The 72,089-nt window shown below is 45.1% G+C and overlaps 1 protein-coding gene and 1 long non-coding RNA gene across 4 annotated transcripts; one reads left to right on the top strand and one right to left on the bottom strand.

Moving 5' to 3' along the window:
• Positions 1-13,334: 13,334 nt before the first annotated feature.
• Positions 13,335-23,261, bottom strand: LOC133147310 (uncharacterized). Of its 3 annotated transcripts, none has more exons than XR_009711634.1 (3): positions 22,580-22,746; positions 22,036-22,076; positions 13,335-18,659 (listed from the first exon to the last, which is right to left on the bottom strand). It is a non-coding gene; the product is annotated as an uncharacterized LOC133147310 (long non-coding RNA). The 3 variants fall into 3 exon arrangements; XR_009711632.1 differs by having other exon boundaries at positions 21,990-22,076; positions 22,580-22,734; XR_009711633.1 differs by having other exon boundaries at positions 13,335-22,076; positions 22,580-23,261.
• On the top strand, positions 22,089-39,923 carry LOC133147309 (gastrula zinc finger protein XlCGF17.1-like). The gene is made up of 2 exons (XM_061271305.1): positions 22,089-22,512; positions 37,881-39,923. The coding sequence occupies exons 1-2, from the start codon at positions 22,389-22,391 to the stop codon at positions 38,873-38,875; spliced, it is 1,119 nt and encodes a 372-aa protein (XP_061127289.1). The 5' UTR covers positions 22,089-22,388; the 3' UTR covers positions 38,876-39,923.
• The last annotated feature ends 32,166 nt before the right edge of the window (positions 39,924-72,089 follow it).

Genomic DNA, 72,089 nt, shown 5'->3' with positions numbered 1-72,089 from the left:
TTTCATTCATATCTGAAGAGTCAGAAAACATTGAACAAACTGTTTGAAATACCTTACGTTTACATGAGTTTAAAATTGGCACTTTTCACTTTCACTTAAGCTTTGATCGTGACTTTTCTCTAATCAAGTGGCCTGTTATTTAAGAAAAAACAAAAATTAGGTAAACCTGAAACCTGCGTACCTAATAGACTGTCCGAGTGACGACACAGATTCAACAGCCAATCAGGAGGTACATCTGAAAATGGGTGTGTACTAGGGGTGTAAATCGCGGGTTTTGTCGACTTGAAGCCTAAAGGGGAGCAAATTTCGTCGTCTTTTTGGACACTAGCCATAGCATCAGCCCAGGAGCAGCGTACTAGTTGTCCACTCCCCTTTCACGTGCCTGCTCTGCTCACAACACAACAACGCCGGGCGCACTGCTCCCGGAAAGAGGAAGCAAGCAACAATGAACTGGATTTCAAAATAAAGTCGCGTCTAATGTCCGAGGTCAAACACGGCGATATAAATCGATGTTTACGTTTAGCATCGATGCCAATAAATCGTAGAGCATTATATCGATTAATCGATGTGTATCGATGTATCGTTACACCCCTAGTGTGTACCTAATGGAGTGTCCGAGTGACGTCACAGATCCATCAGCCAATCAGGATCAGTGTCCACCTTGCTTTTCTTTGGGCCACTCATTTTAATGGAAGGAATCCAGGCGAAGGTTTGTGGGTGGCATTAGCGTAAAACTGTATCTGAAAACTCAGCGCACGAGAATGTTGACGTCACAGCCAACACTCGAAATTCGGCACTGATAGATGAAATTACTACGTAATACTGAGTACGCACACGCACTTGTGAGTGCAACGAGCTTTTTGACACGGCTCCCGGGAGTAAATGCACGGACATTATACTCTTTCATCACAGCAACATCTTCATTACAAATCAAACAGACACACTCTCTGTTGATTTCTTTGAAGAAATACTCATATTCCCAACGTGTCTGAAATATTCTACACTCACTTGCTATTTTGCGTTTCTTCGGTGCAGCCATTTCTGGGGACTCGCGGTAAAAGTTTTTCTTCGCTTGATTTCATTTGTGTGGCGGGCTCCATCTAGTGTTGAAACTGAGAAGTGCAACAGAGTTGAGCTCAAGCTTCTTGTGCGGGCCATATTGAATTATGTTTTCAGAATTTGCTGCGGGCCAATAAAAACAGTTGGCCCGCGGGCCGTAGTTTTGACACCCCTGCCCTACATCAAATGGACCCTGGGACCACAGGGTATCGGCCAAGGCCGCAAGCATTACTTCAGCGTCCTCATGATCAGTCAATTCCCTGCCATGTGTGCGAGATACCAACCTCATCTCCAGCAATCCTGTGTCTGTCATGTGTTGTTGAATTCGGTAAGCGTTCTGAGATTCAGACGAGTATAAATTAGGCATGTGAGTTTTTCGCCAATCGGTCTGTTGCAACTTGCAACAATCGCTTGACCATTGACCCCAATTGTCTGGCCTCGTGCCCTGGGGCAAGAGCCAGTGAGATATATGGTGCCCCTTTTTTTGTCATTTTGAACCACTGCATTTGTTCAGATGTCAATTCAGTTACTGCTGCAACTCCCTCTTTGCCAATTAGAATGCTTGATGAATTTAACTTCCACATGTGCCCCTCAATTTCTTCAAACAGATCCCGATATACATCATCACATTTTCGGCCATAATATAGAGTGCAATGAAAAGGATCAACAGGTGGGTGGTATGGCGCCAGTGAGCAAATCCAGGGTTTCCACAACAGGCAGGTCGAGAAAACACCGCCACCAGCAGGGGTCTCTGGTTCCAGCCTGGCCCAGTAGATGGTTGCAGTTTCTGCTTCTGCTGGTAGGGGCGCCATTAGCCACTGGCCATGTTGTTGTAGTTCCTGTGAGCACGGGATGCTGACGCCATCTGGAAATTGAATAATCACCCCTTCTGGCCCACACAAGATTTTGGCTTGGACGGCAGACAGCAAATCCCTCCCTATCGAATTGATTGGAGTGTCTGTGGAATGAATATATTTGTGCCCACAGTCTACACCCCGTCCGGGTGATCACCGTCTCAAGTGGCTTGGTAAAAGGCAGAGTTTGTGGTTTTCCCGAGAAGCCGACCAAAGTTGTTGTTTTATTTGACAGTGAGGATAAGGGTAGGGCAGTGTTTATTGATGAATAAGTTGCTCCTGTGTCCACCAGCATCTGCACAGGTGTCCCCTCCACTGTCACATGAAGCATTGGCTCCGCCGGGCCGCCGCTCCCCTGGCTCCCCGGGCAGCCCTATTCAAATTGTCCACTCCAGAGATCATCATGTTGATAGTACTGACCTCCGTGTACTTGTGGCTGTTGCCAGGGCCGTCCACCAGGTGGAGCTGTTTCTGCATGTTGCGTTGGCGCCCCTGGGTGATGTGGCGGGCCTCCGGCTGGGCGGGCAGCCCCACATGGCCGATATTGGGAGCATCCTTTTGCCCAGTGATCGGTTCCGCCGCAGTTGAAGCATGCGCTGTGTGGGTAGGGCTTGTATGTCGCCTTACCCGGGTAAGCGGGGGCACTCCCTCTGTATCCGCCCCGGAACTGGCCCCTTCCACGCCCCACCACCTGCAGAGCCTGTGTCATTTGCATTTCCTTTTTCTGTGATTTTGACTGTTTAGCTTCACCATGCATTGTTGCCAATTGTAATTTCAACAACTGTTTGGATAAAGCATCTGTCTCGTTTCCCACTTTGGCTTGTGACTCAGTGAACGTTCTGCAGTGATGCAAAAGATGACGTTTAAATCGTGCTTCGGCACAAACCAGAATGTCTGGTCTGACATTAACTGCTTCTTCACATCTGGCGGCAGTCCATCCACCAGCGCCGTTCGGAAGAGCACCTCTGTCTCGGGCGAGAGAGCCGGATGACGACCTGTGGTTTCAATCCAACTCTCCACACGTTAGATAATGTTGTGATGGGGACATTTTCATATCATAAGGAAACATAGTGGGGGTCAAATCAGTGGGTTGTGGGAAAGTCGATTTTATGTTTTCAAACAGGGGCGCTGCTATTTGTGACAAGGGCATCTCCCTCCCTAGTCTCGCTGTGCCTGCTGCTTCCTCAATCGCCTGTAATTGTACTAAGGAGCATGCTCCGGCCAACATTTGGCGCATGTCACCGAGAGTACAGCTCTGCCCACTCATCAGAGCCAAAAATCTGTTCAGCCACACCTTACCTCCTCTGTGAAGTGGGGGCATTTTTTTCCATCATCGCGGTCACATCGCGAAGCACCATGGGCTCATAGTGCTGACCGATTGGTGTGGTCACCAGCGGACACATTTATTCATTTTTAGGTTGTTAGGTTTTGGATTTTAGCTATTGATCTGACTCCAAATTACGATCAACATTTAACACATGAATTGCTATGTTCTAATCCACACACTGGCGCACCTAACAATTTTGCGAGTACGTTCTGTCAAAGAGAAGACCAGTAGATCAATCAGACCTAATTTACCAATTGTTTATTCCTGACAAAGCAAGCTAATGCAGGCCTGGGTTCCCCGGGCCCCCTGACACAAAAACTGGTGTGTTCCTCGAGACCATTAAGGAACAACACATTCTTCCGGGTTGCCCAGTTATAAAGAAACACAATATGAATATTCAAACATGCAAAACAATGTGAGATGATTGGTTGATGACCGTCTCCTCCTCACTGGGTGCTTATGGGCAAGTGCCAATATTCTGGTGGTTGGGTTTGTCTAGCGCACCCGACCACAACGACGAGGTGTGATTCTCACTTTGACGGCTTGTACGTGTCCTGGTCTCGCCTGACCGATGCTTGCACCCTGTGTACACAACACTTAAGAGAAAACATCTTGGTGCAATTGTCTGCACACTTCCTCACTTTCCGGTTCATCAACTGCTTTGCATGAACACGGGGGCTGTGGGGGCTGTTGTCTTCCATCCCGTCTTTCAGCCTTGGCGATCACCTTTGGCCGGGTTCTTGGTTGTTTTTCCTCCTGCCGCTCTTCCTCCGGCACCTCTACCGGTTTTATCTCCAATTGTCCTTCCTGTAAACCATTCAAGATTCAGATTCAGGATTCAAGAGTTTTTATTCCCCATGTTTGAGCGTGCCAAACAAGGAATTTGACTTCGGTAAATCACACCCTCTGTTCAACATTTAGGTGACCAACAACACTCAGGACATGTGAAAAATGGGAAATATTCTCAAACATCCCCTGATCTTAAACTCCCAAAAGGGCAAGGAAAAACTCAAAACTCCAGCTAGGGGAAATGAGAAACCTTGAGAAGAGACCACAGATGGGAAGGTCCCTCTTCCAGGATGACCAGGCTGCAATGGATGCAGAGAGGACACATCGTACAAACAAATTCAAAAAAGGTGTGGAGAGCAGGATGTTATTGCACAGTAATAACTCTGAGACTCTAAGAGTGGTGTGAGTTCATCAGAGCAAAAGCCTGGGGGAAGAAGCTGTCTCTGTGTCTGCTGGTTTTGGCGTACCAAGCTCTGTAACGCCGTCCGGAGGGGAGTAGTTCAAACAGACTGCAACCTGGGTGAGAAGGGTCTGTCGAGATATTCCTTGCACGTTTCCTTGTCCTAGACAGGTACAAGTCTTGGATAGATGGGAGGTTGATTCCAATGATCTTTTCTGCAGTCCTGACAAGGGTCTTCCTGATCACGGACGAATGGCCCTTCCATATTCTAAGTACCTACACACTACTGAAACTAGAGCTTCTCTGTACCGCAAAAATAGCTTATGATCTTCTCACTGCTGCTAGGTCGCCATTTAAGGTGACATATAGAGACGCATAGAATCCAAAATTTACCTCAGTACAAGTCCTGGATAGAGGGGAGGTTGGTCCCGATTATGTTTTCTGCAGTCCTGATTGTCTGTTGCAGTCTGTGCTTGTCCTACTTGGTGGCCAATCCAAACCAGACAGTGATGGAGGTGCAGAGGATAGATTGGATGATGTCAGTGTAGAAGCTCTTCAGCAGTTCCTGGCAGGATGAACTTCCTGAGCTGTCTCAGAAAGTACACCTTCTGCTGGGCCTTCTTCCGGACAGAGTCTATGTGGCCGGTCCATTTCAGGTCCGAGAGATTGTAGATCCCAGGAACTTGAAGGTGTCTCTGGAGGGAATATCATTACTGAGGATAGTGAGGGGTGGAAATGGTGAAGGGTCTCGCCTGAAGTCCACTGTCATCTCCACGGTCTTGAGCGGGTTCAGCTCCAGATGGTTTTGGCTGCACCAGTGGACCAGCCGCTCCACCTCCTCTCTGTACGCAGTCTCATCACCGTCCTGGATCAGTCCGATGAGAGTGGTGTCGTCTGCATACTTCAGGAGCTTCACAGGAGCGTCACCCGAGGTGAAATCATTGGTGTAGAGAGAGAAGAGCAGTGGGGAGAGGACGCACCCCTGAGGGGCTCCAGTATTGGTGGTCCGGGTGTCAGATGTGATGCCCCCCAGCCTCACACGCGGTCTCCTGTTGGTCAGGAAGCTGGTGATCCACTGACAGGCGGAGGCAGGCACTGCAAGCTGGATGAGCTTCTGTTGGAGGATGTCAGGAGCGATGGTGTTGAACGCCGAGCTGAAGTCCACGAACAGGATCCTGGCGTACGTTCCTGGGGTGTCCAGGTGGTGCAGGATGTAGTGCAGTCCCATGTTGACCGCATCATCCACTCTCGTGTTTGCCCGGTAGGCAAACTGGAGGGGGTCAAGGAGGGGGCCCGTGACCTCCTTCAGGTGGTTCAGCACTAACCTCTCGAAAGATTTCATGACCACAGATGTCAGTGCAACGGGTCTATAGTCATTCAAACCTGTGATGGCGGGCTTCTTGGCCACTGGAACGATGGTGGAGCTCTTGAAGCACGAGGGCACCTCACACAGTTCCAGAGAACGGTTGAAGATCCGTGCAAAGGTGGGCGCCAGCTGCTCAGCGCAGACTTTCAAGCAGGAAGGTGACACGCCGTCTGGGCCCGGTGCCTTCCTGGTCTTTTGTCTCCGGAACATCTGGCGCACTTCCTCCTCGCGGATCTGGAGTGCGGGCGCAGCCTCTGCAAGAGAGAGAGTGGGTGACAACGATGATAGAGGTGTGGACAGAGCAGTTGTGGGGAGAGGTGAGTATGTAGATTGTGCTGCAGGAAGTCCCGTTGTGTGGGAGGACCAATCAAGCCTGCAGTAGAACTTGTTTAGCTGGTTAGCAAGCCTTGGGCTCTCCACAGGACGTTTCTTGTAGCCCGTGATGCTCTGCAGACCTTTCCACACTGTTGAGGGATCAGGAATGGCAGAGGTGTCTTTTCAGGTTCTCCCCGTAACACCTCCTGGCTTTCCTGACCTCTCGGTTGAGTGTGTTTCTGGTCTGCCTGAACAGGTCGCGGTCGCCGCTCCTGTAGGCCTCCTCCTTGACTTTGCGCAGCCTCTTGAGGTTCGGTGTAAACCAAGGTTTGTCGTTGTTGTACGTGCAGAAGGTCTTAGTCTGCACACACAGATCCTCACAAAAACTGATGTATGATGTGACAGTGTCAGTGAGTTCATGCAAGTCTGAAGTTGCAGCTTCGAAAACTCCCCAATCGGTGCAGTCAAAGCAGGCTTGGAGGTCCTGCCTTGACTTCACTGTCCACTTCCTCACAGTCCTCACCACAGGCTTAGAAGTCTTTAGTTTCTGCCTGTAGGCCGGGATCAGATGAACTAGACAGTAGTCCGAGAGTCCTAAAGCTGCACGAGCCGCAGAGTGGTATGCATCCTTGATCACGGTGTAGCAGTGGTCCATTGTCTGTGCCCCTCTGGTGGGACACGTTACGTGCTGTCTGTATCTGGGGAGTTCGTGTGCACGGTTCGCCCTGTTGAGATCACCCAGAACAATGATTAATGAATTTGGTAGAAGTTTCTCCATGTCTGTTACCTGGTCAGCGAGCATCTGCATGGCTTCACTCGCACGTGCGTGTGGTGGAATGTACACAGCCGCCATGACGACCGAGGAGAACACCCATGGTGAATAGAACGGCCGGCAGTTTATGAAAAGTGTTTCTAGGAGAGGGCTGCAAAACTCTTTCAACACCGTGACATCAGTACACCAACGTTCATTAATGTAGAAACAGAGACCACCTCCTTTTGATTTTCCGGAGAGCTCCGCGCTGCGATCTGCACGAGTTAGCCGGAACCCCGCTAGCTCCACGGCGTGGTGGGGGGTTCGTTCGCTGAGCCACGTTTCCACAAAGCACAGCGGATCTGCTGAAGTCCGTGTTCCTTGAAGTGAGGAGCAGCAGTTCGTCCATCTTGTTCGCCAGGGAGCGGACATTCGCCAGATGAATTGACGGTAGGGCAGAACGGAACCCTCTCTGCCTCAGCCTTACGAGTGCTCCGGCTCGCTTTCCGCGCCGCCGTCGTTGCGCTAGCTTGTACTTACGCCCATCATCATGAAGTGCTTTGAGCGGCTTGTCATGGAGCACATCCGATCCGTTCTCCCCCCCACCATTGACCCCTTCCAGTTTGCGTACCGAGCCAAACGGTCCTCTGAGGATGCCATCTGCTCTGCCCTCCACTCGGCCCTCACCCACCTGGAGAGAAGGGACTCGTATGTGAGATTGCTGTTTGTGGACTTCAGTTCTGCCTTCAACACCATTGTGGCACAACGTCTCATCAGCAAACCTGACAAGCTGGGCCTCAGTACCTACCTCGGCAACTGGATACTGGATTTCCTCTGTCAGAGGCCACAGGTGGTACGTGTTGGCGACAAAATCTCCGCCAGCATCACGCTGAGCACAGGGGCCCCCCAAGGCTGCGTGCTCAGTCCGCTGCTCTTCACCCTCCTGACGCATGACTGCACTGCAACCTACAGCGACAACCGCATAGTGAAGTTTGCTGACAACAACTCCGGTGGGTCTCATCACCAAGGGAGACGAGACGCAATACAGGTTGGAGGTTGACCTTCTGACCACGTGGTGCAGGGACAACAACCTCCTGCTGAACGTCGACAAGACCAAGGAGATTGTTGTTGACTTCCGGAAGGGTCACACCCAAGACCTGCCGCTGACCATCGGCGGTGCTGTGGTGGAGAGAGTGAGCAGCGCCAGGTTCCTGGGGTTGCACATCAGTGAGGATCTCTCCTGGTCCGCCAACACCGCATCACTGGCGAAGAAGGCCCAGCGCCGCCTGTACTTCCTGCGGAAACTCAGGCGAGCGAGCGCTCCTCCGGCAGTCATGACTACATTTTACCGCGGCACCATTGAGAGCGTCCTCTCCAGCTGTATTGCTGTTTGGGGTGGCAGCTGCACTGACTACAACTTGAAGGCCCTGCAGCGCATAGTGAACACGGCTGGTAAGATTATTGGTGCTTCACTCCCCTCCTTGAAAGACATTTACACCTCCCATCTCACCCGTAAGGCGACCGCGATTGGGAGTGATGTGAGTCACCCCCCTCACTCTTTGTTTGATCTTCTGCCCTCTGGGAAGAGGTACAGGAGCCTGCGCTCCCGCACCACCAGACTCACCAACAGCTTCATACTCCAGGCTGTTAGGATTGTTAGGATACGGATTTTAGCTATTGATCTGACTCCAATTTGCGATCAACACTTAACACAAGAATTGTTATGTCCTAATCCACACACTGTCGCACCTAACAATTTTGCGAGTTCGTTCTGTCAAAGAGAAGACCAGTAGATCAATTAGGCCGAATTTACCAGTTGTTTAATCCTGACAAAGCAAGCTACTACACGCGCCTGGGCCTCGGGTCCTTAACACAAAAACTCGTGTGCCTTTGTGACCATCAAAGACAACACATTTGTGTGTGTCAGTTTCAGTTCAGTTTAAATTTCAAAGGTTAGATGTTGTATAGTTCTTGTCACACGCTTATCTTAAAACACTGTGTACGGCTGTTGCTCATACCCTTTTGAAGGTGGAGGTAGAACGTCCAAATGGAGGCAAGCAGGCATGCAGGCCGAGGTAGAGAGGCAATGGCAGGCAGCCAGGCAGGCAAAGGTGGTAGACCAAGCAAGGATAGGGGGGAGAGGGAATGGCAGGCAGGCAGGCAAACAGGTGGCACACAGGTACAAATCCAAATTGTTTGTAAATCAACTAAGGTTTCAACATAAAGGGTTCAAAGAAGTAAACTAAAGTTTGGTTTCTAAATTCCAAGTTTCAAGTTCCAAAAACTACAAGCCTGGAGCAGGCTTGAAGTAGCTTGAAGCGGGCCTTTTAGGGTTAAAAAAACGATGTCACTACTGCCTTCCTTCCTTCCTTGTCTAACTACCATGTGGGAGCAGCCTATTTATTTCCCTGATCAGGTGACTGATCAGGTGACCAAAGGCTTTGTCAAATAAAGGTCCATGGCCCAAGGCCAGCGAATCTTAAACAAAAATAAGAATTTAAGCTAAGGTAACTAAATTGGCTCCAACAACATTCTTCCGGGTTGCCCAGTTTTAAAGAAACACAATATGAATATTCAAGCATGCAAAAAATTGTGTGGTGATTGGTCGATGGTTGATGGTCATCTCCTCCTCGTTTGGGTTTTACCCTGCTCAGCACAGGTGTCTGGACCACAAAGACGAGTTGTTTTTCGCGTTCCCCATCGGCCTTGAGATATCCTCCCTTTCTGGACATCCTGTTCCACAATACTTTGAAGAAAACAAATTCATGTAGTCTGCACATTCCTTTCCACTTATTAAGCGACCACACTACTACTAGAAATTATATTGATATGATTATGTGTCTAACGCAGCCTTAATCAAATGTGTTTGTACATTTCCCTTTATTCCCTCTCATGACCTCATTTATGAGGTCATCACCCGTTACTCTAGCAAGCAGCAACCAGCACACTGTCGGTCCTTTCTTCCCCCCGCGGCTCATGTTGAGTCACCAGGGTATATTGGCCATTCGGTGACAACGGGCCAACGGTTTTCTCGATCAACCGGACAGTGAGTGACCTAATACATGGAATACAACAACAACCACAGAAAATCATCACTGCAGTAAAGCCACAGCAGTGGATCGTTGTCGCTCAACCATGTGGGCAAAACGTCTCTTTTGGCTCGCTTCGGGAGCCCCGCCAGTGGGGACTCCATGTTCCAATTGAGATTCTGCATTTTAATGGGGACAACCACCATAGGCATTATCAAAGACACGAGGGCACAGATACCTGATGCATCCTTTGGCAAGCGATGATATAATTTGTTGTCACCACACCACAACCAGATGTCACTGGTCTTCCTCTGCTCCTTCCATCACTGCTAGTTGAATTCTGGCATGTCCTGTTAAAGCTTAAAAACAAGTGAATTTGGAAAAAAAAACCCTTTGTATATCACAATTACAAATTGAAACCTACTCACTCATTTCTATTTTACAACATACTCACCCATTTCTATTTTACCACTCCCCCTTTTGACACATTCATCCAATGTGTCATTATGTACCAAAAGGAACCTGCAAATGCGTCCCCTCTCATCACCACACTCATTGTAGTCAGGCCCTCGGAACCTCTAGCTCCTCTACCACACACTCAGCAACACAAACAAAATCATCGCACTCCTGTCATTGAGCTTATAGCCCTGCTGACAGCGGACATTTGTACACACAAAAACAGACATCAAGTAACAAAATAAAAACAGTCATAAAACGAATCCTGGCGCCCGTGGATCATGTCCTGAAAACCATGTCATCAACAAGTTCATCATAAAAAACAAAAGGGCAAGAGTCAACATATTCTTGTAAATTCAACACAATTTATCCACGAACGCAATCGACAACCTGCAAGAACGAAAACAAGTTACGCAAGCAGCGCGCAATCCGCTCCTTGGCTGGTGGCTGTTGCTGCTGCTGCTGCAAAAAAATAAGTCACACAGAAAAACAAAGCAGAGCGTGCACTTGTCGCAAGCAAGCTCAAGCGTCAAACATTTGGTCACTGTCCACCTAGTCCGTCACCCCGTCGGGTGAGCTCAAAGTCGTCACACGTCAAATCGTCCAAAGTCTTAATGTTCGATACTAGTTCTGTCTTGTCTAACCATATTACTGTAATGGGCCTTCTCCATCGCACTGTTTTGTTGTCGATGGTGCCCCTGAGTAATCCTAAACCCATATTTAGTCCAAAATTAGTAGTATCTTTATGTTTTTCAGGTGAGAAGAATGTTATCCTCTGCTGTGATCACATCACCCCAACTTTGAATCATGTCAACCATTCAAAATACACAAAAACCTCACCACAAGCACAGACTTGACATTCATACACCATTACAGACAAACTGTCATCCCACAACACACACACAAAACATACAATATTAATTTGTAAAAAGGAACCGTCCCTACGCAAAATTTTCTCCTCAATTAAAATTTCCCTTTTTTTAATTTTAAATCCAAAATTAATATCTAATTGTCTAGTCTCATGTCATCTCATCGTTTGCCAATATGCATAATGCTGGAACATGATTTAACTCCCCATTTAGTTTGCTCACATCTCACACTTAGACTATTTGACACTTTGTGTTGAGCTGTAACTTCCATATTTCGACCTTCCCATATTTCTTCCACTAAACAGTTCCATTTTGCTTTCAGTTTAAATTCATCCCTCCAAATAACTACCTCTGGCAAAGAACCAACAATTTATAGCGCACTCCCTTTTACTATTACCTTGTTCCTTCAGTCATCTTCTCACAAGCATAACTGACCCTCCTAAAAAAAAAATAATGATACCAAAAATAATGTTTAAAAACAATATACACAGCTTCCTCCTGCCACTTTCCCTATCACCTTGAAGATTATCGTTCTCATTTTTGTTGATGCCAATTCTTTAAATTAAATGCTTACTCTTGATAATGGAGTCACGCCATATCACAAAGTTTGAAAACCTTCCACGCTCCCCCTTTCTACCTATCAAAACCAATTAGGAATATTTTTGCTGTCATGATCATCATTGTGGCCCTCACACTTATTGTTCCTGTACTTTAAATTGTCAATTTTTGTACATTTAAAGCCCTTTGAGACTTGCTTGTGGGCTATATAAATAAACTTGACTTGCCTTTAACTTTATTATTATTCAACTTCTTCTGCATTCTTCTGCCTCTTTTTATTTATTTATTCATTTTTTAGCTTAACTACTTCTACGAATTAATCTGATTCACTTCATTCCACTTTTAACACATTCCAAATATTCATGCCAAATATTCTAAATATTTACGGTTTTCGAGAAATTTACAAATTTTAAGCCAATATTTCACCATTCATTCTTCATGGGACATTTAATATTTCTCATTTTCTTCCACATAATTCCTCCAAAAATGACAAATTCTAATTATTATTGTTAATCCTCCGTGACCCTCGTAAGGACAAGCCACACCAGTAATGGATGGATGGATGGTTAATCCTAACCCTAAATGCCTATCTACACTAAGTGTCTACACTGTTTTTGCCATTATTCACATGTCCTGAATGTTGTTAGTCACCTAAATGTTGAACAGAGGGTGTGTTTTTACCGAAGTCAAATTCCTTGTTTGGCACGCTCAAACATGGCGAATAAAAAACTCTTGAATCTTGAATCTATCATAAAGTGTCATTTAAATCAATTATCGCAAGGGTCATGCCACTGTATTTGTTATTTAAAGCTCTACTGTATCCTTTTTTAATTAAGTAATACCCTGTATTACTATTTTGCTGACTATCCAAAATTCCAACTTTCTTATGGCCCCTCACCCCTTCAAGCAAAAATATGCATCCTATAAATCAGTCGTAATTGATGTATAATTAAATTCTGTCGTTTTGATAAATCTAGTTTCTATCGATCAATATCCACTTTGCAAAGTTTCTGATCACTCTGTCGTATGATTTGTTATTATTAGTGCATCTTCACTGTCCATATCTATGTATTTTGTTTTTATCCCCGTTTTAGTGTCAATAAGCAGCCTTATTATTCCCTCTTTTATCAAAACTCCTCAGATATGTCCGCCCCAGCACCCAAACACACTTCCATCCCTTTTGTCCCACACTCCACCAACTTTGTAATGCTTCAGCAGTCTTTAGCAATGTGTCCAGTTTGACTTCATGTGACTCATGCAAGTCTTTAGCAGCCTCTCCTCTTAGATTCTCATGATGATGATTCAGGGCTGGATCGTCCGCCACTCTCAAATGTTATCAGTCTTCCTGTGTAGTATTTGTTCTTTACACCCCAAATCTTCCTATTAACATTTTGTATCCTATCAGTTGCGCACACTCATCATCTTACTATGCGACAGTGTGTGGATTAGGACATAACAATTCTTGTGTTAAGTGTTGATCGCGATTTGGAGTCAGATCAATAGCTAAAATCCGTATCCTAACAATTTTGCGAGTTCCTTCTGTCAAAGAGAAGACCAGTAGATCAATTAGGCCAAATTTACCAATTGTTTAATCCTGACAAAGCAAGCTAATACAGGCGCCTGGGCCTCGGGTCCTTAACACAAAAACTCGTGTGCCTTCGTGACCATCAAAGACAACACATTCTTCCGGGTTGCCCAGTTTTAAAGAAACACAATATGAATATTCAAGCATGCAAAATATTGTGTGGTGATTGGTCGATGGTCATCGTTGTTTTTCGCGTTCCCCATCGGCCTTGAGATATCTTCCCTTTCTGGACATCCTGTTCCACAATACTTTGAAGAAAACAAATTCATGTAGTCTGTACATTCCTTTCCACTTATTAAGCGACCACACAACTACTAGAAATTATATTGATATGATTATATGTGTCTAACGCAGCCTTCATCAAATGTGTTTGTAAACTGCCGAAAGTACATTTCCCTTTATTCCCTCTCATGACCTCATTTATGAGGTCATCACCCGTTACTCTAGCAAGCAGCGACCAGCACACTGTCGGTCCTTTCTTCCCCCCGCGGTTCATGTTGAGTCACCAGGGTATATTGGCCATTCGGTGACAACGGGCCAACGGTTTTCTCGATCAACCGGACAGTGAGTGACCTAATACATGGAATACAACAAGAACCACAGAAAATCATCACTGCAGTAAAGCCACAGCAACGAGCACAGACATGATGAGGCCTTTCCAGCTTCCGAACGTTTTCATCCAATCAGACCAAATATCGGTGCGTACACCTGAATGATCTTTCATCTTTTTATTCAGTGTCCTTAGTCCTTCCAATGCCTGGGTCAGTCGGCCCCCTGGTGCCGTGTTGTTGGGGGTGAAAGTACAACATGCATCACCAAACATTCCGCACACACCATGTTCCTTAGCCAATAGCATGTCCAACGCGATTCTATTTTGGAACAACATCAATGGCAATTGTTCATGGACCGCTGCAAGTGATACATTTTTATTGGGGGTGATCCATAGGAAAATGCTTTAGAATCCCGAGGACACTTGATTAACGAGTTCATACTTATCTGGCACACCCCGGGGCACTCCTATGGCGTCAATATATGTTGGATCGTTGTCGCTCAACCATGTGGGCAAAACGTCTCTTTTGGCTCGCTTCGGGAGCCCCGCCAGTGAGGACTCCATGTTCCAATTGAGATTCTGCATTTCAATGGGGACAACCACCATAGGCATTATCAAAGACATGAGGGCACAGATTCCTGATGCATCCTTTGGGAAGCGATGATATAATTTGTTGTCACCACACCACAACCAGATGTCACTGGTCTTCCTCTGCTCCTTCCATCATTGCTAGTTGAATTCTGGCATGTCCTGTTAAAGCTTAAAAACAAGTGAATTTGGAAAAGAAAACCTTTGTATATCACAATTACAAATTGAAACCTACTCACCCATTTCTATTTTACCACTCGTCCATCTTGTCTTTGTTCTTTCAGTCCATTTTCTTTTTGATCTGCAACTGTGTTTATTCCACCAACTGTATGGTTCTTGTCCTGTGAAGAGCTGTGCTTGCCCCCTTCAAGCATGATAGTAGTTCCTGTTGTTCTCCCAAAGGTCAAAGGTGTCTCATGACCAGGGACAGTCCTCTGTTGATTTTGAGACAGCCAGTGGAGTAAGAGGACTCAGTTCAGGAATCGTGCCACGCGCTAGGGATACAAATTTAACAAAACTATCTTCGTGTTATCAGTCTTCCTGTGTAGTATTTGTTCCTTACACCCCAAATCTTCCTATTAAAATTTTGTATCCTATCAGTTGCGCACACTCATCATCTTACTATCAAGCCGCCCTTATCAAATGCTCTCTTTTTTTTCTTCTGAGCAATCCATCCACTCTACCCATTAACACGGCTAAAATCCTCGTTCCAGTGTATCATCAAATAAAGTTCCGAAATCTTTTGTAATAAACTGGAATATATTTTAACAATCTACCAACATATGCGGTGAATGTTATTGTTCAATCTCTAGGTCATACAGCGCCTGTGTTCCAACTATGACACTCCTTCATTTACCATCTCATAAGTTATTGTTGTCAGCAGCGCTAAATGATAGTGCTTGAAAGTGAATGTCTTATCGCCCAATTTAAAACACATGCCACATTTGAGCTATAGTATTTATTCATTTATTTATTTGTCATCCTCATGTTAGCTGGCATATGTCAGAATTAAAATGTAATTTTGCTTTCAATTTTAAGTCTTTCAAAACTGCTATATCCTTACTGCACCGAAATAAACTTAAATATATATTTAAAAGCAACCAAAAACAATTTATGCTTCTGCACAGACTCTTAAAAATGGCACCCAAATGCCAGATTACAAATCAAACCTCCTCCTTCACTCTCACATTTCTTTGATAAAACAGTCTACTTATCTAAACACAGTCATCACCTACTAGGGTCAGCGTATCAATGTTGACGTCACAATCTGGCCAGGCCCGCGCGTCCCGCTGGCCCCCACTCTCGCCGGGATAGCGCCATTCCACGCTTTGGAGCCGAACGGTCCCCCTCCTTTCTTGAACATTCTCTGATCCATCCCATCTTCCTCTTCACACGCCCGCACCCACACAGGGTGTGCACATAAACGCACACACACCGAGCGCGCACACAACCGCACATACACACACGCATCCGCACGCACGCACGCCAATACACAAAGTGCTCGCACAGAGCTCAGACAAACGACGACAGACTGACACAAACTTTTACAGAGACTACTTACATACACAGAACACACAGACAAAGGGATTCGAATCCATCTCTCATGTAGCTCACGATTTGCGCTTCCACATCAGCATACATTCCTCTCAATCTCACTCCATTCATTCTTCTCATCACACACACACTCCCCCCAATTTGGTTGCACATTTAGGATATTTTAGCGGTCTGGTCTCTCACAGGAGGAACTGTTATCACCGGATACTTTTTGAGGAGGCCTCACTTCTCCTCAGGGATCTTACAAGCACCCCAGCTATTTGAATGCGATCGTCACCGCACCCTTGTCTGCCACGACGAAGCACTAGGTCCCTGACCTATCCTTAGTACGCGCAAGTCCCTGACTTTACCGTACACGTTACACACGTAAGTTGCAAACTTATTCACCGTATATGTAACTTAATACACACGTAAGTTCCAAACTTATTTACCGTATATGTAACTTAACTTCTTGCACACCTTATTTGATCTGAACGACAGTCTCCTCTTAAATTTCCTCTTTCAATTTGCAGAACATCGCGTGGACATCGGGGACAGTGCTTCTGGATTGAGACTGGGGTGGTGGTTCCCCTCTTTAAGAAGGGGGACCGGAGGGTGTGTTCCAATTACAGGGGAATTACACTCCTCAGCCTCCCTGGTAAGGTCTATTCAGGGGTGCTGGAGAGGAGGGTCCGTCGGGAGGTCGAACCTCGGATTCAGGAGGAACAGTGTGGCTTTCGTCCTGGCCGTGGAACAGTGGACCAGCTCTTCACCCTCAGCAGGATCCTTGAGGGTGCATGGGAGTTCGCCCAACCAGTCCACATGTGTTTTGTGGACTTGGAGAAGGCGTTCGACCGTGTCCCTCGGGAGGTTCTGTGGGGGGTGCTTCGGGAGTACGAGGTACCGAGCCAACTGATAAGGGCGGTTCGGTCCCTGTATCACCGATGCCAGAGTTTGGTCCGCATTTCCGGCAGTAAGTCGGACTCGTCCCAGTGAGGGTTAGACTCCGCCAAGGCTGCCCTTTGTCACCGATTCTGTTCATAATTTTTATGGACAGAATCTCTAGGCGCAGCCGAGGCGTTGAGGGTGTCCGGTTTGGGGACCTCAGCATCGCGTCTCTGCTTTTTGCAGACGACGTGGTGCTGTTGGCTTCTTCAGGCCGTGATCTCCAGCTCTCACTGGAGCGGTTCGCAGCCGAGTGTGAAGCGGTCGGGATGAGGGTCAGCACCTCCAAATCCGAGTCCATGGTCCTCGATCGGAAAAGGGTGGAATCGCGGATGAGATCCTGCCCCAAGTGGAGGAGTTTAAGTATCTTGGGGTCTTGTTCACGAGTGAGGGGAGGATGGAGCGCGAGATCGACAGGCGGATCGGTGCAGCGTCGGCAGTAATGCGGACTTTGTACCGGTCCGTCGTGGTAAAGAGAGAGCTGAGCCAAAAGGCAAAGCTCTCAATTTACCGGTCGATTTATGCTCCTACCCTCACCTATGGTCACGAGCTATGGGTCGTGACCGAAAGAACGAGATCCCGGATACAAGCGGCCGAAATAAGTTTTCTCCGCAGGATGTCCGGGCTCTCCCTTAGAGATAGGGTGAGAAGTTCGGTCATCCGGGAGAGACTCGGAGTAGAGTCGCTGCTCCTCTACGTTGAGAGGAGCCAGATGTGGCGGCTCGGGCATCTCATCAGGATGCCTCCTGGACGCCTCCCTGGGGAGGTGTTCCGGGCATGTCCCACCGGTAGGAGACCCCGGGGACGACCCAGGACGCGCTGGAGAGACTATGTCTCTCAGCTGGCCTGGGAACGCCTTGGGATCCCCCGGGATGAGCTAGATGAAGTGGCTGGGGAGAGGGGAGTCTGGGAGTCCCTCCTGAAGCTGCTGCCCCCGCGACCCGACCCCGGATAAGCGGAAGAAGATGGATGGATGGATGGATTTGCAGAATTTTGACATATAGTAACAGGTATTCTGCTTACCTTATCATTGATGAGCTCAGGGTTTAGGAGACGTCGTACCAGCTCAATGTTGTGCGCTTATTCCTTATTCCCACACGGTACGCCGACCGGGAGACAGCTGTCCCAGACTAACTGTCCGGTGACTTGGACACAGACCACGAGTTGTCAATAACCCTTCTCTTGACATCACGTCAGGGTCACCAAGAAATTGTTAGGATACGGATTTTAGCTATTGATCTGACTCCAAATTGCGATCAACACTTAACACAAGAATTGTTATGTCCTAATCCACACACTGTCGCACCTAACAATTTTGCGAGTTCGTTCTGTCAAAGAGAAGACCAGTAGATCAATTAGGCCGAATTTACCAGTTGTTTAATCCTGACAAAGCAAGCTAATACAGGCGCCTGGGCCTCGGGTCCTTAACACAAAAACTCGTGTGCGTTCGTGACCATCAAAGACAACACCTTCTTCCGGGTTGCCCAGTTTTAAAGAAACACAATATGAATATTCAAGCATGCAAAATATTGTGTGGTGATTGGTCGATGGTTGATGGTCATCTCCTCCTCGTTTGGGTTTTCCCCTGCTCAGCACAGGTGTCTGGACCACAAAGACGAGTTGTTTTTCGCGTTCCCCATCGGCCTTGAGATATCCTCCCTTTCTGGACATCCTGTTCCACAATACTTTGAAGAAAACAAATTCATGTAGTTTGCACATTCCTTTCCACTTATTAAGCGACCACACTACTACTAGAAATTATATTGATATGATTATGTGTCTAACGCAGCCTTGATCAAATGTGTTTGTAAACTGCCGAGAGTACATTTCCCTTTAGGATCCTGAACTCTCTCCCCCTTTCTGCGTAGCGTCCTGTACTTTGCGCTATGCTTACTGTCTGCTTTATGTACACTGGCTCGGTTTTGCTCCTCTTATTTATTGTGTTATTTATTATTTATTCATCACTCATATTATTTATTCATTACCGTTTTTTTCCATGTATAATGCGCAAACTTTTACTAATTTATTGTCCTATAATCTTCGCTTTCTTCTCTGCTGTTCACTTCAAACACGCTCCATACGAACACAATGCTCTCGTATCTAACGCTTGCTCGATCACCTACTTGTTTGCTGTCACAACGTACCCTACACAAGTCCGAAACATTTCTTCGCTATTGAGGTTGCTAGCGCATGCGCAGTGATACTGACCGGCAGAATAACATCCGGTTGTTCCCAAAGATGATCTTTTTTCTGAAGTAATTTTACGTTCACGGACTTAAATAGGAGTCAAAATTTGGGTGCGTATTATACATGGGTACAGGCTTTTTTCCTGCATCAACATGCCATTTTTAGGGTGCGTATTATACATGGGGGCGCATTATACATGGAGAAAAAACGGTATTCAGGCAATATATCAAAAAACATTTATTTCAACTACTTACTTTGAAATAAAGTGCTCAGAAATACATACCAGATCATAAAGTTATAAAAACCTTTGTCATTACCCCCTAAAAAAATGTCTAGTTATGTCTTCTTTATTGATTTGGTGTGTAGGTATAATTATATGCTTAAAATGTGCCTTTTATTGATTTAATATGTGAATATACTTGTCTGCTTATGTACTTTATTCGATGAGGTTTGAGCATATCTGTTTTTGTAGCTAGGCAGGACTTTTTGTATTTCGACCCCATTCCTTCAGCAGTTATGTCTATACAAACTAATAAAGAACATTGTAGAGGTATGAGCATCTAAACCAGGGGTCCCCAAACTTTTTCCTCTGAGGGCCACATAACTTTTCCCTTCTCTGATGGGGGGCCGGCGTCAGTTTGTAACAGAAAAAGTGTGACGATCGTAGGGGAGCTTAAAAAAATTATTGTTTTCCAGAAAGCCACACATAACCAAATAACGGTTATTTAATAACCCTTTCCAGGTCTTTACAGAAAAAAAGTCAGGAAACAAATAATGTTAGGGTGGTACTCACTCTAACTTATTTTGCAAGAACCACACAGGAGTCAAGCAAGTCATTTTAGACACCTGCAGGCGGAGAGTTCACTCGTCGCTGTGCTTACAGCGATGGTCGAATGAAGTCTGACTCAGGCCTCGTCAGGCGCTTATTTATTGAGAGAAACAGAGTGGGGTTGAAAGTGGGGGTGTGTGAACACACAGGATAAGGTGAAGACGGTCCCCTGCTGATCAAAGCATAGCAGGGGACCTTTTACCACGTTCTGTAAACAAAGCAACTTTGATTGCTTCCTCTGCAGCTAGTCAATAAGTTGAAAAGATCTTACCACTTTGGTCAACTACTTTTGTCTAGACAGGACAAGCTAGTTAAATTATTACAGGTTACATTCCAACATTATCATACGATGAAGATATTCTGCAAACCCTAACAAATAATAACACTATTAATGAAATAAATAATAACTAAATAACCCTCTCTGAGTTCTTCACAGAAAAAACAGGAAATAAATAAGAACTAAATAACTCTCTCTGGGTTTTTCATAGAAAAAAAAGCCATGGAACATTAACTTTCTGTTGTGCCATGCACAATCTTAACAGATAAAAGTTCAGCTCAGTTGTCAGAGCAGAATCTCTCTGACACATATGAGCAGTCTCTTAAAGTTCTTATAATCCTTCTGTAGGTTCCAGTAGGCTTGTAGACACCGCTGTCTTTTTTGTTAAAGTTTGCTAGTGCGTCATAGTCTGGAGTAAAATTTGTTGTGGCAATTCTTAGGCGAGATCCGAGGTGTTGGTCCGTTTACCTCGATATGTGACGGGTTGATGTTGACGTTCATGTGGCTGAACGTCACGTCGCGTACGTCGAGCCAAATTGGCCACTCTCTTTTAAACGCTCGGCACTGTGTCCACCTTGCTTTTCCTTGGGCGACTCATTTTAATGGAAGGATTCCAGGGGAAGGTTTGTGGGTGGCTTTAGCGCAAAACTGCATCTGAAAGCTCAGCGCGCGAATTACAAGAATGCTGTCGTCCCATCCCACGCTCTAAATTCAGGACTGATACAAATAGAGCGCGAGTGCGCCATGTCCGTACTACTGAGTACGTACACGCACTTGTGAGTGTGCACCGAGCTTTCTGACACGGCTTCCGGTAGTAAATGCGCAGGCGAGCGCTTCCCCATTTACTGGGGAAACGCAGTCATTGCAGGCAAAATGACCCAAAAAAAAAAGTTTAATAATACAATTTGTTCAGGGTTGGCGGGCCGGATTAAACGGTCCCGTGGGCTGTATCCGGCCTGCGGGCCGTAGTTTGGTGACCCCTGATCTAAACGTACATGAGATTGTCTAACCTAACAGAACATGTATACAATGCTGTTGCTCTCTCTTCAACCTGAAGCTTTAGAAAAGCCTGAGATAATTTGCAAAGCCATGTCAACAATGGATTAATCCTTCAGGAAGAAAACTGTGTCATCTGCAAACCGATTTAGGCGAAACTCATGGTCAGAAAAAGTTACGATTTGAAAATCTAGATGATGTATTGTGAGTGATGGGAGACACCCCGCTCACTTTTTGTTTGATCTTCTGCCCTCTGGGAAGAGGTACAGGAGCCTGTGCTCCCGCACCACCAGACTCACCAACAGCTTCATACTCCAGGCTGTTACGATCCTGAACTCTCCCCCCCCTTCTGCGTAGCGTCCTGTATTTTTGCGCGATATTCTGACTGTCTGCTGTATGCACACTTGCTCCGTTTTGCTCCTCTTATTTATTGTTATTTGTTTATTTATTATTTATTCATCACTCTTATTTATTCATTGTTTGTGCCTTCTTGTTTTTACTTTTTGTGTTGTTTACTTGTATGTATATTGTGTACTATCTTGTCACCGTGGGATAGTGGGAACGTAATTTCGATCTCTTTGTGTGTCTTGATATGTGAAGAAATTGACAATAAAGCAGACTTTGACTTTTTTTTTGTACTTTAAAAATGAGGTATGCCAATAGCTGTACACACAGAACGAATCATTTGAGACTAATCAGACACCTTTGTCGTATTTCACGCATTACCTTTAATCTCGGTGTCAACCCTGGGAAAAATAAAAAAAAAGCTTACTACTCGCAGGTCGACTCCCTCCGCCATCTTCCCATGATCCACTAAGAAGAAGAAGAAGAAGAAGAAGAAGAAGAAGAAGAAGAAGAAGAAGAAGAAGAAGAAGAAGAAGAAGAAGATTCGTAGCTGCAGCCAAGCAAATTCGTTACTACACAACGTCTGTGCTCGGTTGTTTTTTCGTAACTAACGCTCTGCAAATAAGTTTTTCTGCCCGGACAAACAGGTCGCGCGCTGACGCATCTCGGCCGTGTTTGCTTATTTGACCTTAGTCGCTAACAAAGAGAAGCACACGCTACATTGCCAATAAGAGCTCAAGTGGCAATCTATTGGGATTTATTTTGGATTGTCGGGTCAACATGTGTGCAATACCGACGCCAAAGTACGAGGTGAAACTTCGTGGAATAAAAGAAGAGAACGAGCAACATTTTCAACTGCTGAGCGAGGTTTGCAAGCACCCTCGTGTTGTGCTACACAGAACAGGTTTGTACACTTTGTTGTAAAATTTCAACGTATAGAAGGCCAGGGCCTTGCATTAACCATTACTTACCTTCGTTTTTTCTTCTAAGGACAAAGATATTCACACAAATCAGACTCACACCAATTCAATTTTAACCAATTGTATTAAATATACGTTCAAGAAAAAGCAATACGGCGCCGTGCGTTCTCCCCAAGACATGGAAGAACACACACACACACGCGCGCGCACACACACACACTCGCGTACACGCACGCGCGCGCGCACACACACACACACACACAAAACTCAAACATTTTTACACACGTCACTTGGTTTCAAGTTCAAAGTCAGCTTTATTGTCAATCCCTTCATATGTCAGACACACAAAGAAACTGAAATTCCGTTTCCTCCATCCCACGGTGACGAGACACAGTACACGATAAACATACAAGTAGACGACACAAAATAAAAACAAGAAGGCACCAACAATAACTACCGTTTTTTTCCGTGTATAATGCGCGAAATTGAACTAATTTATTGTCCTAAAATCTGGGGTGCGCATTATACATGGGTACAATTTTTTTTTTGAAGAAAATCATGGTACAACAAAACCAACAACAGGACTGACCGACAAAGACGTGGAACAAAAAGACAGGGTGACATTACCAAAGACAGGAACAGAAACCAAACAGACATCATGACAGTAACACATGCAATGATCCGACGGTGAGCGAGGGGCAGACAGGACTTAAATACAAAACACGTTACATTGATTGAGGTGACACAGGAAGGGAGGGGCGACGCGAACAGAAACTACGGCAACCTAGAGACGTAGCAAAACTGGGGACGAGACATGACAAATCTCCCTCGAAATAAAACTTGAAATCCCCTTTCTTCTTGTTTGTTGTCAATCGCGCATCGCATTCATGTTTGACAACACATCGTTTGGACTTCCTCTGTCAGAGGCCACAGGTGGTACGTGTTGGCGACAAAATCTCCGCCAGCATCACGCTGAGCACGGGGGCCCCCCAAGGCTGCGTGCTCAGTCCGCTGCTCTTCACCCTCCTGACGCATGACTGCACTGCAACCTACAGCGACAACCGCATAGTGAAGTTTGCTGACAACAACTCCGGTGGGTCTCATCACCAAGGGAGACGAGACGCAATACAGGTTGGAGGTTGACCTTCTGACCACGTGGTGCAGGGACAACAACCTCCTGCTGAACGTCGACAAGACCAAGGAGATTGTTGTTGACTTCCGGAAGGGTCACACCCAAGACCTGCCGCTGACCATCGACGGTGCTGTGGTGGAGAGAGTGAGCAGCGCCAGGTTCCTGGGGTTGCACATCAGTGAGGATCTCTCCTGGTCCGCCAACACCGCATCACTGGCGAAGAAGGCCCAGCGCCGCCTGTACTTCCTGCGGAAACTCAGGCGAGCGAGCGCTCCTCCGGCAGTCATGACTACATTTTACCGTGGCACCATTGAGAGCGTCCTCTCCAGCTGTATTGCTGTTTGGGGTGGCAGCTGCACTGACTACAACTTGAAGGCCCTGCAGCGCATAGTGAACACGGCTGGTAAGATTATTGGTGCTTCACTCCCCTCCTTGAAAGACATTTACACCTCCCATCTCACCCGTAAGGCGACCGCGATTGGGAGTGATGTGAGTCACCCCCCTCACTCTTTGTTTGATCTTCTGCCCTCTGGGAAGAGGTACAGGAGCCTGCGCTCCCGCACCACCAGACTCTCCAACAGCTTCATACTCCAGGCTGTTAGTATCCAGAACTCGCCCCCCCTTCCTGCGTAGCGTCCTGTACTTTGCGCTATGCTTACTGTCTGCTGTACGCACACTGGCTCAGTTTTGCTCCTCTTATTTATTGTGTTATTTGTTTATTATTTATTCATCACTGTTATTATTTATTGTTTGTGCCTTCTTGTTTTTATTTTGTGTCGTTTACTTGTATGTCTATCGTGTACTATGTCTCGTAGGAAACGTAATTTCGATTTCTTTGTGTGTCTTGACATGTGAAGAGATTGACAATTCGTTTCGTTTTTCGTTTCGTTTATTTATTTCAAACATGTGAAAAAAAGAATAAGCTTATTGTACACAATAAAAGACATGACAAATTACATGCATATACACATAGACGTACCTACATTCATGCATATAACATATAGCCGCAAAAGAACCATAAATCACATTCACATGTCTGAAAAGGAGTAGGAAGAAGTATAATTTATTTAATCCCACCCCCTATTTAATAATCCCTAAATACCCAGCCATAAATCATTTTGCCTCAGTTATCCCAACAAAGTACTAAATTACTAAATTATCTCCCACCTGCTGCTTGCTAGACACTAAACATGTACCAACACACTATTAATACGTACGTATATTTCACACACAGACACTTAACATACATACATACTTCAAATACAACACAAAATACCTGAATGGTAGAAATAAACAAAATAAAAACAGCCTGAACAAGACAAACAGACAAACAAAACCAACAAAGAAACGTAAATCAATAATTACTAAGCACCCCTTGGTACTCATACACCCTCATTCCTGTACCTTGTAAAATTAATTTCTCCTTTATATCTTTTTTTAAACTGATAGATGTTTGAACATTCCCTGAGCGTTTCCTCCAAAGTATTCCATAATTTAACTCCACATATTGAAATACAGAATGTTTTTTTTGTTGTACGTGCCTTCCTAATCCTGTAATTAAATGTCCCCCTTAATTTATAACCCCCTTACCTCCCAATGAAAAGATTCTGAATATTAGTTGGCAACAGATTATTTTTTGCTTTGAAAAGTATTTGTGCTGTCCGGAATTCCACTATATCTTTGAGTTTGATGAGTTTTGACTCTTAAGAATAATGAATTTGTATGATCCCTGTATCCTGCCCCATGAATGATCCGTATTGCTTTTTTTTGTAAAATAATAAGTGGATATATTGTGCTTATATAATTATTACCCCAGATTTCTACACAATACATAAAATATGGAAGGACTAATGTATTATAAAGAATGCGAAGTGTTGTATGATCCAGAACCTGTTTTGCTCTATTTAATACTGCGATGCACCTTGAGATTTTAGTTTGTACATGTTTAACTTGTGATTTCCAACTGATCTTATCATCTATTATGTCCCCTAAAAATTTAATCTCATTCACTCTTTCAATATTAACCCCATCCAGCTTTATCTCTATTTTCAAATTAGTTCTCCGATTACCAAAAAGTATTACTCTTGTTTTGCTTAGGTTTAAGGATAATTTATTTCTGTCCAACCATACCTTTAATTTGCTTAATTCATTATTTATTTGTGTTGTTAAGGTGTGTAAATCACTACCAGAACAAAAAATATTTGTATCATCTGCAAACAAAACCATCTTCAAATTATGTGATACCTTGCATATATCATTTATATATAATATAAAAAGTTTAGGGCCCAACACTGACCCCTGAGGGACGCCACAACTAATGTCCAAACACGTTGAACAAGTGTCACCAAACTTCACAAACTGTTTCCTTTTTGTTAAATAGCTCTTGATCCAAGCTAATGGTTTCCCCCTGATACCATACCGATGTAATTTATTGAATAACATTTCATGATTTATTGTGTCAAATGCCTTTCTTAGATCAATGAATATCCCAACTGTATATTGTTTTAGGTCTATTGCGTTAGTAATTTCCTCCACTGTGTCAATTAGTGCCAGTGATGTTGCTCTGTTGGATCTAAATCCATATTGACTTTCAGTGAGTACTTTATGTTTATCTATAAATTTGTCCAGTCGGTTATTGAAAAGTTTTTCCAGTATTTTAGAAAATTGTGATAATAATGATACAGGTCTGTAGTTTGTGAAGTGGTGTTTGTTCCCGGTTTTGTACAAAGGTATGATTTTTGCTATTTTCATTTTATCTGGAAATATACCGGTCTGAAATGATAGGTTACAGATGTATGTTAATGGTTTAGAGATCCCCTCAATCACTCGTTTTACGATACTCATGTCAATGTCATCACAGTCTTTGGATGTCTTGTTTGTGCATTGGGAAACTATCTTTATAATTTCTTTCTCATCCGCTGCTTTGAGGAACATTGAGCTCAGATTCCTATCTATTAAACCAGGGGTCACCAAACTACGGCCCGCGGGCCGGATACGGCCCGCGGGACCGTTTAATCCGGCCCGCCAACCCTGAATAAATTGTATTATTAAACTTTTTTTTTTTTTTTTTTTTTGCTCATTTTGCCTGCAATGACTGCGTTTCCCCAGTAGATGGGGAAGCGCTCGCCTGCGCATTTACCACCGGAAGCCGTGTCAGAAAGCTCGGTGCACACTCACAAGTGCGTGTACGGACATGGCGCACTCGCGCTCTATTTGTATCAGTCCCGAATTTAGAGCGTGGGCTGTGACGACAGCATTCTTGTAATTTGCGCGCTGAGCTTTCAGATGCAGTTTTGCGCTAAAGCCACGCACAAACCTTCCCCTGGAATCCTTCCGTTAAAATGTCGCCCAAGTAAAGCAGGGTGAACACAGTGCCGAGCGTTTAAAACAGCCAATTTGGCTCGACGTACGCGACGTGACGTTCAGCCACATGAACGTCAACATCTACCCGTCACAGATCGAGGTAAACGGACCAACACCTCGGATCTCGCCTAAGAATTGCCACAACAAATTTTACTCCAGACTATGATGCACTATCAAACTTTAACAAAAAAGACAGCGGTGTCTACAAGCCTACTGGAACCTACAAAAGGATTATAAGGAAGGAACACAAGAACTTTAAGAGACTGCTCATATGTGTCAGAGAGGTTCTGCTCTGACAACTGAGCTGAACTTTTATCTGTTAAGATTGTGCATGGCACAACAGAAAGTTAATGTTCCATGGTTTTTTTTCTATGAAGAACCCAGAGAGAGTTATTTAGTTATTGCATGTTCTCCCCGGGCCCGCGTGGGTTTTCTCCGGGCACTCCGGTTTCCTCCCACATCCCAAAAACATGCTTGGTAGGCAGATTGTACACTCCAAATTGTCCCTAAGTGTGAGTGCGAGAGCGAGTGCAAATGGTTGTTTGTCTCTGTGTGCCCTGCGATTGGCTGGCAACCAGTTCAGGGTGTCCCCCGCCTGCTGCCCGATGACGGCTGGGATAGGCTCCAGCACGCCCGCGACCCCGGTGGGGACTAAGCGGTACAGAAAATGGATGGATGGATGGTTATGTGTGGCTTTCTGAAAAACAATAAAAATTTTAAGCTCCCCTACGATCGTCACACTTTTTCTGTTACAAACTACCACCGGCCCGCCATCAGAGAAGGGAAAGGTTATGTGGCCCTCACAGGAAAAAGTTTGGGGACCCCTGTATTAAACTATTACATTGCTCCTCAGTTGTTACTGAATCTGGGATTTGTTTGGCCAGATCAGGTCCCGTATTTACAAAGAATGCATTGAAGTTTTCAGCCACTTCTTGCATATCATACTTATCAGTATTCCTGATAATAAAATATTTAGGATAATTAATTTTTTTAGAGCCATTTTTTATTACAGTATTCATTATATTCCATATTTCTTTGGTGTTGTTTTCGTTATCATTTATTATCTTACTATAGTATTCTTTTCTAGCAGCTCTTTTAATATTAGTTAGTTTATTCTTATATTGTTTATATTTTCTGCCTCTTTAGTTCTTTGTCTTATAAATTCTCTGTAAAGTGTATTTTTCTTTTTACAGGCATTTTGTAAGCCCTTTGTAATCCAGGGATGATCTACATACTTTAGTTTCCTATTATATACTTTTACAGGGCAGTATTTGTCATATAACCTTTGGAAAATTTTTAAGAATTCCTCATATGCACAGTTAATATTATTTTCATTGTATATAATATCCCAGTTTTGTGACATTAAACCATTTTTAAATGCGTTTATTGTTTCTTCTGTTTTAATTCTTCTGTATTCCTGTTTTTTGGCCAGTTGGATAGTTTTATAGTTGTCATCAAAAACCATAAAAACTGGCAAATGGTCACTGATGTCGCTGACTAATAACCCACTTATGGTGTTGTTTAAAATGTCATTTGTGAATATATTATCAATAAGAGTGGCACAGTGAGAAGTTATTCTGGTTGGTCTAGTGATTTTTGGATACAAGTTCATGCTATATATTGTGTTAACAAAGTGTTCGGTCAGTTTGTGCTTGTTTGGATTGAGTAAATCAATGTTGAAGTCTCCACAGATGAAAATTGTTTTGCAACTGACCATTGAAAATACCTCCTCCATCCATTCTGTGAACAGTTCAATGCTGGAACCTGGTGTCCGATATTTACAGCTAATGATTACATTTTTCTTTTTTTCCTTAAGTATTTCAATTGTTATGCATTCCAATATGTTGTTAACTACCATTGACATATCCTGTATCACCCTGACGTTTAATGTCTTTTCCACATATATCGCAACTCCTCCTCCACCTTTTGTTTTGTCGATCTATGTGTATAAAGTCATATCCCTCCAGCTCAAAGTCCGCCCCTTTTACTGCGTTGATCCATGTTTCCGTTATTGCGAGTAAACTGATGAAGATAATCCTTAATGTTTGTAAAGTTGGCACACAGACTCCTACTGTTAATATGTATAATAGACAGTCTGCTATCTGTATTGATTCTATTAAATTCCTCATTAGTATAATAACTGCAGTTATTGTTGATTGAGTTAAAGAAGTTGTTATCCGGGTCTATATCATGTTCCATATCCTGTGAACTGTGGTCAGTGTATTGAAATGATTGGAGTTCCAGTTTGTCGTGTTCACTAATCCTCTGAGTTATGTTACTGTTGTCTTCAGGTGTAGATGCTTGATTTCTTTCGATGTGTGTCATGGTTGTGAGTAGAGTTTACCTTACAGTCCTGCATGATGATCATTGGTATCTATCCAGCTCCTCGATACTCCTTACCATCAGCACTTTTGCTTCCTCTGGTGTTCCATTGAGCTTGATAAATATTTTACAGTTTGTAGTCCAGGTATGTTGAATTTTTTTCTGCTTCCTCAGGTAGCGTGCTTTTTTGGCAATATCAGCGTTGTGCTTGGTCAGGTGCTCATTGATGTAGACGTCGGTTCCTCTCAGCTTTCTTCCTTGTTTTAATAGTGCAATCTTGTGGTTTTTGTTGACAAACCGCATGATGACAGCGGGTTTGTCTCCGAGGCTCCTCTTGGGCAGAGGGTGGCAAGCTTCGATGTTGTCGCAGTCCAGCTGTATCCCCTTGGACTGCAGGAAAGTAGCCACCTGTTGCTCCGTGGAGCTAACATCCAGTTCATCGGGCTCACCTCCCTCGCCAGCGGCCACTGCCCGGGCGTATGATCGGGCTTTGATATTAACTCCGGAGATGATCACGTCGTTGATTCTGGTGTATTGCTCCAGGTCAGCAACCCTGCTTTCCAGGAAGGTGATTTTCTTTTCGTTCTCCGCATTCCGGATGCGGAGAGCTTTGACCTCCTCGACCAGCTTGAGGATAGCTTTCTGCTCCATCCTGACAACCGAGACTTCTTCAGTGAGGAACTCCAACGCCTTTTTAATATCTTCGGTCTCCTCCACCGAAAAGAGGGGAGCCGTTGATGCCTTCTTCGGACCCATGTTTGGGACGCGCTTGTTGGTTTTTAGCAATGAAGCAGTGTGTTGTAGCTTCGCGGCTAGTTGTGCACTCCCCTCTGAAACAAGCGTTGCTTTTTCCTCCAAGCGTTGCTTTTTCCGTTCTTCTCAGTCAAGTTCACTCCAACGCAGCTATAAAACTTGAATGAAGTCACATTGTGTCGTTCCACGAATGCGGGGTTTGTTGTTAAAATAATGAATTGACTGGAGCAGTTGGCCACCTGAATGTTTGGACCTTTACAGTCGACCCCACCGCATCGGGGCACAATAAAGCAGACTTTGACTTTGAAAAATCCTAGCTAATGTTTTGTTGCTATGTTATCATTTGCCATGCCAACAGTCTCTGTCCACATTTCAATTCTCCATGCTTCAGAATAACACATTATTTATTTTCAAAAAATTTACCCATTGAACATGTTTTTCTTGCTGGTGTCTAATGTTTACACGTGACAAGTGTATATGCATACTTCCGAATACTTCATAGTTATTTAGTTAAATTGATAATTGTTTGACATATACCGTAATTTTCGGACTAGAAGTCGCGTTTTTTTTCATAGTATGGGTGGGGGGGGCGGGGCGACTTATAATAAGGAGCGACTTATGTGTTTTTTTTTCCAAACATTTTCCCCCAAAACAAGTGAAATCGCTATGTAGCAAGGGATTACTGTAATTTGAATTTCAAGTGTCGTCAGCAGCGCGGCGTGGCGGCTGTTTACAAAAAGGACAAGGATTGATCACGAGATGACAAAGAGCCCCACGTACTACCGGCATCATTAGCGGCTTTGTTTCTAAGTGACACGGAGGACTAATTTAAAGATTTGGAGTGACACAGAAGGTTTGAAAAACTATTATGGCTTTTACGCACGCCCGGTCCTACTCTACGGAGCTCTCTTTCACCTCCGTGGATAGATGTCGGAGGCCGGCGCTCGGCCGGGTGGCTGTCCGGGGATGGTGGGTGGGGCTCTGTCATGGCTTTTAGGCACGCCCGGTCCTATTCTATGGATCTCTCTTCCACCTCCGTGGCTGGAAGTCCACGCCGCCACACGCCTGGAAGTTTGTTTTGTTAAATAAAGAGCCGTTTACCAAACCTACGTCTTTCCTTGTACTTTGTTGACGCCACAATATAGTTATATACTAGATCTGTGGAATAACGACGAGGCTGACGTGAGGGCGCACGCGCGGCGTTGTTGACAAAGGACGAGGAATTTGATCGATGGATTTAAATTTAGAGTGCACAGATGGTTTGATAATACTATTGCTTATATAATAGTTATTTGATATCTAATTTATATATCGTTATATGGGCCTGTGGAATATTTTGAACTGCAAGCGCCGTCAGCTGCGCGCACCCATTGTTGACAAAGGACGATCGATGGATTTAATGATTTGGAGTGACACAGATGGTTTGATAACATTATTGCTTATATAGGGTGTTTCATAAAGTGCGCAGTTTTTTAATTGCGCGGGATTTCTTTGTTTGAAGATTGTCAGCACTGTTCCTATCATTTTCGTTATCTATTATCACTCCGATTAGAAGACCATTTGTCGTTTTCCTATTTTGGAGCCATGGAGCGGTTCAGTATCGAGCAACGCATTCTTATTGTGAAAACTTATTACAAAAACGGGGAGTGCTCTTTGGACATGACAATGCCCCGACCGCAACAACAGTTTCGCATTTGGGGTGACGAAAACCCTGGAGTGATCCAAGAGCACGAAATGCATCCCCTACGAGCCGCAGTTTGGTGTGGTTTTTGGGCAGGAGGCGTGATTGGCCCCTTTTTTTGAAGATGATGATGGAAATTCAGTTACTGTAAATGGCAACCTTTATCGGGACATGATAACTAACTTTTTGTGGCCTGCTCTGGAAGAAATGGAGGATGACTGAATTGATGAAATGTGGTTTCAGCAGGACGGGGCTACCTGCCACACATCCCGGGAGACTATCACCTTGCTTCGTGAAAAATTCCCTGAGCGTCTGATCTCACTTCGCGGCGGCGACCAAGAATGGCCTCCGAGGTCATGTGACCTCACACCTTGTGACTTCTTTGTATGGGGATATGTGAAGTCACAAGTTTACGTGAACAAACCTCAAACGATTACCGAACTGAAGATGGAAATTCAACGGGTAATCGGCGAAGTCGACAGGGACGTCTGCAAAAGAGTTATCGTTAATTTCAACGATCGGATGACTGCCTGCAGAGAAAGTGGAGGTGGACATATGCTCAATATCATTTTCATTATTAAATTGAAGTATGTTAAATGAAATTAAATAAAAATTTTGAATTTTGCATAGATTTTGGCTGATTTATTGCATTTTTAAAAACGGCATACTTTATGAAACACCCTATATAATAGTTATTTGATATATAATTTATATATCGTTATATGGGCCTGTGGAATATTTTGAAGTGCAAGCGCCGTCAACGGCGCGCACGCCTTGTTGACAATGGACGATCGATGGATTTAATGAATTAGAGTGACACAGATGGTTTTATTAACGTGTTATTTATGTACCGTTTTTTTCCATGTATAGTGCGCAAAATTTAACTAATTTATTGTCCTAAAATCTGGGGTGAGCATTATACATGGGTACAATTTTATTTATTTTTTAATCCGGATATCATACGGATGCCGCCATTACAGATGCGCTTTCTTCTCTGCTGTTCACTTCAAACACGCTCCATACAAACACAATGCTCTCATATCACACGCTTGCTCGATCACCTGCTCGTTTGCTGTCACAATGTACCCTACACAAATCCGAAGTATTTCTTCGCTATTGAGTTTGCTAGCGCATGCGCAGTGATACTGACGGTTGTTCCCAAAGATGATCTTTTTTCTGAAATAATTTTACGTTTACGGACTTAAGTAGGAGTCAAAATTTGGGTGCGTATTATACATGGGTACAGGCTTTTTTCCAGTATCAACATGCCATTTTTAGGGTGTGTATTATGCACGGGGGCGCATTATGCATGGAAAAACACTGTATATTGTAGCTTTACCAAAGTACCAGGCAAGACGTGGGTTTGGAAACCGGCTCTTTATTTCACAAATCAAGAGCTCACCTGCAAGCGCCCTGGATCGCTCCACCCCAACCCCCCCGACAATCGGAAATTACTGAAGTCTAGCAACATACATGTTGCTACTCGATTATACATGGGGGTGCATTATACATGGAAGAAAACGGTAATAGTTTTTTTAATAACTCTGAATTTTACGTCAGGGCTGTTCTCAGCTCTTCGTTTGTGTTTATATCACGTTAGCATACCTATCGTTTAGCCTGTTGTTGCTCGTTCATGACTGTTGTTGGTGTTGGATTTTGTCGAATAAATTGCCCCCCAAAATGCGACTTGTAAATGTTTTTTTTCACATTTTTGGGCATTTTATGGCTGATGCGACTTGTACTCCGGAGCGATTTATAGTCCGAAAATTATGGTAATTGTGGCCATATGTCATTGATTTTTGCCTATGGGGGGTTTTAAGGCTCGCGAAAAGTCCGCAAAACACCGCAATAGTGTTTAAACACATTAAAAAAAAAACGTTGATCCATCCATTCATCTTCCATGCCGCTTGTCCCCACGGGAGTCGCGGGCATGCTGGAGCCTATCCTAACTGTAATCATCGGGCAGCAGGCACTGCGGTATAGCCAGCCGTCTTGCATTTTCTCGGCAACGGACAATCAGGACTGCAGAAAAGATCATTGGAATCAACCTCCCATCTATCCAAGACTTGTACCTGTCCAGGACTAGGAAACGTGCAAGGAACATCTCTACAGACCCTTCTCACCCAGGTTGCAGTCTGTTTGAACTACTCCCCTCCGGACGGCGTTATAGAGCTCGGTACGCCAAAACCAGCAGACACAGAGACAGCTTCTTCCCCCGGGCTGTTGCTCTGTTGAACTCACACCACTCATAGGGTCTCAGAGTCATTACTGGGCAATAACATCCTGCTCTTCACACCTTTTTGAATTTGTCTACACTGTTTTTGCCATTTTACACATGTCCTGAGTGTTGTTAGTCACCTAATGTTGAACAGAGGGTGTGTTTTACAGAAGTCAAATTCCTTGTTTGGCATGCTCAAACATGGCGAATAAAAACTCTTGAATCTTGAATCATTAACACACACTTACTAGTATACTTCACATTTTATTTCACCTGCGTGAAGCTGGCCCCCCCACCCCATGCAAAATTTAAGGAAAATAGTTTGTTTTGTTTGTGCTGGTTTGTGCCGTAAAAATTGTTTGTTTGTACTGCAACGGTTTTTTAGTTATGCAAAATTATTTTATAGGTCATCAAGAGTTCACCCAGCCCCCCATCTGCTCCAAATGAACCCAAAATGGTACCGTTCGTTTGTGCTGGTTTTTGCTGCAAAAACCTTCGTTTGTGCTGCCACGGTTTCGTAGATATTACACATTTAATTTATAGCAATGCAGGGCTCGAAACTAACGATTGCCCGATTGCCCGGGGCAAGTAGCGATGGCAGACGGGCAAGTAGAATTTTTTCCTCACTTGCCCGAACTTGCCCTGCCATAATACCATGTTTTCAAGCTGTAAAAAGACGATTTTGTGCATAATTTCTCGCAACATCTGCCGCTTCTGGTCCGACATTTTGTTTTCTAGGGAGCGGTTAGTTTCTCGTGTAAGTCTGCAATACATTCGTAATTAAATGCATGCTCCCTTACCCGTCCCTGGCTCTTCTGCGCCTGCGCACCAGCAGAGCTTGTTTCCGGTTGGCGGATACGAAGGCATATGAAGGCAAAACTTATAGTGTTGTCTTTTTTATTGCAAAAATGTGTCGGGCAAGTAAAAATCCACTCCAAAAAAAATCGGGCAAGTAAAATTTTGTTTCGGGCAAGTAAAATTTTCTCTAACTTGCCCGAGGGCAACTTGGGAAAAAAATAAGCTTCGAGCCCTGCAATGACGTCACTCAGCCCCCCATTTACTTCCAAATGGACCCAAAATGGTACCGTTCGTTTGTGCTTCGCTTGTGCTGGTTCCTACCGCAAACACTTTTGTTTGTGCTGCTACGGTTTCGAAGATATTGCACATTTAATTTATAGTTATGACGTCACTCAGCCCCCCCCATTTACTTCCAAATGGACCCAAAATGGTACCGTTCGTTTGTGCTGGTTTGTGCTGGTTTGTGCTGGTTTGTGCTGCAAAAACTTTCTTTTTCGTGCAGTTTGAGGGATCAAAGGTCACGGTCATTCAGTCTTGGTTTCCGGCCGTGGCGCTTACGTGCAGTGATTTCACCAGATTCTCTGAACCTTTTGATGATATTATGGACCGTAGATGTAGAAATCCCTAAATTCCTTGCAATTTTGCTTTGAGGAAATGTTCTTAAACTGTTCAACTATTTTCTCACGCAGTTGTGGACAAAGTGGTGAACCTCGCCCCATCCTTGCTTGTGAATGGCTGAGCATGGTTAGGGCGGCTCCTTTTATACCCAATCATGGTACCCACCTGTTCCCAATTAGCCTGATCACATGTGGGATGTTCCAAATAGGTGTTTGATGAGCTTTTCTCAGCTTTCTCAGTATTTTTTGCCACCTTTCCCAACTTCTATTGGACGTGTTGCAGCCATGAAATTCTAAGTTAATTATTATTTCGCAAAAAAACAATTACGTTTATAAGTTTGAACATTAAATATGTTGTCTTTGTAGTGTATTCAATTGAATATGGGTCGAGAAGGATTTTGAAATCGTATTTTGTTTTTATTTACGTTTTACACAATTTCCCAACTTCAACCAAATCCGGTTTGTATAAACGAATACCGTTTTTTCCGTTTTTTACCGGAATAAAAACACCCTTGGAAACCAAAACTTGCCCCTCGTCGTGACTCGGAGCCGCAACAAATGTTTCGGATTTGTGTAGGGTACATTGTGACAGCAAACGAGCAGGTGATCGAGCAACCGTCTGATACGAGAGCATTGTGTTCGTAAGGAGCGTGTTTGAAGTGAACAGCAGAGAAGAAAGGAACAAGGCAAAGTGTTGTGAAATAATATATTACCTGTAATACGCATTTTGTTATTTGCTGATTGAAACTGCTAATTAAACTGTGAATTGAAACTAATGGTAAGAAAACTGATTTCTCACTCTTTATGTAGCTGACGTGTCTTGCGCATCTGTTCTGCGCATCTGTAATGGCGGCCTCCGTATGATATCCGGTTTGCGACGTATTAAAAACCAAACAATATTTGACAATAACACGCCATCAACACCATCGCATCAAACGATGTCGTCAATTATGAATTTTACTGACTAAGTGTGTTGGGCAGGATGGCTGAATGCGATGCACGATTGACAACAAACAAGAAGATTTCAAGTTTTATTTCGAGGGAGATTTGTCATGTCTCGTCCCCAGTTTTGCTATGTGTCTAGGTTGCCATAGTTTCTGTTCGCGTCGCCCCTCCCTTCCTGTGTCACCTCAATCAATGTAACGTGTTTCGTATTTAAGTCCTGTCTGCCCCTCGCTCACCGTCGGATCATTGCATGTGTTACTGTCATGATGTCTGTTTGGTTTCTGTTCCTGTCTTTGGTAATGTCACCCTGTCTTTTTGTTCCACATCTTTGTCGGTCAGTCCTGTTGTTGGTTTTGTTGTACCATGATTTTCTAAAAAAAAATTAAAAAAAAAAAATGAATTTTTTTTTTTTTTACCCATGTATAATGCGAACCCCAGATTTTAGGACAATAAATGAGTTAAATTTTGCGCAATATACACGGAAAAAAACGGTAAGTGTATGCATACAAGGGCGGCTCGGTGGCGCACTGGTTAGCGCGTCCGCCTCACAGTTAGGAGGGTGCAGTTTCGATTCCACCTTTTTCCCTCCTTGTGTGGAGTTTGCATGTTCAACACGTTGCATGATAAACGTGTTATTTATGTTATAGTTATTTGAATAACTGTTAATGTTATGTCAGGCACGTTCTCAGCTCCACGTTTGTGTTTATGTAACGTTAGCATACCATTGTTGCCTGTTCATGTCTGTTCTTGGTGTTATATCTTGTCAAATAAAGTTCACCCAAAAATGCGACTTGTACTCCGGTGCTGTTAGGGTGGTGATCACTTATTTTGCAAGAACCACACGGGAGACAAGCAAGTCCTTTTAGACACCTGCAGGCGGAAAGTCCATTCGTCGCTGTGTGTACAGCGATGATGGAATGAGGTCTGACTCTGGCGTCATGCAGGAGCATTTTTATTGAGAGAAACAGAGTGGGGGTGAGAGTGAGGGTTGAAAGATGCAACAGGATGGGGTTGAAGCCCCTGGCCTGCTGTTCAAAGCATAGCAGGGGGTCTTTTACGACGTTGTGCAGACAAAGTAACACTGGTTGCTTCCTCTGCAGCTAGTCAATCAGTTCAAAAGATATTAGCACTTTGTTCTACTACTTTTGTTAAGACAGGACAAGCTAGGTAAGTTATTACAGGTTACATTCCAACATAATCATACGATGAAGATAATCTGTAAACCCTAACCGGTGCGATTTATATACGTTGTATTCCTCTTTATTATGCATTTTATGGCTAGTGCGATTTATACTCTGGAGCGATTTATAGTCCGGAATATACGGTAATCCCTAAAACACTTCTGACTAAGCCATCACTCAGAAATGTCCACGTATTTCCACAAATACACAAGGATACCCGCCTAAAAATGCCATCCGTCAGTTTGCTAATGTCAAACAGTAAAGTCGTAAAGTGAACTTGATTTTGTGCTCCAAATAAGCTTTGTTGTAAATATAAATTATTACATGTGTTTGTGTTTGCAGACATTATTGAAGATTTTGGTCCTGCGCATCAGGAGCCAGAGCGTCGGCATGTTAAAGAGGAAGAGGTGGACGTAGAGTTCCCCCACTTTGAGCAAAAGAAGCAGAAGACTCCTTTAATCAAAAAAGAGGAGTCGGAGGAGGAGGAAATCTACAAGTTGCCATCGACTGCTTTTCTTGTGAAGTATAAAGATGGAGTTCCAAGTGGGGCAAGCAAAGGCTTGGCTTCATCATCAGATAGTGATGACACGTCTCATGACGATTATGATGATGAAGATGAGTATAGCGGTGATATTACATGTCACTCTGAAAACAAACACTGGAAATGTTCTCAGTGTTGGAAAATATTTGCTCATAAGAGTAGTTTCAAACTACACACAACGATACACACAGGAGAGAAACCTTTTCCCTGCCCAGTTTGTGGCCAAAGATTCTCTCGGAAGGGTTACTTAAAAAAACACACACGGACCCACACTGGTGAGAAACCGTTTTCCTGCTTAGTTTGTGGCCAAAGATTCTCTCAGAAGGGACACTTAAAAACCCATTTAAGAACACACACAGGTGAAAAACCTTTTTCCTGCTCAGTTTGTGGCCAAAGATTCTCACAGAAGGGAACCTTAAAAACACACACAAGAACCCACACTGGTGAGAAACCATTTTCGTGCGCAGTTTGTGGCCAAAGATTCTCTTTGAATGGTCACTTAAAAAGTCACACAGCAACCCACAGTGGTGAGAAAGCTTTTTCCTGCTCAGTTTGTGGCCAAAGATTCTCACAGAAGAGAAGCTTAAAAACACACACAAGAACCCACACTGGTGAGAAACCTTTTTCCTGCTCAGTTTGTGGTCAAAGATTCTCACACAAGGGAAGCTTAAAAACACACACAAGAACCCACACTGGTGAGAAACCTTTTTCCTGCTCAGTTTGTGTCCGAAGATTCACTTGGAAATATCAGATTAAGAATCACTTGTGCGTTGGTAAAATGAGCAGCGATCAATGAAGATTATGTATCAATGATAATTATGTTCCATGTACATTCTTGTCATAACACTAAACTTATCCTTCCATTTACCTCAGTGAAAAGTTCATGTTTTAGTTTTTAATGAATTTGAAAATGCTGTGACATGTCGTTAGTTAACATAGTCGGAACAACCCTTCATTGTAGTTAGCGTTTTATCTTGTTTTGAGATGTGAATTTTAAATGTTCTTTGTCTTTAGTAATACTGGTATTTAGTTTACTGGGCAAATTTGTTTGTTTTTCTGAAAGTGTTGCATTGTTTCATTTTTATAGTTTTAGTGTGTAATACAGTAATCCTTCATTTATCTCGGATAATTGGCTCCAAGACCACCCACGATAGGTGAAGATCTGCGAAGTAGGAACTATATATGTTTTAATTAGAAATATATTATGTAATGTATTAAAATTTCCATCATGTGGTTTTTCCTGTTGGCCCCTAGAGGGAATGAATGTATTGCAAGTGAAGAGTGGTCTGTCCTTGCCAAGCAATGCAACATAACTAACCCTGGGGACATCATGCATAGCGAAACCAAAATAAGTCACAGTTGGGCATGAATCTCCTGTTGCATTGTGGTCCAGTGTGCAATATTAAAGCTTTTTAAACCCTCCCCAATACTTTTGTGTGACAAACATTTCCCACTCCCTTAATAACCATTGCCACACTGCTCTGTGCATGTATTGTATGGAAGTAAATCTGTCCCATCAAACTTTGAATCAGAATATGTAAGTGTACTGATCTCCCTGTGCGTTATGTACTATGTACGTTATCACGGTTCATCAGCAAGCCAAACTCGGGTATAAAACACTTGAGATTCATAGCGTCTTACTCCCTTTATTTCCGCATTCTAATGTAATACACGAGTAAAAAGCCATTGCCTCCATGAGCATGAGAAGAGAGGAGAAAGTTTCACCTGGATGACGTGAGAAATGTTCAAGTCTCTCAAGCTAATTGGTTAAGTCACTTCAACGAAAATATCCACAACTTCAGTTGTATTTCAAAATAAAGATCCAGTTCGCTTCTGAACCATAACTGCTTGTGTGTGTTTCTTTACATAGAAAACATTTCTTAGCATAACATATACATTCAATAAATCAGTTTTAAAGAACACATATAATGGAAAATCAACTTTCTTTGCTTTGAAAATAATTTTCTTCTATATCTGGAGTATCCAGGATAGTAGAAAAGTGCAATACAGTAATCCCTCATTTTTCGTGGATAATTGGTTCCTAGACCACCCGCGAGGGATATGTGAAAATCCACGAAGTAGTGTCACCCATTGTGTATCGATAAGTGTATATTAAACCATATAAGTGCATATGTTATCATTAAAACATTAGATAATAGTTACAAACGTACCGTATTTTTCGGACTAAAAGTCGCTCCGGAGTACAAGTCGCATCAGCCATAAAATGCTCAATAAAGGGAAGAAAAAAACATATATGTCGCACTGGAGTATAAGTCGGCAGTATAACCGACCGCACAGCGACCAGCGCTTGGACCCCCCTCCACCACCAGCTTCCTTTGTCCAAGCAAAAGCCAAGAAGTCACAGCCAAGAAGTCACAGCCAAGAAGTCACAGCCAAGAAGTCACAGCCAAGAAGTCACAGCCAAGAAGTCACAGCCAAGAAGTCACAGCCAAGAAGTCACAGCCAAGAAGTCACAGCCAAGAAGTCACAGCCAAGAAGTCACAGCCAAGAAGTCACAGCCAAGAAGTCACAGCCAAGAAGTCACAGCCAAGAAACCAAGCCAAGAAACCAAGCCAGAAAACCAAGCCAGAAAACCAAGCCAAGAAACCAAGCCAAGCCAAGAAACCAAGCCAAGCCACCAAGCCACGCCAAGCCACCAAGCCACGCCAAGCAACCAAGCCACGCCAAGCAACCAAGCCACGCCAAGCAACCAAGCCCCGCCACCAAGCCACGCCACCAAGCCAAGCAGCCAAGCAACCAAGCCAAGCAACCAAGCCAAGCGAAACCAAAGCCAAGCCAAGCCAAGCGAAACCAAAGCCAAGCCAAGCGAAACCAAAGCCAAGCCAAGCGAAACCAAAGCCAAGCCAAGCCAAGCGAAACCAAAGCCAAGCCAAGCGAAACCAAAGCCAAGCCAAGCGAAACCAAAGCCAAGCCAAGCGAAACCAAAGCCAAGCCAAGCGAAACCAAAGCCAAGCCAAGCGAAACCAATGCCAAGCCAAGCGAAACCAATGCCAAGCCAAGCGAAACCAATGCCAAGCCAAGCGAAACCAATGCCAAGCCAAGCGAAACCAATGCCAAGCCAAGCGAAACCAATGCCAAGCCAAGCGAAACCAATGCCAAGCCAAGCGAAACCAATGCCAAGCCAAGCGAAACCAATGCCAAGCCAAGCGAAACCAATGCCAAGCCAAGCGAAACCAATGCCAAGCCAAGCGTAACCAATGCCAAGCCAAGCGAAACCAAAGCCAAGCCAAGCGAAACCAAAGCCAAGCCAAGCGAAACCAAAGCCAAGCCAAGCGAAACCAAAGCCAAGCCAAGCGAAACCAAAGCCAAGCCAAGCGAAACCAAAGCCAAGCCAAGCGAAACCAAAGCCAAGCCAAGCGAAACCAAGCCAAGCCAAGAAACCAAGCCACGCCAAGAAACCAAGCCACGCCAAGAAACCAAGCCAAGAAACCAAGCCTCCCGCCCCTTCTTGAACAGGTTTGGGGATTTTGGGCCGACTCCCGACCCTGTCCCGACGGCGCGGATGCTACGGCCGCCACCAATCCAGGCGGCGTGGATCCAGCGGCCGACCCCTGACCCTGTCCCGTTGGCGCGGATGCTACGGCCGCCACCAATCCAGGCGGCGTGGGTCCACCGGCCGACCCCCGACCCTGTCCCGACGGCGCGGATGCTACGGCCGCCACCAATCCAGGCGGCGTAGATCCAGCGGCCGACCCCCGACCCTGTCCCGTCGGCGCAGATGCTACGGCCGCCACCAATCCAGGCGGCGTGGATCCAGCGGCCGACCCCCGACCCTGTCCCGTCGGCGCGGATGCTACGGCCGCCACCAATCCAGGCGGCGTGGATCAAGCGGCCGACCCCCGACCCAGTCCCGACGGCGCGGATGCTACGGCCGCCACCAATCCAGGCGGCGTGGATCCAGCGGCTGACTCCCGGCCCTGTCCCGTCGGCGCGGATGCTACGGCCGCCACCAATCCAGGCGGCGTGGATCCAGCGGCTGACTCCCGACCCTGTCCCGACGGCGCGGATGCTACGGCTGCCACCAATCCAGGCGGCGTGGATCCAGCGGCCGACTCCCGACCCTGTCCCGTCGGCGCGGATGCTACGGCCGCCACCAATCCAGGCGGCGTGGATCCAGCGGCTGACTCCCGACCCTGTCCCGACGGCACGGATGCTACGGCTGCCACCAATCCAGGCGGCGTGGATCCAGCGGCCGACCCCTCACCCAGTCGGTCTTCGGGGGCGTGTGCAGTGTGGCTGCCTCCCCGTTCCCTCCCGCCCCTTCTTGGACAGTTTTGGGGATTTTGGGACGTCGGGAGCCGTCCCTTGTGGGGGGGGGGGCTTCTGTCATGATTCGTCCCCGGTCACGTCCATGTTGTCATTGTTTTGTCCGTCTGTGTGCTCATGTGCGTGGATCATGTGTGCTTCTGTCATGTCTTGTCCCCAGTTTTGCTAGGTTGCCATGGTTTCTGTTCGCGTCGCCCCTCCCCTCCTGTGTTCCCTCAATCAGTGTGATCATTCTCACCTGCATCTCATTTCCAGTCTTGTATTTAAGTCCTGTCTCTGTGTCACTCCCCTGTCGGTTCATTGCTAATGTCACCCGGTCCCTTTGTCTCACATATCGTTCAGCTTCTGTTGTTGGTTTGGTTGCAATTTATGTCTGTTTACCGAGTCTGTCTGTAAGTTCCTGCAATAAACCCTGGTCCAAGCTGCACGTGGTCGCCCTGCTCCATCTTCCACTCTCGATCCTGACAGATTCATGATTGTTGTCAACACCCCCTTGAATTTTCAGCATATGTTGAACCTCGGAATAACCTTGTAAAGTCTCATCTCGCGAGATAAGGGGTTTTGGCTGTTTGAGATAGAAATTCCGAACACCTGCCCGATTTTTTAGCATATGCCTAATTTCAGAATCACCTTGTAAAGATTCATCTTTACTAAGAGGTTTCGACTGTTTGAAGTAGAAATCCCGTTTTTTCTCAGGAACGTCAAAAATTGAGTTGATGTATGAAATCTCACATAAGCCGACCTCCCATGATCCTTTTAAATCGATATGTTGCGCTAATTCCACTTTAAATTCTGAAAGCGTGTTGTCAGGAAAGATGGGCATGCTAGCATTTGAGGCTAATGTTACGTAGAATTCTCTCTGTACATCACCCATCTTGAGATTTTAACAGAATGACCATCCTATCAGTTTTTAAATGTATTTAACGCTATTTGCAGGCACCCAGCTGTCAAATTTGGTATTTGGTTGGCCAGCCAACCCAGTGGACGAGTAGCTCCTTCTTGCCTGACACAGTGCGTGATTTAAGAATTTTCTGCATCTGGAAAACCTGTTATTTTTTTATTTTTACTTTTTTTAATTCTGCTTCGTAAAAAGTGCCTTCTATAAGCACACTGTCCAAGTCTGATATTTTGTAGACAGGCGGGACACGGTGGAGTCGTTGTGTTATCCTGAATATTTCATCCGTGAAACTCTGCAAATAACCTTTCTCAGTTTGGAAAGGCGGATTGTGTCGCCTGGTGCGAACCGGAACTTGATTCCCCGTCGGAAGGGGTTTTTGCCATACAGGTTGGTGAAAACAACGTTGCGATTTTCCTTATTTACAGCATTGGGTGTCATTTTAATACTGGTGTGAAAACTATCATTATAGCTGGTAATAAAATCCTGGATTATATCTGCGTATCGTTGTGTGTTCTTTGCTGTAAAATAACGCCACATTCGTGATTTCAAGTAAAACACATTAATAAAAAAATGAAGACATAGTAAGACAAAAAAAAAAGTTTTTTCTAAGGTTTACCACAGCGTATGAATGAAAATACCATAGGCAGTGGCAATTTGGTTTCAATTAGGGTTTTAAGCCCCCTTAACCAAGTAGTTATGTTGGCAGGCAAATGGTTTTTAATATAATCTAGAAACAATGCTAGATCGGCAGCCAGCTGCGCCCATGTCTTCCTTACAGAATTTCCCATTCCGTCTTCCCAAAAGTTCTGAATAATAGCCCGATCATGCTCTTGCCCAACACCGCGATATTACTGGATTTTTGTTTTACACAGCGCAGTCTAGCAAAGATCTTGTTCTCATGCGCGAAGTCGTGTAAAATGGCAGCAGCCGTGTTGCGCAGGGTTTTAAGAGGAGCAGATGTGTTAAAAAAAAAAAAGCATAGTCGATAACGTGTGGAGGAAATTATTATTGCATGGGTACAAGCTTTTTTCCAGCATCAGCATGCCATTTTTAGGGTGCGTATTATACATGGGGGCGCACTATACACGGAAAAAAAACGGTAAACTATAATTAATTTCACCCTTACGTAATCCTCAACCACCAACCATGTAAGGGGTTCGACATTCATGGTGTAAATATCTTGATGAACATCGACTCGTGCAGGTGTGGATGTCAGCGGCGGAATGCTACCCCCATCGAGGGGGAGCGGGTAGTCTGCCAGAACTGTATTGTCCAACAGCATCGGGAGATCGATGTAGCTCTCATCAACCACCATGGCTAACGACTCAGGAGCGAGTATGTGGGCAATATCAGCGCTAGATAAGTATGGCAAGTCCAAACTCACACTTGTGTCGTCGAGCAGGCGCAGGGGCGGATTTGAAGAACCTTGACCACGTTGCTCCGCCTCTTTTGGTAGGTGGGTCTCATCCCCCGCCGGACCCGCAGATGGCGCTGGCGGACCCGCAGATGTCGTTGGTAGACTCTCTACCAGCTCGAAGGTTTCCTCATTCTCCGAACCGGTAGATGGCGTTACCTCGAAGGTTGACGGGGCTCCGAAGAGGCGAGCGAATCGTTGTCTGTAGCTGGGCGGGGAGGGAAGTTGCGGAGTTGTGATGAACGCTATATCTGCGTAGTTTGTCTGGGGAGTAGAATCGTCGAGGATGGACCATACCTCAGCTGGCTGTGGCTCCGTCCCATACGGCGGGAGGAACTCAAAGATCTTTGACGGCGTCTGAACCGCCACCTCAGCCGTTGCGTTTGCTTGTGGAAATCTGTTGATGTTTCTCTCTGCAGCAGATTCGTCCGGGCTGGACCAAAGAGTGAGCGTACAGTCTGGAACAGTCTGAACACCTCTGGAAAGTTTCTCTCCTGGTCCGTTCTCCACAAGTGGAAAGCTTGGTAAAAGGCGTCGGGCAGATCTTTTTTGGGCCATCTTCTTGTTGATCTCTTTCTCTGGTTTCAGGTACGAGTTGGCCTCAGGTCTGAAGGGGTCGACTGAAGAAAATGGGCTCTCTCTTATACAGAGGTGTGAGGCTGAATACGCCCACCCATGTCCATAGGTATGCTAATGTTTAGATGTGTACGTGCTGGCAGGTGTGCGCGTGTGTGCGTGTGTGTGTGCGCGTGCGTGTGTGCGTGCGTGTGTGGTGTAAGGAGTTGGCGAGTTTAAAAGTTATTTTTTAGTAAGGCTAATCTAAAGTCAATTTACGTTTCGCTCCAATGATATTTGTCCAGACACGGCTTGCGACAAAGAGCCTTGAAATACTCTCACCAGATGCCTGCAACTTTTCATGCCATTCTGTTAAAGGCACGTTAAATATTGTTTGAAAAATCCCACATTCGTTATTGAACGCTTCTAATGTTAGAGTAGATCGATTAGCTCTCCATTTCCTAACCCATCAATAGTTTGTGGAGAAACTTAAACCCGCAAAAAACACTTCCCGCTCGCTGTAATTCTTGAAACCAAAGTTATGTTCAGTATACCTTGTAAACCGTACTTGTTTAAAAAATCCGTCAAAACCTGGGGCAGGAGTTGATTTACTACTCCCCAATCGTTTGAGTTTAACATACGTACTGTTTGGTCCATGGTCGTTTGGTGCGGACTCTTTTCATGAAGAAAAATAGCTCCCCGACTTCATAAAAAAATTTAAACCCCCATCGAGTCTCTGTTGTCAGGTCCCAGCTCTTTTCAAGTTTCTCTGTAGGAGGTTGCTGCATACGTTTGAGGGACATATGTTTCTTCCTAGGAGTATTTAACAATCCGTCGCCATCTTTACGACATAAATGAATAGTAACAGGCGTTTCAGCGATCATGATTTAAGCTTCAAGTTTAACACCGTCGCTTTAAACTCAGCGCTCACCAACCCCCGGCCTTAAATATACTTGCAGTAGGTCCACCCCCCGTCTCCTTAAAACCACACCTTTGTCACGTGTTTTACTCAGGATATGTTAGACTACTCCCCTAAAACTATCTAAACAAAATGTAATATGTTAAAAGTACAGCAAAATATAAGGCTTTCAGAGGCCTTCAACTGTCTTCTCAAGAATGACCCCTGACACAGCGCAGTCATCTGAGTTCAACAAAAAACGGTATATTCTAGTTAGTTCAGAGTCGTTGCCTTTGTGAATAGTTCGGAATCGTCCAACTATGCTTGTGATTATAATCTGCAGGTTCAGAGTCGTTACTCCAAATTTTCCTTCCTTTGTCCTGACACCCACACCTGTCGGAATGCTTCAGAGTCGTTGGCCCAAATTTTTCCTTCCTTTGTCCTGACATCTCTCTAAAAACCCACACCTGTCCGAATGCTTCAGAGTCGTTGAACCATATTTTCCTTCCTTTGTTCTGACATCTCTCTAAAAACTCTGCTTCTAGAGCTACAGGCCTTACAGTCAGTTTTTCTCCCCTTTGTAAATGCTTCAAATCTTAAGATACTAAATTCAAACATGTCCCGACATAACACCTTTCTTCAGACATTTTGTCTCCAAAATAAAACACAGTATACTAAATTTCCCCCTTTACTTCAATTTAAATCTTAGACTTAGACAGACTCTATTGTCATTTTGTAAACACACGCTGCACACAAAAACGAAATTACGTTGCATACAGCTAGATAAAAAGTGACATTTCTATATAAATATGAATTAAAATAAAATAAATAAGATAAAGAAAATAAATAGGATACTAAACTTCAAACATGTCCTAACATAACACCTCTCTTCAGACATTTTGTCTCCAAAAAAACATTATAATCTGCAAGTTCAGAGTCGTTGCCTTTGTAAATAGTTCAACTTAAATCTCAAGATACTAAATTTTCCCCTTTACTTCAATTTAAATCTTAGACTTAGACTTAGACAGACTTTATTGTCATTCTGTAAACACACGCTGCACACAAAACGAAATTACGTTGCATACAGCTAGATAAAAAGTGACATTTCTATATAAATATGAAATAAAATAAATAAGATAAAGAAAATAAATAGGATACTAAATTTCAAACATGTCCCAACATAGTCCCACAGCTGCGGTCAGTTTTTCTCTCCTTTGTAAATGCCGCCCCCTAGTGTTATCTTAGTGACACTGCACATCTCCACCTCTTTTTTTTCTCCCTATGCGAATGTCGCTCTCTAGTGTTATCTTAGTGACACTGCACCTCTCCACGTCATTTTTTTCTCCCTATGCCAATGCCGCCCTCTAGTGTTATCTTAGTGACACTGCACCTCTCCACCTCATTTTGTTTTCTCCCTATGCGAATGCCGCCCTCTAGTGTTATCTTAGTGACACTGCACCCCCCTGCATCATTTGCAAAACAATAGACAGACACCTGCAGCATCACTCATTTGCATCATAATAGACAGACACCTGCAGCACCTCCCCCCACAACACCTGCAGCACCTCCCCCCCACCTCATTTGCATAACAAAGGATAAGTGCATACTATACCTCTCTCTCTAACCAGAGTGACGGGAGAGGCACCATTCAGAAAACGTGCTCAGCTCGTCGAGAAAATGCGATTTAAGCAATAAAATTAAAAATGCTTATAAAACATAAACCAAACGTTGCCGGTGGTCATTTCTTCATGCGCGGTGATAAACTCGGCGCTCTGAAGCACCCAAGAGCGCTTTTTTCTATGCCAACCTAACCAGAGTGACGGGAGATGCACCATTCAGAAAACGTGCTCAGCGCGTCGGGAAAATGCGATTTAAGCAATAAAATTAAAAATGCTTACAAAACATAAACCAAAGGTTGCAGGTGGTCATTTCTTCATGCGCAGTGATAAGCTCGGCACTCTGAAGCACCCGAGAGTGCTTTTTTCTATGCCAACCTAACCAGAGTGACGGGAGAGGCACCATTCAGAAAACGTGCTCAGCTCGTCGAGAAAATGCGATTTAAGCAATAAAATTAACAATGCTAATAAAACATAAACCAAACGTTGTAGGTGGACATTTCTTCATGCGCAGTGATAAACTCGGCACTCTGAAGCACCCGAGAGCACTTTTTTCTATGCCAACCTAACAAGAGTGACGGGAGACGCTGTTAGGGTTTGTAGAATATCTTCACCGTATGATTATGTTGGAATGTAACCTGTAATAATCTAACTAGCTTGTCCTGTCTAGACAAAAGTAGTTGACCAAAGTTCTAAGATCTTTTCAACTGATTGACTAGACTCAGAGGAAGCAATCACATTTGCTTTGTTTACAGAAAGTCGTAAAAGGCCCCCTGCTATGCTTTGATCAGGAGGGGAGCGGCTTCACCCCATCCTGTGTGTTCCCACACCCCCAGTTTCAACCCCACTCTGTTTCTCTAAATAAATATGCACCTGAAAAGGCCTGGGTCAGACTTCATTCGACCATCGCTGTAAGCACAGCGACGAGTGAACTCTCCGCCTGCAGGTTTCTAAAACGACTAACTTGTCTCCAGTGTGGTTCTTGCAAAATAAGTTAGAGTGAGCACCACCCTAACATTTTGGTGCCGAAACCCGGGACCTCTGGCTGACGGAGGACGACGCTCTGTACACCGTCGACGCGCCAGCGTCCATTAGGAGGACCTGGTAAAGAAAGACCTGGGAAGGAAGTTCTTCGCTGGGCCAGCATCTTAGGTCTGCCTTCGTCTGACAGAGGTGGATTGACGGGACCCGGCAGTGCAGCTGACCAAGGGGACAAGTAAGTCATAGAAAAATGCGCTGATACGGCTTTGGTTTGTCCTAGCTATGAGATACGGCTTTGGTTTGTCCTAGCTATGAGATACGGCTTTGGTTTGTCCTAGCTATGAGATACGGCTTTGGTTTGTCCAAGCTATGAGATACGGCTTTGGTTTGTCCGAGCTATGAGATACAGCTTTGGTTTGTCCTAGCTATGAGATACGGCTTTGGTTTGTCCGAGCTATGAGATACAGCTTTGGTTTGTCCTAGCTATGAGATACGGCTTTGGTTTGTCCTAGCTATGAGATACGGCTTTGGTTTTTCCGGGCTATGAGATACGGCTTTGGGTTTTCCAAGCTATGAAACAGCTGGGATTCTAGTCCCAGTGGAAGGAATGGGCTAAGAAAAAAAAACAGAGTTTCTTTCTCCTAATTGAGGAAGGGCGTAGATTATTTTTGTCCGTTTTTCCAAGCTGTTTGCATGAAAGTTGTGTGGTTGAGTGTGCGACTGGTAGGATAAATTGACTGCAAAGAGAATTTGGTGGAAGGTCAATTTAAACCTGCATTGAGGATCCTCAAAGAAAAGAAAAAAGAAACAAAAAAGTTTATAAACCCAAAATACCAAATTAAGATGGGAAACAAAACCGGTAAATCCCTAGCTCTTGAAGGAGATGAGAAGTACATGGCGAGTAAATTTCTTAATCGTATGCAATACATGCCAAAAAGGAAGAAAAAGTATGGAGTAGAAGCAAAGTTGAAAGTGGAAGTCTGGAAGATAGTGGTTGATGTTTTGGAGGAGAGTGTGAATAGGAAGTCAAAGGGACTGAAAAAGAAAAGTAAAGAGAAATAATTGATTTGTGCTAGCATGTGGTTGAATGCTTAATGTTGGCAGAGTAGCCATACAGCAGCAGGTACATGTGAGGAACACAATCGCACCAAACTCGGTGGAATAAAATAAAGAAAGACGAGGAGGCCGATCAACTCTGTTTGCACACCATTCACTGCGACTACTGCGGCGACAGCTTGTAGGAACCCCACTGTGCAGCATGCAGGAAGGCTTTTTATTAAACACGCCCACTTAACAGGTCATCTCAGGTGGTTCCAATCACACAATAAATCAAGATGCTGTCATAAGAAAATAACATGATTTAAACATATTCTGACAAAACATACAATAGGAAAATGTATAATTGAGAGCATCTCTCAACACCCCCACTTGCTCTCACATTATAAACCTAAATAAAACATTACCTTGACATTTTAGTCAGAAAACAAGTCCATTTTCCTTTAGTTAGACCCAAACATAAATCCAGCAAATTTTGCCAACTTAAATTTTGTTGCAGGCTTGGTCATTACATCCGTTTGGTGTAAAATCAACTTTTCCTGCGCTGCTTTCTGCATCAGACCTCTAACACTGGTCATATTAGCTGTAGGAGAAAATGTCTCCCCATAATCTACACCCATCTTCTGGCTATATCCCTTAGCAACATATCGGGCCTTGTACTTCTCAGAACCATCAACATCTGTTTTAATGGCATACACCCATCTACCCCCCACTGCTTTCTTGCCCTCTGGCAAATTGCTCAGGGTAAATGTGTTGTTTTCTTTAAGTGAATGCAGAGGCTGTACTTCCTGAGACAGCTCAAGAAGTTCAACCTGCCGCGAGAGCTTCTGAAGACCTTCTACACTGCCATCATCCAGTCTGTCCTCTGCACCTCCATCACTGTCTGGTTTGGATCGGCCTCCAAACAAGACAAGCACAGACTACAACGGACAATCAGAACTGCAGAAAAGATCATTGGAATCAACCTCCCATCTATCCAAGACTTGTACCTGTCCAGGACCAGGAATCGGGCAAGGAACATCTCTACAGACCCTTCTCACCCGGGTTGCAGTCTGTTTGAACTACTCCCCTCCGGACGGCGTTATAGAGCTCGGTACGCCAAAACCAGCAGACACAGAGACAGCTTCTTCCCCCAGGCTGTTGCTCTGATGAACTCACACCACTCATAGAGTCTCAGAGACATTGCTGTGCAATAACATCCTGCTCCTCACACCTTTTTGAATTTGTCTACACTGTTTTTGCCATTATTCACATGTCCTGAATGTTGTTAGTCACCTAAATGTTGAACAGAGGGTGTGTTTCTACCGAAGTCAAATTCCTTGTTTGCCACGCTCAAACATGGCGAATAAAAAACTCTTGAATCTTGAATCTTGAATTTCCTCATTCATGGCTTTAACCCACTCTTTGGCCTTATCTGAGGCTACAGCTCCTGAAAATGACACAGGTATGTTAAACATTACACGATAACAGTAATCAATGTTACTCTGGACTTGATCAGTCTCTTCATCATCAGACACATATTTGGACACATTACAATCTGTGTATCTGTCTGGCTGCCTTCTCTCTCTGGTAGGGTAACGGCTACCATCAGGCTCATGTTTGATTTCAGCTCTTTCTTGTTGTGGTTGGTGGTGGCTGACTTCAGGTTTTTGTTCTCCGAACACAAGATTTGGACTTCTTGGTTTGGTTCTTACAAAGTCATCATCCTCAGATGTGACAGTCTGTGTTTGTTGTTCTACACCTGATTTTGCCACAAACTTTACCAATCTGTGCTTTTGCACTTTCTTACTGAAAGGGGAATACACAATGTATGCAGGACTGGTTTTATCATACCCAATAAAAACACATTTTTCACACCTTGGATCAAGCTTTCTCTTGTCTTGTTTATAGACATAACACTCTGAACCAAACCTCTGCATCCTAGACAAATTTGGTCTTCTTCCTGTCAACATCTGAATGGCTGTCTGCCCTGTTCTTTTGTTAAAACACCTGTTCCGGATCACAGCAGCAGTTTGGACTGCATAGGTCCATAGTTGTTTTGGCAAACCACTATCAATGAGCATACACCTTGCCATGTCAAAAAGTGTTCGCCAATTGCGCTCAGCAGTACCATTTTGATGAGGAGAGTACGGTGCTGATGTCTGATGTTTAATCACATTTTTAGTGAGCAAAGTCTGGTAATATTTACTTGTAAATTCAGTACCATTATCAGATCGGATACATTTTACTTTGCCATATGGGGCTACATCTGCCAGAAACCTTTCTGTAGCTTGAACAGTGTCACTTTTGTTCTTTAAGAAATACACAAAAACAGTGCTGGAAAAATCATCAGTAAATGAAACTGCATATCTGTAACCCTCTTTAGATTCTGGATGGATTGGCCCTGCCAAATCTGTGTGAACTAGTTCTAGAGGGGTCTTAGCCCTCACATCAGGATCTTTGTTCCTGGTTTGGAAAAACTTTCCTTTAGTACACACTTCACAATGTTGAGGTTTGCTTATTGACCCCTTAATTTTCATGCCATCAACAACATTTTGTAATTTCTGAATGTCTTTATAGTTGCAGTGTCCCAGTATCTCATGCCACGTCTGAATATCATGACATCCTTTACACTGATCATCACAATCATCATCATCATTTACTGTATGCAAATAATATAGTCTATCACGTACGTGGATGGGGAATTTCGTACCGTCTTGGTAGATGAGGACGTTCTTCTCCTCCTTGAAGACCACAGTGGCTCCCCTGGCCGTAGCTGCTTTCACGGATAGGATGTCTTGTGGGTAGGATGGGATGTACAGCGCCTGCCTCAGTGTTGCGTTCAGGTGTCTACCTGTGCTGTCGACCAGGCAGACTTCTGCATCACCTCGGCGCTCCGCGACGCCCTTGCACCGCGTGCCGTCCGCCAGCTCCACGCAGTGTGTCTCGGCCAGGAACCCGTCATCAAACCGCTTGAATTTCGCCAGGTCTGTGATTAAGATTAAAGATTAAAGTCCCAATGATCGTCACACACACACCTGGGTGTGGTGAAATTTGTCCTCTGCATTTAACCCATCCCCGTGTGATTTTAATCCATCCCCTGGGGGAGAGGGGAGCAGTGAGCAGCAGCGGTGCCGCGCTCGGGAATCAGTTGGTGATCTAACCCCCCAATTCCAACCCTTAATGCTGAGTGCCAAGCAGGGAGGCAATGGGTCCCATTTTTATAGTCTTTGGTATGACCCGGCCGGGGTTTGAACCCACAACCTTCCGGTCTCAGGGCGGACACTCTACCACTAGGCCACTGAGCTGGTGATGTGCGAGGTAGCCCCGCAGTCAACCATCAGGCCTCTCACGTCGACTCTTGCTGCCCCCTCGCTCACTCGGAAGAAGTACTCGTCTCGGTCCTGGTCTTCCGTCACCCCGTGGACCCTCCGTGCGTCGTCCCGGTTGCCGCGCTGCTTCCGCCTGCAGGTCGCGTCCCGGTGTGTGCTGCTCTTGCAATGACTGCACCACAGTTTACGTTGGCAGGCTCTGGCCATGTGGCCCTTCAGGCCGCACTTGAAGCACACCACCTCCGCGGCGCTCCTCTCGGCTCCTCGGTCAGCTGGTCTGTCAGGTCTCGCTCTCCTCTGCCGTACGTTCATCATGTGTTCATCTGCTTCAGCCCGCATCTTCTCTGTGTCCTCGTAACTGCGCATTTTTGTCTTGAATTCCGAGAACTGCATCGTCTCATCACGTTGTGTGACATGGATTGCAAATGGTTTAAAGGACTCCGGCAGACCTTTTAACACCATTGCTACCAATAGTCCATCACTTAATACCTCATCGGCATTTCTTAGCGCTGTGATTGCGGTCTCTGCCCGGATCACATACTCGGTCACACTTTCACTCTCAGACTTCTGTAGTGATGTCAGTTCTGTGTAGAGACTTATGATGCGTGGCTTGCCTTTGCCTTGATAGTAGTTTCTTAGGATCTGTAGGGCCCCTCGCCCGTCATCTGCAGCATCGCGCATCACCAGCGCCCTGGCTGAGCTCAAGATAACTACTTCGAACCAGATCTGACAATTCCTGATGTTAAGGATTAAAGCTATCTTCACTTTAAAAAGAATTGAACGGATTTAAAGAATGACTATGATGGGGAAATAAAGACATTTTAAAGTTGTAATTACCGCATATAAAACCATGCTCGACATAGTTAATACGAAATAATCGATACTGAATTAAGGCTCAAGAAGAGATTTAATGAATAAGCAAGAAAAAGAATTGCAAGTCGAAAAAAAACAAAATAACAAGACTCACCCAGACAGAACAAGAGAGGGGACTAAAGGTCTAAAATCCTATTTGGTTGAACAAGTCGAGTGATCGGCTCTCCTTTGTTCCAAAATCCGAATTCTGTTTAAAAAAGAGGAAAGGTCTGGCCATGAGGAGAAAGTAAAAGTGGCGACTTCCCCTTTTCTGCCCGGTGGCCTTCTCCCCTCCTTTCCTCAAAGCTTAAAATTTGACAAAGTCCAATTCGAAGACTCTGGAGATTCATTTTAGTAGATTTTGGTTCAATCTCAAAAAGAATGCAAAATCCATCTTCGTTCTTTTACTCCGGGCAGCGTCACGGCCATCGCCCTGACTAGGAAGAAGCGCGCCCGCTCTGTATCCGGGCAACCTATTTATAGGCTTCTGGTATTACCTCATTGGAATGACATCATCCCGCACGTCAGGTGGCCTTCCTGGAAGTTTCTAGAAGTTTCGAGAATGTTCCTTAGCTGATGCCTGTCCAGGCCGGCTAGAAACCACTGGTTGTCTTGGCAACCTTGCTTCAAGCAGCAATCACCGGAAACAGATGTTTCCTGTTTTGCTCGCTCTTTACTTCTAGTATCAGCCCTTAAGTCTCCTCTCAACTGAATGCATTCAGGTATGGATGGAACACCAATGTTAAATACAGGTTGGACAAAACATTGGAACATGAATCACATATATCTTGTCTAATAAAGATCAATCTCAACACATAATAGTACTTAACACAGTAATGGGTTCTTTCAACCTAAACACATATATTGATATTGCTCAAGCTGTTGCATCTTAAAATTATGGCATAGCAAATTCATATTCCAAAATTGTGCGTATCTACGTGTTTGAACAGGTCGTGTCCTCCCAATTGCTAACTATTTAATTTGTTAGATTTGTTCATTTCCATCAGGTCACCCTTATGTCAAGCTTTAACACCATCTCCTGGTGAAATTTTGAACTACTACATGTTTTGGGATAGCCAATGCGCCTGGGCCAAATTCACTACCTAAGTTTACACCATCTCGTACCTCCATGTCACTTGACAACCCCTCCTTGAATTTCGGGACAGGCAACATAACCCCCCCCCCCCCCCCCACCACAGTTGGGAGCCACAACTTCTCCAGCAGAGGAGTCAGGGAGTAGTTCGTCGGGCGGGCTGAGGCAGCCCTATCCTGCAAGCCCCTCCCGGGTCCGAAGCAAGCGCTCCACGCGGTCCTGAATGAACAGGCCGCCGTGACGGACGCTGATGTCGTCGTCGTCGCTGCCGTTGCCATTGTTGTCGATGTTGTCGTTGACGTCGACGCCCCCCTCAGTGATGGCTTGAAGAAGAAGCCGTCACCGGACCAATGTCCGAGGCAAGGTCCTCCGCACCGAGGGGAGGGTCACACAGCCACGACAGGAGCAGCATCGGGTCCCTCTACTCGGGTGTAGAAGTCTTTGGACACAGGACGATGAGCCAGGCTAACAGCCACACACCGGCCACACCGCCAGTGGGACGTGAAGCATTGTGAACCGTCCAGGTGGCCCTAAGCCATGTGAACCAGAGGCCAGATGGTGCGACAGGACATCACTCTGTCTCAAAACGAGGACAACCCCTGGTCTCGGTGGGCCGTGGGACGTCTCGAGTTGCGTTGCTGAAGTCATCAGGTCAGAGTAGCCACCCCATCTAAGGCGCTCCACTCAGCCTGCTCTCTTTGCTTGACATTAGGGGCAAGCCATTTAAAGACGGCGGGGATGTGGGAAAGCCACAGCTCACCACAACCTTCCGACCGTCCAGGCAAATTTCGACAGATTCAATCTACTAAGAATGCACCTGGGTGCATTCAAAACACGTACTTGTCTGAAACACATAGACGCCAAGTTTAGAACATAGAACGGTCAATCCCTCCGCATGGCAGAGGGACTGGCCAGCAGGTGTTTCGCTCACATTTGCTTCCAAAATAAAACACAAAAATAAAATGGAAGTTGCTATTACAAAACCTTTCTACATTATACTTTGACACTCTCTGACAAATGCTTTCCTAAACAGGCTTTTTGGAGCCCTGTTAAAAAGACGTTTACAATTTGAAAAGGAGGAAGTTATCATTACTAACTCCTTCAAAATTATAAAATCAGGACTTATTCTATCTAATTCTTTTTGACACTCTCCAATGCCTTCCTAGACAGGCTTTTTGGAGCCCTGTTAAGAAGACGTTTACAATTTAAAAAAGGGGAGGAAGTTGGGGCCGGGGATTCAAATTCCTCCAGTATTTCCCTTTTTGGTTTTTGCTTTCTTCTCTCAATAATTGCTGAATTTAGTCTTGGGTAACGGGACACTAGGCATTGTTGTACCATTGTGCTTGACTCTCCCCATCTTGGAAGAGAGACTTCTTCGAACAAATTTATCCTCCACTTACATTTGCAAATCAAATATAATGTAAGATTAGCAAAGTTGGCCGGTGCGTTAAAACTACCAAATTTACCTGTCTAAATCTGCACCATTCTATATCACCGTTGCTGAGGAGTTACCCCATCAACTCAACATCGCTGGGACAGTAAGCCTACACACTCACTGGTCACCTATTTATCTTGCAAAACATCTGGAGACCCGGGGCCGCAGAGGCTCCGGGAGTCGCCAAAGGTCAGTCCACGTCACGTGTCTTGCCTCCGAAGCACCGATGTCGTCTTCCTCCTGAAGGCTTGGGTCTTTACTTCAGACTCCTTCCACTTGACAACGATGCTCACAAATGCTCCCACGGTGTTTTGTCGTCCCTGTTCCAATAAAAAGAGTCACATCGCCTAGGGACACAGCCCCGTGTGGCTCTTCTCAGCAGGTCCAGGTGAACTATGTGAACTATTTAGGTCACACGTTGACAGCTTCTGGAAGACAGATACAGAAAACCGGAAAGCAGATCATTGCAGATGCACCGAAACCGGAGACGAAGAAACAAATGATGTCATTTTTGGGGCTCTGCAATTACTGCAGAGCATGGATCCCACATTATGCGGAAAAGACACGACCGCTGTTAGATATTGCTCATGGAGTCCCCATGGCAATGACAGAAAAAATAATGTGGACTCCAGCAGCAGACGATGCTTTAGTAGTGCTGAAACAGGCTCTGATGGAAACCACATCTCTTATCTTGCCAGACTACAATAAAACCTTTGTACAAACAGCAGACTGCAGGAATGGTTTTATGACTTCAGTGTTGCTGCAGAGCCATGGCAGCAAACTACGACCAATTGCATTTTATTCAAAAAAATTGGATCCAGTGGCTCAATCCTTGCCAGACTGTGTCCAAGTAGTATGCACGGCAGCGCTTGCAGTGAGACAATCTGCAGATGTGGTGCTCTTTCACAAAATGGAGCTGCTAGTTCCACATGCTGTAGATGTGTTGCTACTGCAAAGCAAGATGAACTTTTTGTCACCTGCCAGACACCTATCATACACTGCTACGCTTCTGTCACAACCACACATTGTGATAAAGAGGTGCACAGTCCTTAACCCAGCAACGTTGATTCCGTTGCCAGGGGATGGTACACCACATAACTGTTTGGATGCTACAGAACATCTACAGCTGCCCAGACGAGATTTAATTGACACACCACTTGACAAAGGGAAAAAGTGGTTTGTGGATGGGTCATGTTCAAAGGATCCTAGAGGGAACAATCAAAGTGGGTATGCAATTTGAGAATGCCAAACCAGATTGTTGAAGCAGAGAAGCTTCCATACAACAGATCAGCGCAGGCTGCTGAGCTGATTGCACTAACAAGAGCTTGTGAATTGGCGAAAGATAAGGAAGTCACTGTATACACAGACAGTCAGTATGCGTTTTCTACTCTGTTCTATTTTGCAAATCAATGGGAGCGCAGGGGGATGACAACATCAACTGGTAAGCCGGTTACCTTGTTAAAAGACTTGTTATAGGCCATTCATTTACCTGCTAAACTAGCTATGTGTAAATGTGCTGCTCACACCACAGGCACAGATGAAGCCTCGAATGGAAACAGATTAGCAGACAGAATTGCTAAAGAAGCAGCGGCAGGGAAACATGGCCATGAATTTTTTTTTAATAGATTCAGAGGACACGCAACTCATAGATAAGACTATACTGACAGATATACAGGGCAATGCTCCAATGGTGGAAAAACGAATGTGGACGACAAAAGGTGCGATAGCGGATACAGATAATATCCTCCGCATCAATGACAAACCTCTTTTACCTAAATCACTTTTTAAGGCAGCAGCAATTGCGACACATGGGCCTTGCCATGTGTCGACAGGGGGGGATGAGGTCCATCATACATCAACAATTCACTACTTTTGGTTTGGCTGTTTACTTAAAAAAACTTTGTAAAGCATGTCCCGTTTGTGTGAAACATAATCCACAAGGAAACATTATTTATTGTTTGTGCCTTTTTGTTTATGATGTTTTTTACTTTTGCGCTATGCTTGCTCGCTCCGTTTTGCTCCTCTTATTTATTGTGTTATCTGTTTATTTATTATTTATTCATCACTCTTACTATTGATTGTTTGAATTTTTGCCTTCTTGTTTTTATATTGTGTCGCGTACTTGTATGTCTATCGTGTTATGTGTCTCGTCACCGTGGGATAGAGAAAAACGTAATTTCGGTCTCTTTGTGTGTTGTGACATGTGGAGAGATTGACAATAAAGCTGACTTTGACTTTGACCTAAGAGAGGCTCATTTCCAAAACCGTCTTACCCATTTCAAATCATCCACATGGATTTTATTGAGCTCACACAAAGTGGACCTCACAAATACTGCCTAGTGATGATTGATGCATTTTCCAAATGGGTGGAAATAGTTCCATCTAAACATGCAGATGCCTTAACAGTGGCAAAAGCCATTTGCAAAGCCATCATACCGACTCATGGCATTCCCAAAACCATTTACAGTGACAATGGTCCAGATTTTGTGAACCAGGTGGCACAGAACATGGCCGTACACCTTGGGATAACGTTAAAAAACCACTGCGCTTATCACCCTTCCAGCGCTGGCCTGGTTGAACGAGCAAACTATACTATCAAAAGCAGGTTGATAAAATGCATGGAAACAACAGGCAGATCTTGGCCAGAGTGCCTAGACTTAGTGAAGCTCTATATGAGAATCACTCCCACTTCAGAAGGGCTAAAACCTTTTGAAATCATCCACGGGAGGCCATATAGACTACATGTGTTCCATGCAGATTTACAAAAGGCAGATGAAGAACAGTCTTTGGCAGATTACATGGTCAGAACGCTCAGACTGACAGAGGTGTCAAATGCAAATCTACTGCCGCCTGATCTTTCATCCTCACAGGTCGACAACACCATCAAGCCAGGAGATTGGGTCTACATCAAAGTCATCAAAAGAAAGAACTGGGCCAGCCCACGGTGGGAGGGACCATTCCAAGTCTTGCTGACTACCCCCACGGCAGTAAAGATCGCTGAACGGCCCAGCTGGATTCACCTCAGCCACTGCAAGCTACAAGGAGTGCTGGACCCCTAATTCGGAGTGGTTGGGAAGCCTGATTTCAAACTAGCCTCATCGTTTAGGGTTAGACGTCTCAATGTTGGTGAAGAGAACAACAACACCCACTCCGCTAGGCGAGGGTATGCCTCGGAGTCTTTGTCATCCAAGTAGCAACGGGGCTCCATATGCCAGGTGGATCCTCTGCTGCGTTGTGGTTGGAGCGTGCTATGGTCTATGGACTCAACTGAACAGACCAAGTGACAATGTTGACCGTGGAAGACGATGGTCACACGATGAGAACTTTGAGGACTGGTCATGGGACCCCAGAAACCCATACAAAACCAACACTTGATAGCGCTACGTCAAATTCACTGTGAGATCGCACACACAGGAGGGTTGCTATGTGTGTTCCAAACTTCCTCCTTCCTCTACACAAGTTCACTTGGAGGCCAGAGCAATGAATGTCACTGAAGCGAAATGCATGGCATCCATGGGAGGAGTTGGATATCAACACCATGCTGTCACAGTCAGTGATGCCGACCCTTCCCGCCCTGGACTTGCGGAAGGTACCTGTGATCAGCTTTTCTGGACAAATCTCAATGTGACAGTTAAAGGACGAACATTGCCGCAGGTGGCCTACACAGAGCGGCCACCTGGAGTGAACTATACGTGTTAGCGAGACCCACAAATGCATTGACAGTGACTGCTCTCCAGGAGGGTTTATCCGATGCTGCCCGCCAACTGGACAGGAGTGTGTGCGCCAGTGTGGGTGACAGACCACACCTACAGGATACAACATTGTCAGATGACGACGGCACACAACTCTTCTGGACGCCGACGCAGGGCGATTACAACCTTTGACCCCCATGACCCTGTCTGGGGTGCGAATGTTCCCGACGACCATAAAATATGGCCCGTCGGAAACAAAGTTGTTCATGCGCTTTTTCCTTGGATCGGAGTTGGGAAACAATCTCTCTTCATCGAGACACTGAACTGTCGTTTTCAATCCTTTGTGAACCTCTCACTGCAAGTTGATGATGGACAAAATAGAGAGATCCAGGCTATTAGACTAATGGTCTTGCAAAACAGGATGGTTCTGGACTTGTTGACGGCAGCACAAGGTGGTGTGTGCCACATCATTGGGACTTCCTGTTGCACATACATTCCATGAGATAACGACACGCACATCAAGGAAGCCATGAACTCACTGAGGAATTTACAGCAGGCCATGTCGGAGGACAAAATCCTACGTCAATGGGATTTCTTTTCATGGCTATTCTCTGGCGCTTGGTGGCAGTTGTTGTTGAAACTTTTGGCTCCTGTGCTTGCTGTGCTGGTATTGTTGTGCTTGTTTACGACCTGTGTTATCCCGTGTTTGAAGTCTGCTGTGACAAGGTTTGTGTCTTCTACCGTGGCACAAGTACATATACAGCTTCTTAGAGATGACGGATATGATGACTATGATGTGGTGCAAAACGTGGATTGCGTAAATGCTGTTTAACTCGGCATTATTTTACGGAAACTTGATGGTTTGACCATCGAAAATGCCTTGCAAGTGATGGATTCAATGATGTACTGTTTCTGTGTTTTTCTTTTTCTTTTTTTTATTGATAACAGTCTGGTCGCCTAAGGCAGAGGGACCGTGTAACTCTTTTCCTGCATTTAATCTGGCCGCAGGTTTTTAAGTTACACACATACTTTGGAGAATTGAGGGAAAACCTCATCTTCACTGGAAGTTATTGCTTTCATTGTATTTTCTTACTTATGTTTGACTGTTCGGGGTTGACATAATCATGTGATAAAACAGGAGGGATATGTTAGGGTTTGCAGAATATCTTCATCGTATGATTATGTTGGAATGTAACCTGTAATAATTTAACTAGCTTGTCCTGTCTAGACAAAAGTAGTTGACCAAAGTGCTAAGATCTTTTCAACTGATTGACTAGACGAAGAGGAAGCAATCAAATTTGCTTTGTTTACAGAAAGTCGTAAAAGGCCCCCTGCTATGCTTTAATCAGCAGGGGAGCGGCTTCACCCCATCCTGTGTGTTCCCACACCCCCACTTTCAACCCCATTCTGTTTCTCTCAATAAATATGCACCTGAAAAGGCCTGGGTCAGACTTCATTCGATCATCGCTGTAAGCACAGCAACGAGTGAACTCTCCGCATGCAGGTGTCTAAAACAACTAACTTGTCTCCAGTGTGGTTCTTGCAAAATAAGTTAGAGTGAGCACCACCCTAACAGACGCACCATTCAGAAAACGTGCTCAGCTCGTCGAGAAAATGCGATTTAAGCAATAAAATTATAAATGCTTACAAAACATAAACCAAACGTTGCAGGTGGTCATTTCTTCATGCGCAGTGATAAACTCCGCACTCTGAAGCACCAAAGAGCGCTTTTTTCTATGCCAACCTAACCAGAGTGACGGGAGAGGCACCATTCAGAAAAAGTGCTCAGCTCGTCGAGAAAATGCGATTTAAGCAATAAAATTAAAAATGCTTATAAAACATAAACAAACGTTGTAGGTGGTCATTTCTTCATGCGCAGTGATAAACTCGGCACTGTGAAGCACCCAAGAGCGCTTTTTTCTATGCCAACCTAACCAGAGTGACGGGAGAGGCACCATTCAGAAAACGTGCTCAGCTCGTCGAGAAAATGCGATTTATGCAATAAAACTAAAAATGCTTTTAAAACATAAACCAAATGTTGCAGGTGGTCATTTCTTCATGCGCAATGATAAACTCGGCACTCTGAAGCACACGAGCGCTTTTTTTATGCCAACGTAACCAGAGTGACGGGAGCGGCACCATTCAGAAAAAGTGCTCAGCTCGTCGAGAAAATGCGATTTAAGCAATAAAATTAAAAATGCTTATAACACATAAACCAAACACTGTGGGTGGTCATTTCTTCATGCGCAATGATAAACTTGGCACTCTGAAGCACCCGAGAGCGCTTTTTTCTATGCCAACGTAACCAGAGTGACGGGAGCGGCACCATTCAGAAAAAGTGCTCAGCTCGTCGAGAAAATGCGATTTAAGCAATAAAATTAAAATAGCTTATAAAACATAAACCAAACGTTGTGGGAGGTCATTGCGTCATGCGCAGTGATAAACTCGGCACTCTGAAGCACCCGAGAGCGCTTTTTTCTATGCCAATGTGGTGAATTATCTTCGATGGTCAGCTGGTCTTCCAAACAAGATGGTGAAAAAGTGGCTGGCTTGGGGAAGGAAAACTTGAGTCACACATGGCTGATTGGGGAAAGATTTTATTCAACCGATGTCAGAGAGAAGTGTCTAGCGCCCTAGCCAAGATGTCGAGTCCCTTTGTCTACTCTCGCCCTAAACATTATACTCTTGCGCTTCCCTCCACGCGGGAGCGCGCACATGGGGCTGTTGGCTGACCTATGACTGCGCTGCCTGCCTCCCTACCTCTGCATGGTGGTATCTTAGCAGTTGTTAATGGAAGCCAGATGTGTCTGGCCCCAATGAGTCTACCTTCCTGGACCAAGCCCCAAACAATCCCACACGAACCTGACCCGAACATGCCCCGGTCACACTTTGGCTTACTAGTGAGATAAACATTGCATGATACCAGAATAAAAATTCACCACATTCCCCCCTGACGGGGCACCAAGTGCCCCGTCAACAACTCGACACGAAATGATATCGGTACATCCAAAAACCTTCCCCCAACTATTTTATGGTTTTCGTCTACAATTTGGACCTATTTGTCTCATCCTAAATCATGCCAAGGCATGCTACTAAAGGTTACATTAACTAGGAAAGCTCAACCTAATTTAATAGCAAATTCCTCCCTGACAGCAATCTGAGGCCTCTCAGGAACCACATTTGACCAAGATCGAATCCCCCAACCCCATTAACTGATTGACGCCGTCCGCACCCCCCCCTTCGGTTATATATCACCAACGCCATCAATTTGGAGAGGAAAAGTTTGCTGTGGCCCGTTAGAAGCCCCAAAAAGTTGCCGGACCGCAGTCGAAAAAACCCAGCCAATCTAATGACGAGGAGAAAGAGGGAGGCCCATTCTACACCCCCGGAGGCGCCTCTCACCTGGCGAGAGTCAGGTGAAGGGAGCTCCGGCACACACCACATTTCACAAAGCGTAGCATGAGCCCCAAACACAGCAACAAGCAGAACCATGACCCTCAAATACAAATCGCTCAACATGCAATGTCGTATCGTAAACATGCCACGGGGTAAGCAAATGAGGTCACATAATAAAGTATATAACATGGCAAAAAACAACGAGGTAACACAGTGAGGTATATAAAAACGAATCGTCAAAGCATGCAAGAACATTAAACCCGTCGTTGCGCTGCCCCCCTTGCATGCACAAGTACGTGCAGATATAAAATCCAGTCCACTGAGCCGTCAGTGGGAAATAGCACTAGTAGTAGACGGCACTGTCCCGGGCCGGCTGTCCGTTCAATGTCCTCCTGTTGCTTATGGCTGTTGAATCCCGTGCAAGGCCCCGGTCAGCAGCCAGGCGACCTATGACAAGCTAAAGCTACTGTCTGTATCAAGTGACGTTAACAGTGCAAACATGTGAAGTCATAATGGCAAAGGCCGCAGCCCAGGCCGGACGTCCTTCCGGCCCCGACGGCCACCGCTGGCGGGGCAACACAACCCGATAGCTCCAGTGTTTCCAGCCCCCTCAAATAATTATTTGGCGGTGATGGGGCAACGAGGAAAAAGCTGTGTCAATCGTCTCATCGAAATCTCATCAGAACGCCCGAGGGCTCCCGACACCTACCCCGCGTTTCCAGAGGCCCACGCGGTCCCTGAAACAAACAATCAAACAAACAAACAAACAAACAAACAAACAAACAAGCAAACACTCCAGGACTCATTCCCCTCATTTCTCGTCGTGCCGACAGCGTTGCTAGATCCCCCCAGTCACAATGTAAATTCTACCTGTTCCTGGTAGCCTTTCCTGTCGCAGATGTCACTGTCTCAATCACACTGTCATCTTTCTGAAGTCCCGTCAGTCATGTCACTTCAACCGCTCTTTTTCCCGTCCAAATACTATTTTTCACCCCCAAATTCCTTCTTCAGTCTAAAGATGTGTAGCATTCTCAAACCAGTACCCCTCACAATACTGTAGTTTCCTAGATCTGTACCTTTATGTATCCGTGCCTTATGTTTGAGCCACCTCAATGTTCAAACCAGTCATCATTCTGAAACAATGCTCACGTAATCTTTCCAAAACGGTACAGCCACTCAAATCCTTTCTGTATTTGTTATGCAAACTACTCGTCCTAAAATGTGTAATTAAACATTTGCCCTGTAATAGCAGCTTTAATGCAGTCACGCGTTCAGAAATTTCCCCCTTCCTTGTCTCTGGCCCCGTCGTCCTCTGACATTCAATGACCTTCCAAACTTTTGTTGTGTACTGTGCCACTGTCCACTCCCTAATCACTGTATGATTTGTCCTTCATACTTTGTCATTGAAAAACGTTAAACCTTATTGTCACTAAATTGTTACCACGCTTCGCATCCATTCCAGGCTGTTGTCTCCCGTTAACTCCCTTTCTTTCAAGATGCTTCTTCTGCTCCTTCCATCACTGCTAGTTGAATTCTGGCGTGTCCTGTAAAAGCTTAAAAACAAGTGAATTTGGAAAAAAAACTTTGTATATCACAATTTCAAATTGAAACCTACTCACCCATTTCTGTTTTAGCACTCCCCCCTGACACATTCACCCAATGTGTCATTACGTATCAAAAGGAACCTGCAAGGTGTGCCCCTCATCACCACACTCATTGTAGCCAGGCCCGCGGAACCTCTAGCTCTCATCTGGGCCCCGGGACCGTCACCCCAAGTCTCTGAAACTTGACTGTCCACCACACACTCGGCAACACACACAAAAATCAGCGCACTCCTGTCAGTGAGCTTATAGCCCTGCTGACAGCGGACATTTGTACACACAAAAACAGACATCAAGTATCAAAACAAAAACAGTCATAAAATGAATCCTGGCGCTCGGGGATCCTGTCCTGAAGACCATGTAATCAACAAGTTCATTATAAAAACCAAAAGGGCAAGGGTTAACATATTCTTGTAAATTCAACACAAACGTTCCACGAACGCAATCGACAACCTGCAAGAACGAAAACAAGTTACGCAAACAACGCGCAGTCCGCTCCTTGGCTGGTGGCCGTTGCTGCTTGTGCTGCAAAAAATCAAGTCACACAGAAAAACAAAGCAGAGCTCGCTCATGTCGCAAGCAAGCTCAAGCGTCAAACATTTGGTCACTGTCCACCTAGTCCGCCACCCCGTCGGGTGAGCTCAAAGTCGTCACACGTCAAACCGTCCAAAGTCTTGATGTTCAATACTAGTTCTGTCTTGTCTGACCATATCACTGAAACGGGCCTTCTCCATCGAACGGTTTTGTTGTTGATGGTGCCCCTGATTGATCATTGAACCATGGTTCCGGTCAGAACTCATTACTTACCAGTTCCAGTCCCTCCGATCTGTACCACCCCTTCAGGTGAGAGGAATTTTATCCTCAATGGCAAACACATCACCCCAACTTCAGACCTCTCTGGCCAATCATACTGCGCACACACAGCCGTAGATGATCACATGCGCACTCACCCATCCACACACTCACAGACACACTCATCCGTCTCTACCACTCAGCTCTCCCCACAAACCAAGCAAAGTTAGTATGTTGGTGTGCAGGCAAATATTGACTCCTAATAGTGACTCTTCACATTCTGACATACTCGTCAACATGACCTATTGTAAAATCTCCAATTCAGTTTTCCATAAACTCGCCCATCAGATTCATCGCAAATTGTCATATATGTCTATCTGAGGGTCTCACCGTGGGACCCGCGTTTTGAGGGAGCCTCCATAACCTCAGATTGGTCCTACAAACTCGATCTCTATTACGTATCTTAATTAAATTCAATAAAGATGGGTCAGACTATTCTCTCTGGCTTTTTACGTCATCATTTGGCTCTCCCCCTTTTTTCCTGTTGTCTTGCTCAAAACTGTTTCTCAGTCTACTTCTCTTTATTGCCCCTCTTGGCGAGTCTCACTCCCCCCCTTTTTTTTTTTTTTCTTCTTCTTCCTAAAACTCCTGCCTGTCACACCATCCAACACCTCTCCCTACTTCCTTAAGTGGTCGCCTATCACCACTCCTTTCATCCACTCACTCGCGCGGTCTGCCCCCCTTCTGCAAAGCTGCAGCTCCACACAGGGAGCGCCAACCCTTCTCCCTCGAATGAGCAGTTTTTAAAGTAATTTACGTCATTGCTGTCCAGATCTTCTATCCTCAATCTCCCTTGCTGCCAATTCCTGTTAAAATGCCAAAATACTCCCGTTCCTACTTGCTCTAATCTGATCTCTGACAATGGAGTTGTCCCTTATCAAACCTTCGAATATATATGTCCTCCTATTATCTTCGCCTCCACCTCTTAGTAGTTCTTTCGACAGAATCTCCTATTGGTAACCCTACAGCGGACTGTTTAGCATATAATCCCTTACTCCGCTCTCCTGCTTCTACATTGCCATGTGGGTGCAGTTGAAATTGAGCCCTATCTCAGTCATTATCTTGTTACTTGTGGCCTTGTGCGACTCCTATGCATGAATGTGTGAAAGTCAAAAATTTAACGGATCCAACTTTCTGACTACCCAACCTCCACTATGGCGCAACAACCTTCTATCGTATTGAGTAGGTACATCGAGCGTCCTAGCTTCCTCTTGACTTAATCCACTTTAGTCCAGATGTCCCATTCTAAAATGTATCTAACTCGATTTCTACTTCTTATGTCTGGTGAGCCATAACATCAGATCTCGCTCTTGTTTCTCACCGTTTTAGCCTATTTGTCTTATTCAAATCTGTTCAATCTCTGACCATGATGCTTCTCTCTGTAGCTCTACGCATTATTCAATCCTTTATCAAATCTCCTCAGTTCTGTCAAACCCAGTGCACAACGAAGCTCCTGTCCACTTTAACCCAAGCCCCACGAAGTTTAGGAGTGCGATTTGGCCATCGGACATTTCAAGTCCATATCTTTTGCCGCACCTCACCCTCTCAAGATGGTGTTCTTTTGTTGTTGCTTCAGAGCCAACACATCCATCTCTCTCGAATGAGTCCATTGTTGAAATGTCCATTTTTTCTTCAACATTGTGAGTTCCTCCACTTCTCACTGTCTTTTCTCATCCCAGAGGATGTCGTCTTTCCTCCGGAGTGTACTTGCCCCCTCCAAGCACAATAACAGTCTTTCCTTGTCCTTGCCAAAGGTCAAAGGTGCCTCAAAGCCAGGCACCGTTTTGTAGTCGTCCACGGCTGCAGGCGGAGTCTCGGGATCGTGTTTTCAGGGATCCTGGCACTGAGAGTGACAGACTGGGACATCAAACTTGTAAGACTATCTCCAAATGTAGCTGCTGCCATCCATTCACTAGTAACGTTTGTTTACCAAAAGTCAAATTCTCCTAGTAACAGCAATGTCGTCTTTATATTGTAAGTCCTGCAACTCATCCTATTGTCGAGCTACGTTTTGGTTATAGTTCCAATTTAATGGGATATTGTGTCAAATTTAACTCAGAGGTCTGCGTTCCACATCCAGCCCTGATCTACGTCTTGATCTCTCAAACTTTAGTACCTGTGTCATGCTTGCTCAAAAATGTGACTTAGAGTATGGTGCTGTAAATTTCCAATCTCCCCAATAAAAGTGGATCCCGCTTCTCAGCTCTCCTTTCTCATGCTCCTGTTAGCCTGCAATTGTCCAACTCAAAAATGTTATTTTCTTTTAACTCTCTTTCTGTTGAAACTCTAAATCTCTCGTGTTGCTAACCTATCTACTCCAGGAAATGATTTAAAGAACGGACCAACAAATTAATCCCAATATCTCCTCATTATTGACGAGTTAGCCCCCCTTTCTTCTCTCACTCCGTCTTTCTATCTGTCTCTGAGTTTTGACTGCATCAGCACCTTATGGCATGTCTCGTGTGAGACCTCGACCACACAACCATCAGGAGAACACTTTATGGTGCAGTTCAATCTCCGCAGGGCATCTCTGCCTAGGAGGGCAGTGGGGGTACGGTCCGATACCAAAACTGGTATGTTTGTCATTTCATCTTTCCAGCAGAGCTGTACTGGTCTTGTGGAAGGGATCAGCTGTTTTATAATCTCGAACCCTATTGCCCGTACGAAATGACCGGACATGGGGGGATGAATAGCGTCTTCAGGCCGGACGCAAGTGAAAGTCGGTCCGCTGTCAACCATTGCCGTCAACGGTTGATTGTTTACTTTCACTGTTATTGTTGGCTCTCGTTTTTGGACCTGACACTACCAGCTGACATCCCCCCTTGGGCCCACCGGGCACCTCTAGAATCCAGGTTCCGGGCCCCCGAAAGGGTTCATCGGGCCCTGGGGTCTTGGGGGATGGCGGCTGAACTCCCCTCCTAAGCCTCCTCTGGTGGGCATGCTGCAGTTGCGGGCCCAGTGTCCTACTTGGCCACAGTTATAGCAAGCGTCAGACCTCTGTCCCGGGCCCCCTGTGGGTTTCGACTTTCCTGCCTTTCCCCTGGCTCCACGCACTCTGGTGCCCCAGAACTGCGTTTGGTTGCGCCCCCATTGGGGTGCTAGACTGACGGGCACTGCCATGGCCACCTGCGGTGGTTGGCCAGCAGTCAGCGGGGGTTGCAATAAAATTTGTTGGGGTGGGGTTTGTCACACTACCATCACTGGCAGAATTGTGGTTGCTCGGGTTGATCCTTGCTCCCGGCCAAACGGTGTCCCTGGCATTTTGGACGGCACTTTTTTCAACTCAAGCTTGGCCACCTCTAACTTTTGCAACTGTTCCTCTAGATCCTCCTGCTCTCTTGGTTCCACGCTCCATTCTAACTCCTCCAAGCATTGTTCTTTTCTGGCTTCGATGCTCCTTAAAGCGGTACTTCTCCAGTCCTCCATGGCAACTAGGGTGGAGCGTGAAGTAGGCACAGGGCATTCGTCTCCCCAGCTGTCCTTGCCGCTTCCGCCCTCCGTACCGCTTACATCTTTCCTTGCTCTTGTCTTTTTCCCTGGGGTGCGTCCTTTTTTCTCTGTTCTTCTCGAAATGCTTTTGATTACGGGGTTGTAGCCCCCCGCTGCCCCTTCTGTGTCGCTCTGGCTATCATCCTGTAGCTCCCTCTTGGTGTACCCTTGTCTCCCCTCTGTCGCATGTCGAGTTTTATTCTTCTTATGGGTCAGGCTAGGACGCATAACAATGGTGGTTCTAGCTCTTCTGGTTTCGACAATGCCTTTGTCTTCAGTCTCCGACTGATAGCTACCTTCTTGGTTAACTATCGGGAGTTGCGGATAGCCAATACGTTTATCACTCACATTGTACGCCGGGGGACTCTTAACTGGGGCGACATGTGAGAAAGGTGTATTAACGTTTTCCATTAGCTTCCTAGCTTCTTCCACATTCTTCAGTACATCAGCTGTGATTTCCTCTTTTTTCTGTTTAAGCTCTTGATCCAATTTTTGTCCCTGTTCGTCAAATATTTTCAACAATCCCAATTCATATTCCCTTTTTTCTTTTCTCTTTTCCCCTTTTTTCCCTTTTTTGACTCCTGCTTTGTATGTCGATACGGTCGAGGTCTCACACGACCATATTGTATAATCTCAATTACTTCCCGGTTAAAAGTCCCTTCTGCCGATCCCCCAAGGCCTCTCAATGTCAGGCCATCTCTTATTCCATTTGTTCTAAATTTCTTTAACCCCTTTGATAAGCGGGTTATTTTTCGACACAACCTCTATGGGGGTCACTGTTGGACTGGTAAGGCTCCTGTCCCCCATGTTTTTTTTTTTTTTTTTTTGTTTTGATCAGAAAATAATCAAGCACCAGAGGTCACAAAACACATAAGACAATGCCATCAGATTTTGCCAACTTCAGATGTTATACACGCCCGTTATACAAGAATGTTGGTCCGATATGTGTTTGGTTCCATATAGTTATGACCCCCCAATCCCCTGTGCTAAGATTAAAATTCGAGATGTCACCTGTTTGAAAACAACCGTACATCAGTTTATGTCGCTCAGTCTGTTGTCAAGCCCGCTTTGTAATCCCTTGTTCTCGAGTGAGAGTACCACACAAGAGATTGTGGACAAAATCACACTGGCCTTAAGAATTTCGGTGCGGCGCTCCACAATGCTTTTCCTCAGACGACCTGGGAGTTCTGTCCGTGTCTCCTTGTCCTCTGGGAGGAGACGTGTGCGTCCACCGTCTCGCATTTGTTATACAAACAGGAGAAATAGAAATCTTGTTCAAGTTAACGTAATCACTCACTTTCTCATTAGTTGTCAGATGGACTAGGGGCGCTGGCCGCCCTCAACAGGCTCCCTCTTAATTTACGGGCGAACCCCCCCCCCCCTTTTCTTCACTTTCTCCCTCCACCTATCGGTCTTGGGCCGAATGTGTGGCGTCCTGCCATAAATCACTGCTGCCACGGCCCAACTCTTTTCTCAAGACACACAGGTACATTTACATTATTATTTCAATGAGTATTGCAAGCATCTCTCTCTCTTGCCTATTTGCAAACTGTTAAACATTAGTGCCAGTTATGTTTCAGTTTCAATCATGCACGTTCGCTGTTGATCATGCACCCTTTGCTCATCAACATTCGATCTCCCCTCGTCATGTCTCAGTTCTCATCGACATTGACCTCTACCGGGGGGGACCCAGCCCCGCCTTTGCGGGCTCCTCGGCACAGCGCCCCCGGACAAGGGGGGGGGGGTCAGCGTATCAATGTTGACGCCACGGTCTGGCCAGGCCCGCGCGTCTCGCCGGCCCCCACCTTTGCCGATATAGCACCATTCCGCGCCTTGGAGCACCCAGGGCCACCTCCTTTCTTGAACATTCTCTGATGCATGCCGTCTTCCTTCCCCCATGCGTGTGCACGTAAACGCACACACACCGAGCGCGCACACAACCGCACATGCACACACCCATCCGCGCGCACGCACGCCCGCTCAATACACACAGCGCGCACGCAGAGCTCACACACTCACACGCATCCGCACGCACGGGCACCCCATACACCAAGCGCGCATACAGCTCAGACGAACGACGACAACTGACAGAAACTTTACAGACATTACGCACAAACATAGAACACAGACAAAAGGATTCGAATCCATCTCTCATGAAGCTTCTCACTAACCGCTTCCATGCGGTTTGGTCATTCTGTGTCTTCTTACCGTGCGCAGGTGCACTTACAAACATGCCCTTTGCACTTCTTGTCTTTGTTTCCCCTAAGAGCGCTTTGCATTTCCCCTTATACTGCAGATTTTTAACTTCAGTGTGCACACAAATTACTTTTCTTACATGGTATACCAAAATTAAACCCCCTGAGGCCTCTTTTTCCACGTTTTCTAATTTCTATCGGCTCCGCACTCCTCCGCTTTGCCAATTGCGGTCTGCTGCAAGCCGTAAATTTTATCAGACTTTGACAGGAGTGTGTGCTATTACAGTGAGCCTCGCCAATCGGACCGTGACGACTTGGGTACGACCGCAGCGCACCAGTTCGCCCCGGTAAGTTGCCCGAAGAGTATCTCTCTAAGAGGCTAAGGCACC

The sequence above is a fragment of the Syngnathus typhle genome, unplaced genomic scaffold (assembly GCF_033458585.1).
Source record: "Syngnathus typhle isolate RoL2023-S1 ecotype Sweden unplaced genomic scaffold, RoL_Styp_1.0 HiC_scaffold_41, whole genome shotgun sequence".
NCBI lineage: Eukaryota > Metazoa > Chordata > Actinopteri > Syngnathiformes > Syngnathidae > Syngnathus > Syngnathus typhle.
This window is presented reverse-complemented; position numbering and strand designations above follow the sequence as displayed.

Excerpts from the sequence above, each read along its gene's own strand:
- LOC133147309 (XM_061271305.1), top strand. The coding sequence starts at position 22,389 with ATGTGTGCAATACCGACGCCAAAGTACGAGGTGAAACTTCGTGGAATA. Across the intron at positions 22,513-37,880 it reads TGTTGTGCTACACAGAACAG|ACATTATTGAAGATTTTGGT; the intron begins GTTTGTACACTT and ends TTGTGTTTGCAG.